This window comes from Trichosurus vulpecula, chromosome 6 (assembly GCF_011100635.1).
Source record: "Trichosurus vulpecula isolate mTriVul1 chromosome 6, mTriVul1.pri, whole genome shotgun sequence".
Lineage (NCBI taxonomy): Eukaryota > Metazoa > Chordata > Mammalia > Diprotodontia > Phalangeridae > Trichosurus > Trichosurus vulpecula.
Genome location: NC_050578.1, coordinates 57,939,369 through 58,011,457, shown reverse-complemented (window position 1 = coordinate 58,011,457; position 72,089 = coordinate 57,939,369). Strand labels below are relative to the sequence as shown.

Genomic DNA, 72,089 nt, shown 5'->3' with positions numbered 1-72,089 from the left:
TGTGGTATTCCATGATTTATAGTCTAGTGACTTTAGTGCTATTAATGCAAAATAATGCTTTGTTTCATTTCATTTTAAATGAAACTTAGAGAGTTTAATATATGCTTGAAGTTCTTTTTTTCTCTTTAAAGTCTAAGTCATTTGGTCTTATATGTTTACTTTTTGTCCTCCCCTCCCTTTGTGGCCCACTCCTATTAAGCAAACATTTGCTCAGAATGCAATACAAGTCATCTTATCTTTATCTGGAGACAAAACCCTTGATAAAAATAGAGACAACAAATAAACAAGGTTGAAAAAGAGTAGGAAGCACCAAAGGTTTGGTTCAATAGGCAGTGAAGAGGCCTGGGAGGAGGAGGAGGAAGTGGAAAGTGGATAGATTCACTAGATCACAGAATCATAAGAAGGAAGGCATGTTCAGCCCAAAGCAGGATTTTCCAAGCAGATCACTGCTTAAGCAGATCGGGGAGGCTCTGCTCCTGACTGTGGACAATTTGGGGTAGCAGCCAGCACGCATTTGCAATCAGCTTCCACCAATGGTGTGTTTACCCTCTCTCATTTCTGGGGGGTCCCACCTCCCAGGATCTTTTGGTCTCCTCTTCCAGTAGAGAAAAACTACACTTTCCAGAAGTCTTCTTTGCTAATATAGGGGTTACATAAATATTCATTTCTGTGGAAGAAATTATAAAGCCTCAAAGTACTCAGTGTAACAATTGCAAAGCTATGTAAGAACAGGGGATTCTGTAAGCCCTTGCTTCTATTTGGTTTCTGGGAAAACATAAGACATAATGCTGAGCACTGTCTGTTTTATGCCTCAAATAATGTTGACATTCAGTGGATCTGAAGGGTGTTTCTATCTGTTTGCATCGTCATTACATCTTTTATGATTTTAACATGATAAGGAGACACCTTGTTTAATGACAGCCTTTATGGTTATGTTCTATTGAATCATATATTTTAAAAAATCAACTAACAATAGGCTCCATATTGTACATTCAGTAGGAAATTGTGCGGAAATCTTATGATTTCTCTTCTACTATTTTCATCAAGAATACCCTTGATGTTTGCTTAGAACACTCCCAGTAAGACTTTATAAAGACAAGAAAGGAGAGACAGTGTGGTATAGTTGGCCTCAGTGTCAGAAAGGATAGAGTTCAAATTCACCTCACAAAGAGTGATTCGTATTACTGGTCAAGTGACTTAATCTCTCAGTGGTCTAAGCAACTCGCTAGGCGACTATAACTTGTCAATTTGCAGAGGGAGAAGAAATTTCCTCATTCAATAGTTGCCTATATCAATGAAATCACAGGTTTAGTTTCTCTCTCTAAAGATGAGAAAGTAGGTATATAGATCAGTAGTTGCTGGTTTTTTTCTCCAGCTTCTCTCCTCTATCTATTGAAAATAGTAACATCTATGAAGTTTCCATTCCTTTGGAATCTCCACTTTGAAATATATTGAAAATTGATAGATGAGTACTTTTAAAATTGTATTACCTCTAGTGTGAATTGTTCTTGTATGTACTTAGTAAGTTTCAGCAATTCTTCCTGGCATCATGTCATTTCTACTTCCCGAACTACATCAAGAACAAATGTGATGGCTCCATTATTACTGGTGATAAAAATAGATCATCATAGAAATAACAACAGATAAGCTCTACTCTGCATCTGTTTGTTGTTAATAATAAAAACATAAATGCTTTCAGGATGATTATGCCAAGTTTTAAGCAGTTTCATTTCCCCCTCAACTAATTTTTATTTTGTGGTAAGATGATACTGCTCAGAATCTCCTGTTGTCTGCCATATTTCACCCATGAGCTCGTACTCTCTAAATCAGCATTGCCACATTGCTCTGTCTGACAAAGATATCAATTGTGTGTTGGACAATATCGCATCTTTTGATTTCCTGGCTGTGATAATTATTTTTTATTGTCTGTGTTTCCATAAGGTATGTTGATAACATTGATATCTTTCACTTTTACCCATTTCATATCTTTTTGGGTCTATAACTTGTTTTAAAAAGTAAATAAGAGCTATTCTAATTACACAGTTTTCACCCTTCCCATTTTTCACTCTTCTGATTTAGTATTTGCTATATAACCTTTTCTTTGAGAAGCACCTACAAACAGACATCTAATTCAGAAGAGATTGTTTCATCTGTAGTTAGTCATTTTGGTCTGTTAATACCAATTTTCATTTTTTAAGCAATCCCTTCTATTCTCATATTGAACAAAATATTCAGGATAAACCATTCTGAGTTTTCTGGATAGCCTTCAAATCCTTGGCGTCAACCCTATGCTTACGGAACAATATGAGTAAGAAAAGCAGCAGAGAGGGTGTACCTGCGCTGGGCTGTGATATCATCATGGATGAACAGAAACAGAATTAGTCCTGGCCTATACTTGACACTTTTCCAGCTTGGTAAGACAGAGCTTATGTTATCTGGCATAATCTTCAAGAACCCAGAATTGCCTAATGGCATCATTAGGCATTGGAGGAGGATATAAATGTCACACAAATACATATTCAGATCTTTGCTTTCAATAGTTGTGGAAAACTCCCTGCCTAGAAACTCTCTCCATTAATGCAGATGAACCACTCTGCTGTAACTAAGACCTTATATTCTTGCCTAAAATGAACCATCAAAAAATAACATGGGTTAGTCATGTGGCAAAAGTGGCTACCCACATTCTCCACTGGTATCCTTGGGATAGAAGGAAATTAAGCAGTCTATAGCGCATTGGGTAAAACTTTACTGCAAATTTTTGGGCGAATATGGAATATTATTTTAAAATATTTAGGGTTAGGGAATCTATTTAGCCTCACAAATTTACCAATAGTATCTACAGGAACTCTATTCATTAGATATGTAGTATGTGTGTTAATTTAGCTATCTGAATAATGTGTCTTCCTCAGTGAGAAGGGAAGAGTGAGAATGCTTTATCATCTGTCCTCCCAAACCAAGCAAGACTCAGCCAGCCCTCTGCAGAGGCCAAGTAGGTATTACATATAATCAAGTTTTATGATACCTTGGAAGTTTCTGAAACCTTTCTTCTACTATTCTTGGTTAAATTAATAGAACCAGAAAAGCTCACCCTTAACAGATTTTTTAAAAACCAAATTGGTCCCTTAACTGGCTTATGTGGGCAGTGACTATCTTTCCATGTAAACTTTAAGGCTACACATAAAACACTGAACTCATACATTATATACTACATCTATTATAGTGCTATATCTATAGGACCAAAGAATCATAGCAAGACTTAGAATTCTCAAAAAATCAGGCAGATGGGGATCTTGGAGGTGGAGTCTCACTCTTCCCCTCTCACTGAGGAAGACACAATATTCAATTATTTTTGATCATTCCTCTTGTTGTAGTTGTAGTAGTGTAAATGGTGATATAGAGGTATGTGCCCAGAAGATGACCCACCATAAGTTCACTGTCTAACAAAGAAGTAACTAGAAATTCTAGCACTGGGAAGTAGGTGCAGGAACTTGATCCAAAGGACTGTCCAACCATGAGGGCTGTTGTACTGAAAGAGGTGGTCATCCTCTATAGAGCTGGGTCAGTTTCTCCAGAAAGTGTTTCAGGGGAAAGGTATCTTATAAAGGAGCACCATGGGGATGGGACATTGGTGTGCTAAGGACAGTTGTGCCTGTGTCCTAAGACTGTTAAGTTAAGGCAAAAGGACAAATGGTGATCACATTGGGATACCATGTCCTCCCAAGGAGAAGATATTGATGCCCTGGAGAAAAGCTCTGCTTGTTCCATGTTAGGCAAAAAAAAATTACCAACGAAAACTGCCCTGATATTCTAGAAACAGAGGGTAAAATAGAAATTGAATCCACTGATTACCTCCTGAAAGAGATCCCAAAACGAAAATTCAGACCCTCACTCTCATCAGAATTGGCTCAAAGGAGGAATGACGTATACACTCAGTTGGGTATAGAAATCTATGCCTTGGTAGGTCATTCTTGTTTGTAATTCTAGCTCCTTTGTCCTCTGGCATATCATATTCCAAGACCTCCAGCCCTTTAATATAGAAGCTGCCAAATCTTGTGTTATCCTGACTGTGCTACCACAATACTTGAACTGTTTTCTGGTGGCTGGCAATATTTTCTCCTTGACCTGGGATCTCTGAAACTTTGCTACAGTATTTCTGTGAGATTTCTTGAAGTTTAACTTTATGTTAAAGTTGTGATCTGCTCCTAGAGTGGAGGGGGCAACCTCCCAAGCCTCAGGGCTTTTGTGCAGCCATTTTCAGAGCTAGTTCTGGGGGTCTGTAAGTTTTCAGTTCTTCCAATGTAGTATAATCTAAGGAGAGGTATACTTCCTACTTTCCCGGCCTGTGCTCTGGTCTGTGAGTACCCACAAGAACTCTTTTTTTTTTTGCCCTGGAACTCTGACCACAGTCCCTGCTCCCCTGCAGCAGCAGGCTATGGTGTGCTGGTGTTCCTCTTCTCCCTGGGACTATGACGTAGGACTGAGATTTGTATCTGTGTATGGACAATGCAACAGAAACCTGCACCCAATGCCAACAAAGGGACCCCCGTAATCTTTTTCTGATGAGTTGTCTGAGCCCCTTACTGTGTGTGGGCTGAGAGTTCTGGAAGCTGCTTTATTCAGTTGCCACCAAAACCTGCTGCTAGCTTGCTTGAGCATTTTCTGCACTGGATTGCCCTCCATTCTCATCCTAGTGCTGTAGACTTTTCCTGCTTATCTTCTGGGTTATTGTGAGCTGGAAAATTGTTTCATCCCATTCTTCTGTGGGTTCTGCCACTCCAGAATTCATTCTGAAGCATCACTTTAAAGTTCTTTGGACAGGAATTTGGGAGAACTTAGGTGAATTCTTGACTTCTCTGCCATTTTGACCCTGTCCCTCCCTAGCCCCCACCCCTCTTAGGCATTTCTGTTTTTTTATTTCTAATATGAAGACCTTTCTTCATTACAAGGAACACAGAAGCAAACCAAAAATTGAACCTTTCTCCCTTTCCCCCATTTTCAGTTATCATAACCCCATCTGCCCCAATTAGCTAAAAATCTTCTCTTACAACCTCAGTTTATTTTGAGCTTTAATATTCTTGACATTATTTTCTTAAAGGACCAAATAAAAACAAGGTCAAGTAATAGAAGATGAATATGAGGATGAACTCATATTCATCTTCTATTACTTGACCTTGTTTCTATTTTTCTGTACATTCCTTTTTAAAGTCGTCTAAGTTGTTTATTGAGTTCCTCATGAATCCACAATGGTCTCTTCAGACAAATTTCTTTTTTTATCATTAGAATTGTTTTCCTTTTTGCCTTCAGAATTTGATATGAGTATCTCTCGTACTTTCTGGGCTGAATTCCTTTGAGGCATTTTAGTTCATAAGATGCTACCCATCTTCCCTCTGAACTCTTTGAAGTCTGTTTTCTCCAAACTGAGAGTACCTATGTTCAGATTTTCTCTCCTTTTCTGTCACAAACTCTAGGATAGAAAGAACCACTTCTCAATCAATCAACCAACCAATTAAGCCCCTTCAATGTACCAAGCACTCACTAAGCAAAATGTTCCCAACATTTCCACCATAGCAAGCAGTTTAGTGAAAGAAATTGTTAGTGAAAATCATGGAGAAAAGAATTTGTTTTTCTTTTCCACTTCTTGAAGGATGAAATTACCAATAAAGCACATCAAAAAGTTATTAGCTTTTCTGTTTTTGGGAGGGATGGAGGGAGGGAGGGAGGGAAAGGAGGAGAGAGAGAGAGGGAGAGAGAGAGAGAGAGAGAGAGAGAGAGAGAGAGAGAGATGAGTGGAGAGAGAGACAGACACACACACAGAGAAACAGAGAGAGAGAGACAGAGGGACAGAGACAATGAGAGAGAAAAGGAGAACGGAGACGAGAGAGAGAAGGAGGAAGAAAGAGAAAGAGAAAGAGGGAGGGAAAAAACCCAGATAGAGAGACAGAGAGTTCTGACATGTCAAGACAGCTGAAGTGAGTTCTGACATGTCAAGATGACTGAAGTTCTTCATTCTTACTCTATCAAGCCTCCATGCCAGGCTAGTGATTTGTTTCCTACACTCCTCATCTATTTCTTCTTTCTTTTCAGGTAGTCTCAAGTATGCTGCATTGACAAAATTCTTTTTCCCCTTCCTTTGACCTTCATCCTGATAATTTTTCTTTTGTCCCTTGAATTTCCTCACTTGGATATAATTTCTTAATATACAGTCCTATGCCCTCCTTGCTTCAACTCCCTCTTACATATCCTGTTTCTTTTGGAAAAGGTACACTCATCCAGAACCTTAATCTAGTCATGCATTTCATCCCACTGAATCTCAGTGATACCTATGATATCAAAATTGTCCTTTGTATCAGGATTTCAGGTCAAAGTAGTCACCTCCTTATAGGGTCAAAGAAAGGAGAGTGATAAAAGTTGCCCCTTTTCTATGTATGCTTAGTTATAGCTCAGGTCACTTGGACTGAAACCTGGCAGTGAATATCTGAGTGTGCTTCAAGGTCTGGTCTTCACAGGTATGTTCACCTAAGCTTCATTAGGAAGGACACTGATAAACTTGATAGCATCCAAAAGGAAGGTATAGGGTCCCACTAATGTGGCTCTAATGATCATCCCCACTTCTGAAGTCATAAGGAGGAAGAAATCATAGATCTCCTAGACAGGTTAATCAGGAAGGGTCCAAGAGTAGGTCAATTCTTAAGAGCAGGGCCTAAGTTGGTACTTAGGGCCAGAATTAAACTGTTAGAACCTTTTCATATGAAAATACTTTATCTTTGCAATCTGTTAACTGATCTTCCTCTACCTTCTCCTCCTTTCCCTTGTATGTTACTCTTGTAGTGCTTTGTATACAATTACCCTTTCAAAACCTAAAACTTTGAGACATCTGAGAATTGCAGGCTCTAGGCCTCCCTGCTTCCCATATATACTGGGTGGTAGGGAGCTGATGAGAGCTAGGGGAAGTGTTGGTGACAATCCAGTAGATGCCGGTGTCTGGCTAGCTGGTACGGAAAGAGTGATGGGAGATGAGATGTTGGCAAAAGTATAGTGTGGATGTGTTGATACACATGGATACCACTGAGCCACACTGTGCATATATATGGGCAATAGACCATTATTGAGCCACGCATCAATCTTTAGTGCTTGGATGTAGGAGCAGAAAGGGGGCGTGTAACCTGCAAGGCCTGGGGGCTGCTGTCTTCCCAAGGAAGCCTTCCTTGACCCTTGGTTAGGAGGCAAGCACTCTTTCCCTTCCCTGTTCCTTGAATATATTTCATTTTGTCTATTTGGTTTTGGAGTGGACCTCTGATTTCAAGGGGTCACTCTGTGAGAAAGTGTGTAGTACCAATGCAAATTGGCCCCTGTTCCCCAACTTTTAATCTCACAGAGTTGCCTGTGTTCCTCAGAGGTTCAGTGACTTGCTCAGGGTCACACAACCAGTATGTGTCAGAGGTGGGAATTGAATTCAGGTCTTTCTGACTCCCAGACCTGTTCTCTATCCACCCTTCCATGTGACCTCTCATTCTCTATTATATTATATTTATTTATATACATTTCCTACTTCTCTGAATTGATAGTAATCTCATTTAGGGCAGAAATTATGTCTTATTTATCCTCATCTCTCCAACAGTCACTAGCGTAATAGCTTGCACACAGTAGGAATTCAGTAACTATTGAATCAGAAAAATATTAGCTTATATTGCTTTTTTACGTAAAATGAAAGTCTTTTTATGATGAGAAAAAGAAAAGAAAATATTTATGAGAAAGTCACGGAGCATTGATTCAAATCACTTCAGCTGTAACTCTAAATAGTATCCATTTAGAAAAATACTTGCTGTACCTTTTGCTTCCTCAGGTCCTCAGCCTGCTCGGGGCTGCCAAACATCTGTAACTTTAAAAGCATTTCAAAGGAGGAAAAGCAGAAAAGAAAATCCACTTAAAATATTTCAGCCTGCCTCCCGCTGCATTGAACGGGGTTTGAATGTGATTTGGATGCCAACACTCCTGACTAATCTTTGTGTGAGGAAGTGAATGTTAGATTGAAATGGGAAACTGAAGCGGGTCATTCCCCTTTTGTTGAGCTTCTCCTTCTTGTCAAACCACTGGGTGCACGTTGTATTTCTTGTTTGTCACTGATAGCCTATCACAATGCCCCTTCTGTTAGGATGCTGGACCTGAAACTCCCACTAGCCAACAGAGCATAAACACTAAGGTGGAACTACCTTCCAAAAAGCTCTCCCATACAATGGCTGCTGCTGTCACCAGGACAATCAAGTGGATCTCATGGTGCTCTATTTTTTCCCATCATATACATGACAGAAAGTCTAATGGACCTTGTTAGTTTCTTTAGTAGCTTTTAAGGCCCTATAAAATGACCCGTTATCAGTCCCATCTGTGTTCCCAAGATGTCTACCTGGATGTCAGAGATCACTGGCATTGGCTATGTTTTTATTCCTTCAATGAGCGTGGAGAAGATAAGAAACTAGAGAGGGAAACTGTTAGTCGTGCAGAAGGAAAAAACTCCCATTTATGAAGAATTAAAATTTCTCTCTCATCGTGTCACAGGTATTTCACAAACTTCTGAAGTTGCAAGGCAAAAAAGGCATATATTATTTTAGTTTGGCCATTATCGATTATACAGATTCGGATCAGTGTGTTAAGGATTCTGAACTGCTTTTCCTGTGAGGGAGATATTCATAATGAACATAATAATTATTATTTTTCCATTTTACAGGGGAAGAAACAGGTTCAGAAGGTTTGAATGATATGCTCACAACTCACACAACTGTTAAATGTAAGAAATTCAAGATCTCCTGGGATGACATTAAGCAATCTTTCCACTATACCATGTTCCTGGCCTCCCCTTGCTGTATCATATTGGAAGTTCATGAGTCATTTTGTAATCTTTCTACTCTGTAATACAAGAAAATAAATTTAGCAAATAAGCAAATTTAGAGAGCTTCAAAAAGTGTCTGCATTGTTATAAAAATTCCCTGACATTGTTCCTAATATTTGACATAAATTAAAGAGAAAAGAGAATTGAAGTATGTTCACATTTAGGGGCCAGGAAAAAAGGTGAAAACCCAGCAAAGTAGTCAGAGAGGAAGGGGGAGAACTATGAGAGAACCCAGTGCTATTGAAATTAAGGAATGAGAAAGTATCGATCAGGCAGAGGAAGACAACAGTGTCAAGTGCTATTACAACAACACATATCTCAGACTTTGGAGCTGGAGGGGATCCAGTTGCTATATAGTAAATCGCATTTCCAAAAGGAATCTCCACTTTAATAGGTGATTCAAAGGATCATCCTCCATATGCTGCTCGATGACATCCAATGGAGGGAATTCTATCTCCCAAGAGACCTTTTCCATCTTGGGATAGCCCCAAGGGAGCTTTTCCTGACATTGATTGTAATTTGTCTCTTTACAATTTCTACTTATTGCTCCTATTTCTATTTTAAAGGCCAAGCAGAACACATTTCTTCTATGTGATAGCCCTTCAGATACTTAAGAATAGTTCACATGTCATGGAGTCTTCATTTTTCTAGCCTAAACATTTCCAGTTTCTTCAAATGAACCTCATATAATGTGGACTCAAGGTCCTTGTCTACCCTGGTCACCTTCTTCTGAAAACTCTCCAGCTTATTAATATTCTTCCTCAACTATGGTACCCCAAATTTGATGCAATAGTCTGGATGTGATCTGAGCAAAGCAGAGTAAAAGGGGATGATAGCTTTGTACCTGCAAGCTGTTTTTCACTTAATGCAGTTTAGCTGTTCATTTAGTTTTTTTGACTATATCTCTCTACCCCTTTTTTCTTAGCCACATCATGTTGTTGACTCATGAGTTTGTAGTCCACCAAAATCTTAAGACTTTCCATACAAAATATGGTTTCTCTTACTTGTGAAGTTAATATTTTGGACCCAAGGATAAACTTTACATTGGTCCTTATGGGATTTCATCTGATTCAATTCACCCCACTGTTCAAACTGTCAGACTCGTTTGGGACCCTGACTCTGTCTAGTATGTTAACTGGTAATCTGGGCATATACAGGTAATGAAGGAGGGAGGGGACATAAAAACTGGGAAACCCACCCATTGACATGCTCAGTCCTGCCCAATTCAGCCATCATCAGTGGAGCTGGGAGCTGTGCCTTCTTGTACTCTGAGCAGCTCCCTTATCCTGTCCCTCAGAAGCTACTGCCCTTTGGTCTCCTGTTTCCCTGGGGTCTGCCCTGATTCATTACAGTAAGAGCACAGATCAGCTCTTTATTCCTCTCCTGCTGATATCAGGGCAAAGCCTGTGTTGTTGGACTACATCTGATATCAAAGCTTTGAATACGGCCTGCCTCACATACCTCACTTCACACCGCTAGGTAATGCCCTAAACCTGACCCTCAGATGCCAGGTTCCTGACCTATGAGATCCAGCCCAGAACCAAAGGTCTCTTTCTTCCGGGACCGTAGCTATAGGAAAGGCTGATAACACCAGGTACAATTTCCCTTCTTTCCTAGAACTTGAAAGAAAACCAACTCTGCTCTCTGCCATTCCCAGAACTCTTAAAGTTGGGAGCCCTGGTCAAAAGGCACATCCTCATCTTCTTGCTAACAAACTTCCATCTCTTACTCTTCCAACTCCGGTGATGCTGAAAAATTCCTCCCTTTTCCTGCCACCACCTTCAATTCCCACATACACCTCAATCCTCTCAAAAACCAGCCCAGCTCTCCTTGTCTCTTCCTGATTGGCCTCTGGAACTCCTGGGAAGTCAGCAAACTTCTCATTATCTAAAATCTCTGCTTCTCTTGTTCACTGCGTTTCCTGGTGCTCATGGAAACCTGGCTTCCCCTCAAGACCCGGCATCACCAGTCACTCTCTCTAGAACTGAATACATCATCTCTAATGTACCATAACACAGTTGTCCAGGAGGAGGAGCAAGCCAACTCTTTGATCCCCATGGCCACTTCGAGACTGTCCGTCTGCCACTATCACTTACTCAGTAACCTCTCCTCCTTTCTAGTTTACCCTGCACACATAGATCACTCTGGGCAGATCCTTGTGGCAATAACTTACAGGTCTTCAGGTCTTTCTCCCTTCTTTCTCAAGGTATTTAACACCTGGTTCATAGTCTTCCTCTCTATCCCAACTCCTGTCTTCATACTAGGGAACTTATATATATATATATATATATATATATATATATATATATATATATATATATATATATATATATATATATGTGTGTGTGTGTGTGTGTGTGTGTGTGTATGTGTGTGTGTGTGTGTGTGTATTATATATAACCATACATAGTGATAAATTCAGACATCCTAACCTCTCAATTCTTCAGTCTCCCATGACTTATACCTTCACTTTACCTGAACAATACAGAGGTGGCCACGCACTTGATCTCATCATAATAATGCACAAATAATCTAATATATGATCAAGAATTTGGAAATCCCTCTATCTGATTATATTCTTCTATCATCCCATCTGGGGCAGCTAGGTGGTGCAGTGGATAGAGCACTGGACCAGGAGTCAGGAAGGTCTGAGCCTTAGATGTTTACTAGCTGTGTGATCCTGGGTAAGTCACTTAAACCCTACTTGCCTCATTTCATCATCTGTAAAATGGGACACAATGGAGAGGGAAATGGCATCTCATTTTATCTTCACAACAACCCTTCCTGGTAGGTGCTGTTATTATCCCCATTTTACAGCTGAGGAAACTGAGGCAAACAGTGGTTAAGTGTCTTACTAGGATCATATAGCTAGTAACTGGCCAAATTTGAACTCAAGTTTTCCTGATCCCAGGCCAGGCATTTTATGCACCTACCTACCTCTACTAATCGGTGGGAAGAATACAGACCCTATTTCATACATCTGCGTAAGAGGCAGACTGGGGTGCAAAAGGCTAGAGAGGAGAGATCTTCCTTCCTTCTTTGAGAGAGATATTTGAGAGCCCAAACTAGGGGACTGACTCTCGAGACATGGAGAGAGACAGTCAGACTTTGCAAGGGAAGGAAGGTGGTAAAAATGGACCTGCATGCTCACCTGCCTCCCTAGAGACTTCAGGGTCTTTCTCTTGGTTGAGTGAGAATTCATCTTGCCCTCATTTGAAGAGCCCTTTCCCTTGTGTATTTTCTGATGTATTCTAGTCCATCAAACTCCTCCAGTTTCTGCTTGCTGTCTGCTTGTATAAATGGCTTTCTGTGATCTCTGCAATTTGTGGTGATCTTTTGTATCATTATCTGTAAGAAGAAAGGAGGTAAGCCTATGTGCATAAGCCTAGTGTGAACTTCCCCAGAACTGATCAGGGAAAGTGGCTTTTTGTTTGGCTCTAAAATTGTTTCCCTAGGCCAGCAAATTTAGGAAGGCTGTAGATAGTATTCTAACCCAGGGGTAGAGAACCTGCAGCCATGGTCTTGAGGACACCGGTTCCCTACTCCTGTTCTAACCTGACATCCCTCTCCCTGCTTCCCTTAAAGTAGAAATCCATCTCTCTTGGAAAGGAGTGGGCAAGATTTCAGAAGTAGCTATCAATCCTTGCCCTTGCACTTGTGGTCTATATGTTTAGACATTCTGTGCTGATGACACATCCAACATGGTCATATACACACCTTAAACTTCCTTGAGGCTCTAGTGCAGGTGGAAGAAGGATATGACGTAGGACATCTCTGTTGAGGACAGCTTTATCCTTCCATTCAGCTAGCTTTTCAACCTCATAGTAAACTTTGCACTCTCTGCTGTATTCCAGTATCTGATCAGTTGTTAAATCTTACTGATGCTATCTCCTGCCTAGCTCTTGACTCTAGTCTAGTCCCTTCTCTCCTTGTGGCCATTTTCGTCTCCCCCCACCGCTCCTGCCCTTGAGTTTAGGCCCTCATCACCTCTTACCCAAAGTATCCCAGCTGCCCCAAGGGCCTGTCTCCTGGTCACCAATTTCTCCCTTCTCTGCTCCATCTTCCACACAGTTGTCAAAATGCTATTCCCAAAGCACATTGCCCTTCTCAATATACTCTACTGATTTACCCCTTTCCTCTAGGATCAGAGAGAGACTCTTCCATTTGGTAATTAAAGCCCCTCACAATCAAACTCCAGTCTATTTTCCCCAGACTTGTTGTATACACTCCCATCAATGTACTCAAAATTCAGAATCTCCAACCAAACTGGCCTATTTGCTTTTCTTCATCTACAACATTCCATCTCCCATTTCTGGGCCTGTTTACAAACTGACTTGAATGCCTAGAATATATTTCTTCCTCACCTCTGCCTCTGGAAATTCTGACCTTCAAGGTTTAGTCAATTGTCATCTTCTTCTGAAATTGCCATGTATTTACTTATGTGTACATGCTGTTATTCCTGCTAGAATGTAAGCCCGTTGAGGGAAAGGACTATTTTGTTTTTGTCTTTGTATAGCACCTAGTCCAACATCTAATAGACATTTGGCAAAAATTTGCTGATGGATTGACTGATCAACTATATCTACCAGCTTTGTGTCAAAGGTAAATTTGCGTGCCCTCTACATTTTTATCTCAAGTCATTGATATAAACATTAAACAGGGCAGAGACAAGTGCAGAGCCTTCAGGCACTCCACTGGAGACTCCTTCCAAGTTTACATTGAATCATAAACAATTACGCTTAGAGTTTGTCTTTCAACCCATCCCATATCCATTTAACTATCTTATCATAGAATCTATACCTCTTTGTTTTTTCCATAATAAAACTGAATGTCCCAAAAGTTTCAGTGCAGTTTTAAGCTATTGGAGCTGAAAACTTTTGGGACATGAGGTAGTATAAGTTACTTTATTAAATGCTTTTTTGAAAAATGTTTTTTTGAAATCTTTATAAATTATATTTACAACATTCTCTTGATATTTCCATTTAGTGACCCTGTCAAAAAGAGGAAGCAAAGTTATTCTACACTGTTTCTTAACACTTCCATTTCTAAATGTTCTTTAACAATCTCTTTAAACAACTATTTTTTCCCCCAGGAACTGAAGACAAACTCACTAGTTTATAGTTTGTAGGTTCTCTTCTCTTCTCTTCTCTTCTCTTCTCTTCTCTTCTCTTCTCTTCTCTTCTCTTCTCTTCTCTTCTCTTCTCTCTGTCTCTCTATCTCTCTGTCTCTCTCTGTCCCTCTGTCTCTCTGTCTCCTTCCATTCCTTCTCTCTCTCTCTCTCTCTCTCTCTCTCTCTCTCTTTCTCTCTCTCTCTCTCTTTCTCTCTCTCTCTCTCTCTTTCTCTCTCTCTCTCTCCTCTTCTCTCTCTCTCTCCTCTCTCTCTCTCTCTCTCTCTCTCTCTCTCTTTCTCTCTCTCTCTCTCTCTCTCTCTCTCTCTCTCTCTCTCTCTCTCTCTCTGTTTCTCTTTCAAATTGAGACAATATTTGCCCATTCTTCCATTCTCTGATTCTTCAAGCATTCTCCATGATATTTTTTATCTCTCATTATTGGTGACTCAGCAATCACTTCTGCCAGTTTTTTTTCTATGCTGGAGAATGTAATACTTCTGAATTCTTTAGGTGCAGCTATGTGGTCCCTTAAAATGTTCTTTTCTTATCTTATCAACACTCTGCAAACTATTTTTGTCCTGTCATTTCCATTTCAAAGGTCATTATTTTTGACAAAGAAAATAGAAGTAATAGTAATCACTTCTATTAGTTTTTACTAATTGGTAATAGTAATTTACTATTTTAGTAAATTTTAATTTAAAATTTAGCAATTTTAATTTAAAATTAGTAATTTTTAAAAAAGTAAATTTAATTTAAAACTAAATAGTAAATTACTAGAAAGAGTAAAAATAATAACTAAAATTAGTAATTACTAATAGTAAAAAAAGTAATAGAAGTAAACTGGAGCAGCTTCAGAACCTCTTTCTGTGGAGAATTACCTCCACCCTGTCCACACCAAGCAGGGTCCTTTCCCTTGTCTGATCCTCATCTTTACCCACTAGAGCCAAAACCCCTCTTTTGGTTTTCTTGGCTTTCCCTGAAACCTTGGCCCATCCCGAACTTTAGTGCTTCTGATTGAGCCTATTGTTGCTGGTCTGGGCATTCATTCTTTGTAACACACCCTTGTTGCTATGTTCTGTAGATATCTTTTTAAAAAAATCTTCTTTGATCTGTCAGTTACTTTGCGTTCCTATCAGTTTTTTCAGACAACTCCCATTTTTCTTCATTCTTGGAATTAATTTTCTTTTGTGTCTTTAAAATTTAATTCTTGAAAGTTTCCTATTTATCCTGGGATCACTTCATTGATATAATTTTAATCCATGGGATCTTACTAGCCTTCTTCTGAAGCCTTTGAAATCTGCTTTCCACAAATCCAGGGTGCATATTACATAGTATGTCTTTAACTCTTCCAGATATTCTCATTGGGCTTGTACTCGTTCGAATTTTTCTTTGAGGCTTTTAATAGCTGTTTTCATGTTGTTGTCTTCTTCTGAGTTTGTGTCTTGGTCTTCTCTGTCACCTTAGTAGCATTTTATGGTGAAGTTCTTTTGTTGTTTTTGTTTGCTCATTTCTGTAGCCTGTCTTTTGACTTTGAACTTTATGTTAAAGTTGGGCTCTGCTTACGTCGGGGCAGGCTATGTCTTAAGCTTTAGGTTTTTTCATGCTACTATTTTTAGAGCTAGTTCTGCAGGTCTGCAGGTTTTCAGTGCTTCTAAGGTGGTATGATCTGGGGAGAGGTGTGGTCACTCCTCTCCTGGTCTGTGCTCTTGTCTTTATCCAGGAAGGGACTCTTGGTTGGTGAGAATTCATCTTGCCCTCTTGTCAAATCCTGTCACTTCTACAATATCTCTTCTGTGCATTCTTTCTGTTCACTGGTCCAGCTATTGGTTTATTTCAGGCCCTCATTACCTCCCATGTGGACCATTGCTACTCTCCTTGACTCAAGTCTTTCCCCTTTCTAACACATTTTCCAGATGATTTTCTTAAAGCTCAGGTTTGACTCTGTCATTCTCGTTTCTCAACAAACTCAAAAATATCCCTATTACCAGTAGGATCAAATATAAACTCCTCTGCTAGCATTTAAAGTCTTTCACACTGTGGCCCCAACCTACCTTTCTAGTTTTATTAAACATTCCTCCCCATACACTCTATAGACTAGCCAAAAAGGTCTTCGATACAGGCTCGATGTCCCAGATTCCAGGGTCTTCTACTTTTCCATCACCCCAATCCCTCCGAATCACCTTGCATCTCTGTTATATAGACCTATTTATGTGTGTGTTGTCTTCCCTGATAGAATATAAGTTCCAGGACAATAGATCCTGTGGTAATTTTATATTTGTATCCCTATTATCTAGCATGGTGCTTGGTTCATAGTAGGTGCTTCATAAATGCTTATTGCTTACTTGACTGGATAAAAAAGTGTTCTTCCTCTCCTGTCCTTTTCATTTTAGAGTCCTTTTCATTGGATGTCTTAGAGGCCAACCACTTACATTTTTATTAGCCTTTGTTGAGTGCAGATCTCTAGCTAAGGATCTATAAATCCCATATTTTAAGTTGTGGTTCAGTACATTCTTTTCCTTTTCTTTTTTTATTTTATCATTTTTATTTAATATTTTAGTTTTCAACACAGATTTCCACAAGATTTTGAGATACAAATTTTCTCCCCATTTCTACCCTCCCCCCTTTCCAAGATGGCATATATTCTGATTGCCTCATTCCCAAGTCAGCCCTCCCCTCTTTCACCCCACTCCCCCTCATCAACTTTCCCCTTACTTTCTTGTAGGGCAGGATAGATTTCTATGCCCCATTTCCTATATATCTTGTTTCCCAGCTGCATGCAAAAACAACTTTTTTTGAGCATCTGCTTTTAAAACTTTGAGTTCCAAATTGTCTCCCCTCTTCCCTTCCCATCCACTCTCCCTAGGAAGGCCAGCAATTCAACATAGGTCATTTTCCTTTTCTTACTTTAAATTTTTTACTCTCTAAATTCCTGATAAAGACCAAGTTTTCCTTCTGCTATTTCAAATCCTTTTCCCCCTCACACATTGAAACCCACTTTCATTTTTTTAAAGGAACATGTCTTTGTTCCTGATAACCTATAGTGCAGATGGGCGTTCCTAGAGGTCCCTTGTCTTCTTTTCTCTGAGGGCATTCTGCTCCAGCAGAAATGTGAACATCACACACTCAGAGCAAGTCTGCCAAATTTTTCTTGCTTTTCATACTGAGATTGTCAGCCTTATATCTTGAATTCTTCTGACTCCTTCTGTATTACTTTTTCCCACTGATGCTTTGGAGAGATCAAAGAGAATGAGAAATGAAAATAGGCCAAATATGATGAGATTATAGGTAGAATTCTAGACAAAGAGTCAGGAGACTTGAACTACTTGAATGATGTTAGACATGTCAATTTACTCTTATCTTTTTCAGTTTCCTCATTTGACATTAAGACCTATTCCCTACTTAATCAGGGATCACAGGAACATGTGTTCAGGGCTGGAAGAGACTTAATCATCTAGTCCAACCATGTCCTTTTATTTTATTTTACATCTTTAAAAACTTTTAATATTCACTATATCCTCATTTTGCTATAATCTTATTTTTACATAATTTGGCATTAAGTTCATAAGATATTGCAAGATAGTCTTTAAAACCATAGGTCACTGAATGTGAAGTATAACTTTGAGAATCCATTTTTCCAAGTCTAACCTTTGTTCAAGTCCAAAGTTTTTCTTTTCTTTTTAAAAATTATATCTATATTGAGATATAATTTTAATTTATGGAATAAAACAAATATTCCTATACATAGTATGATAAAAAGATGATTGCACATGAAACTGCAAATCTATTATGTATAACTTGCTATTCCTTTTAAATATATAATGAAGCTATCATGTAAATTTCTTTTTTTGTTCCTTACCCCCACCCCACCTTAGAGATGGCTACTATTAGACACAAACAGGTAAATATATATATGTATATGTATATATACATACAGATATGTGTGTATATGTGTGTGTGTCTGTAAAATTATTCAGTACATACTTCTATTTATCAATTCTTTCTCTGGATACAGACAGTATCTTTCTTCATATGTCTTTTAAACTTAATTTGGGTGTTTATACTAGTTGAAATGACTTATTTGCTCAAAGTTGTTTTTAAAACAGATGAGAAAACCAGCAACCAAAGGAGTGAAAGGTCACGTGGGTTACCAGCTAAAGCCAGGATTTCAACCTAGGTTTTCTGTTAAGCTAGAGTTTTTTCTATTGCACAAACTGCTTCTGGATGTAAGACTGCTTATATTATTTGGTTAGAACAAAGAGGTAATGAAATCAAGGCCATAGATTTTAGTATCATTTGGTTAGCATTTCCACAGATACAAAAATATAGATTCTGACTTATTTTTCATTGTTCACAAGAAAAGAATATCTGACTGTATCAAACTACAAACCCTTCAGCTCTATTAGAAACACAAACACATTTCACTGATGCCTTTCAATGGAGCCGTCATCATATGAAGAAAATATGGTTACCTTAAAGGAAAAAAAAACTGTAAAGTGGCTTCAGCATGTATTTTTAATAATTTAAGCCATGCTAATTTTACATATAAGTAAATAGCCATTAAGACATGGAGTAAATTAATGACTATCACACAATATAATTTATCATGTAGGATTTGAATTTAAGAGTCTGAGGGAAAAGGAAATAGAACTAAGAAAAAATATATATAATGACTGAGCAAAGTAGACAAAACAACAAAACTAATGCTAAAATCGTATAATTGTACAAACAAGGTAAACCATAGAGAGTTGAGAAAATGGACCCCCTCCCTTCTTTACACGGATGGGAGACCGTAGATGTGGAATGCTTCATCCAGGACCTAAATGACTGACGTGCTGGTTGATTGGTTTTTTTTTCATTTTCTTTTTTTCTTTCTTTTTTTTCACTGTTTGCTAAAATGGGGAGGGTAGAGAGATATTTAAAAGGCATAAATAGTCTTAAAATTAAGAAAAACTAGAAAAATAAAGAATTTAAGGACTTTCCCTTTTATGTTAATTTCATTTATAAAAGCAAAAGAGCACAATAGTACCAATCAACTTCATTGATGCATGTGAAGGATATTTATTGAGCAAATAGCATCTGGAAAGTATCAGGAGTTTTATCTGTGGGGTATATTTCAGTGCCTGGGAGACAGACCAGCATCTTGGAGTGTGTGTGTAGCATTGTGGCACCATCTGAGCCCAGCAATTGAGCAGATTCTCCTGTTATTATAGTATGAGTCATCACTTTAGCTTTATGAACATCTTCAACCCATAGTAGTGCAGCCCTTCTTGCTGCTACCTGCACCTGAAGATAAACTGCTTTTCTGTCTGACGCAGAAATGTTTTCTACAAGGACTTATTGCTTTTAATCAAAAAATTTAAGGCATACAGAAAATAGGCTTAAAAATGAAGGGAGGGAAGGAGAGAGAGAGAGAGAGAGAGAGAGAGAGAGAGAGAGAGAGAGAGAGAGAGAGAGAGAGAGAGGGACAGGGAGACAGAGACAGAGAGGGACAGAGAGAGGGAGAGAGAGAGAGAGAGAGACAGAGACAGAGACAGAGACAGGGAGACAGAGACAGAGAGGGAGAGAGAGAGGGAGAGAGAGAGAGAGAGAGAGACCGACAGACAAAGAGACAAAGAGAGACAGAGATGGAGACAGAGACAGAAGAGAGAGGACGGAGAGAGACAGACAGAGACAGAGAGAGAGGCGAGAGAAAGAAGGGAGGAGGGAGGGAGAGAGAGACACACACACACACAGCAATTGAGACAGAGACAGAGACAGAAGAGAGAGAGGAGAGATAGAGAGACAGAGACAGAGAGAGACACAGAGAGACAGAGACAGAGAGAGACACAGAGAGACAGAGAGAGACAGAGACAGAGAGGAGAGACAGAGACAGAAAGGAGAGAGAAAGAAGAGAGGATGGAGGGAGAAAAGAGAGAGACAGAGAAGAGAGAAAGAAGAGAGGAGGGAGGGAGAGAGAGAGAAGAGGGAGAGAACAGAGAGACAGAGAGAGAAAAAAAGAGAGGAGAGAGAGACAGACATAGAGAGCTAGAGACAGAGACAGAGAGAGAAACATAATATTGGGAGCAAAGGATTTCATTGTTTAGTCTATTTTAAAAAGAATAATAGGTTATGTTATAGTGAAAAGAGCACTGGCAGCCTGGGTTCTAGACTTGATTTTTCTACAAACTGGAAGTCCCTTCACCTCTCTGAATCTCAATTTTCTCATATTAAAACGAAGAGTAATTTTGGGGTCTTTTCTAGGTCTTGGCCTTGATAATACGTTCATTAGTGGTCCCCAGAAAGTCTGTATTCCATAGCATTCAATGCAGAGGCCAAGCTAAATGCACTTAGAGTTCTGGAAGACACACTAGTGTTTGCTCTGAGCTCGATGCCACCCTCGAAACAAGAGCCAAACACAGCCTGGTTCTGTGGTTGTACCCCAAAATGAGGAATATGTAAACACTTTGTCTATTTTCCCTTGGTTCTGAGACAGACATGATGTATAGGTCAGTGAAGTCAACAGCATTTTAATTGCTAAAAGACTTTTTCAGAGTCTTCTGGGAATGGTAAAACAGGATCCTGCCTTTTGTTCTTGCTTCCCTTCATGAAATGTACTCTTTTCTTTGTCAGTATACATGATAGTTGCTGTGCATACAGATAGAGTCTTAACAATGCTGGTCTGACATTTAAGTATTTCAGCTTCGATGTGGTACAGCCCGTTTGTCCTTTGAAACTTGGCTACTGGGCCAAATGCAAAGGAAGCACTGTGCGGCTTGTAGCTTATCTTCTGTCCCCAAGCCTCCAAAGTTAGTGCTTGGCTGTGTCGGGTATCACCTAGGGACTGAAGATTGAGCCTTTCTGCCATTAACCCAATCCTGTGATCTGCACTGCTTTTGATTTGAAAGCAGTTTCCTTAACTACGAAGACTGCCTATTCCATTAATTGGAATCAAGTTCACCTGAAATGTAGCACACAATAATTCCTATTTTGTCTCATAATGGCTTTAGGTATACTTCATTATATTCCCATGTAAGCATGCCAGTCAGTGAGAAGCTGGGGAGAGTTCCTTCTTGTATTTTCTTTCTTAAATTTCCTTGTTTTAATAGATTCATAATGCTGCAAGAACCATAGGATTTAATGTAGCTTATGCTCAGTCTGAGCTCACTCCTCCCCTGGCTTTTGAGCAGGACTTTATAGAAACCATCCAAGTTACTTATGATGCTTTCAAAACTGATGCAATAAATATAGCAAATTCGGAAGCTGCTTAATCACTTTACCTTATACCTTATGTAAACCAGAGTCTCATTTTACCCTTTATAAATAAATCCTGTGTGAGGAGAAGAGGTCACCTGCAGGGCTCCAATTTAAATCCATGATGCATTGTAACAAACCAAAAAGCTTTCAGAAGGGAAGATAAACTTCTCTGTTGAGTGCCCGACAGGGAGCTGCAGAAAACATAATTTAAGAACATATTTCAGAACAATGGCACTCTCCTTACAGGGTTATCAGAAAAGTTCTGACCTACAGGGATTACAGAAATGTCTTTTCTCTAGGGCAGGATTTGTCTTCACTATCCTATATCTGTTCTGAAGATAAAAAAGCCTGAATTAACGTATTGCCCTGAATGTTTTAGGTACTTAATAAATGTTTGGTGAATTGAATTAGTGCACAAGGAATTCCAGTGTTCAAAATTTTCAACAATCTCCTTTATTTCCATGGATCAATTTCACTTTCAAATACGTATTACAAGTTTTAGATACTGTTATGAGATTACTGAGAGGCGGCATATAGAGTAGTGGATAGTATAACTGGGCTAAATGGCCAGGGGGACCTTGGTTCAAATTTCCCCTCAGATGCTTACTAGCTATGAGACCTTGAAAAAGTCATTTATCATTATGTACCTCAGTTTTCTCATTTGTAAAATAAAGGGTTGATTTCTTGTTTTCAGTTGTTTCAGTTGTGTCTGACTCCTCCTGACTCCATTTGGGGTTTTCCTTCTATAGGTCGTTTTTTAGATGAGGAAACTAAGGCAAACAGGATTAACTGACTTGCCAAGGTCACACAGCTAGTAAGTATCTTAGGCTCTATTTGAACTCAGGAATATGGGTCTTCCTTACTCTAGGGCCTGGAATAAGGAATGTTGTTGTGAAGGCGTTTTTCAGTCATGTCTCATTCTCCATGACCCTATTTTGGGTTTTCTTGGCAGAGATTCTGGAGTGGTTTGCCATTTCCTGCTCCAGCTCATCTTACATATGCAGAACTGAGGCAAACAGGGTTAAGTGACTTGCCCTGGGTCATATAGCTAATACATGTATGAGGCCGGATTTGAACTCAGGAAGAGTCTTCCTGACTCTGGGCCCTGCACTCTGTGCAGTAAGGAGTCACCTACCTGCTCCAAAACCAAGGCTTAAAGAGATCCGACCAGAAAAGTCTAAGCCAAAGTTCAGTCTGGGTGTAGTACAAATTAAGTTCACAAATTGAAATGGGGAAGTAAGTGAGGATGTTGCTCCAGCATGACAGAGGTGGTTCAAATCCCACCTCTGACACTACTTGTGTGACTATGCACAAGTCACTTAAACTCTCTCTGCTTAGTTTCCTTGTCAAAAATGAGGCTAACACCTTGTTATGAGGATTAAATGATATATGTAAAGCACTTGGCCAATCTTAACATGTGATATCAATGTTAGCCATCATTAACCTGCTAAGCCCCCAGTTTCCACATCTGCAAAGTGGGGAGTGGGTGGATTAAATGACCTCTGAAGCATCTTTTCGCTCTTATGAGGGAGAGCATGATCATACTCAGAGCCATGAGGGCAGAACCAGAAGAACAGGGCAGCTAGGTGGCACAGTGCATAGAGCACCAACCCTGGAGTCAGGAAGACCTGAGTTCAAATCTGGCCTCAGACATTTGACACTTACTAGCTATGTGACCTTGGGCAAGTCACTTAACCCTGATTGCCTCACCTTCCTCCTCCAAAAAAAAAGAGCCAGAAGAACTGAGAACAGGAAATAATGTCAAAGGGCTAGAGCTTTATCTGGCTGACAAGAATCAGGGGAAAAGGGAGAGGATTTCCCAATTACAGACCAACCAGGTAATATTAGCTGGAAATTATTTGTTTAAACCAGGAATTATGGTGACATTACACATTTGAGAAATTTTAGCTCCTTCAAGATCCAGTTCAAATATAACCTCTAGGAAGCCTTTGATGATATCCATAACAGAAAATTATTCTCTCTACAAAACTCTTGTAACATTTTGGTTGTATCTCTTTTACTCTCTAATTTTAATTTTTTAATCTTAGGTTTTAATGTACATGTGGTATCTGCCCTCATTTAGACTTTACCTCTTTGAAGGTAGGTTTTATTTTTATTTTATTTACCTTTATTTTATTTTATTTTATTTAACTTTTAGGCTCTCTCAATGCCCCCGTGATAGTTTACACATATTCACAGCTGAAATGGATCAGCCCTTTCAGTGATTTAGATAGTCCTTCCAGTGGTGCTGATTGCAGCCCATCCATGCCTACCCATCTAATGGGACTATTGTCCATGTCTTTCTGCTGGTCCTACACGCTGGGCCTTCTTTGCTTTGTCTTGACATCTCAAAGACACCATTGGGTCACTTGCACCAGCCACCCTGTGACCCTCCACCTATCTTTTTTTCTTATCATAATTTCCCTGATGGGATCTTCTACTCTCTCACCTGTTATGTATAGCAGCCTATTCAGCCCCACTATTCACCTTGACCTTGTCTTCTGTGTGACATTCACTTCAATTCTTCAAAGACTGTCCCATAACTGTAGGTACTTAATAAAATGAATAAAGCAGTGGACTCCACAACGTGGTGTTCAAGATTCATCAGGGATTCATCCCATCTAGAAATATTCAAATTTCTCTTTATTTCTATGTAAAAATATAAAATGGAAGTGAAATTTGGCTCCTGTTATATATATATATATGTATATATATATATATATGTATATATATATATATATATATATATAGATTGATGCTGGTGCTTTCAGTGTGCTCATGTGTCAGACAGTCATGTATCATGCATGGATGATATACCAGGTAGCCTGAGAGAAACATGGGAAGTTTCACCATAAAGATGGGCTGACAGTGACCGATAGTGCATTTGCTTTTAGAATATTAGAATGCACTGCTATTCTTGTGAGCCTGGTTAAGTGGATTTATGGGTTATATTATGTAATATTGGCCAAAATAACCCTCTCAAAAGATTCCCTTAAAGAAACCACAGATTGAAAATAATGTTAATAATACGCCCAAATGAACAATAAGAAAGTGATAGAGCTGATAGCCACTTAAGAGTTTTTCTTGAGCCACTAAAGCAAAAACAATGATGACTCCATCACATTTGACAAAGAGGTTAGCCTCAAATATTCAAAATTAGCAAGGAGATTATTTGAACAATAGAATTTTAACCATTCTCATTAATTATTAACTTTGGAGGGTGGATACTTGCCATACTAAATAATGGTTAAGAAATCCAGTGAGAAAGCACAATGAGTGATACCTCCTGCCCCAGAAAATCAAAAAGAGGTTGCCAGAAGCCATGCAAAAAGAAAAGGGGCAAGAACAGCCTCCAAGGATCTGTCTCCAGAAGCAGTAATTAATAACAACATTGGCTAGCATTACATAGTGCCTACTGAAAAGATGACTTTGTCTCACCAGCTTTAAAGACACAAAGTCATCTTTTCAGTTGTTGTCCTAGAATGATGGTGCCCAGCATGGGCACTGGGGAAATGTACTTACCCTTCCCCTGTTTTCCGTCTTTTACTCCAGCTCTGAGAAATGGGCTCGAGGGTATTTGTTTCAGTTTTGTGATACCTGTCCTCAGTTTTGGGTGACGGGGCTCTAAGGGAACTGAGCTAAATTATGAACTTTATCCCCTTCCCCATCCCTTGAGACGGAGATAGTGGGGGAGGGGGAATTATGCCTTCCATGTGTTGGGGGGTACTGTATATTTGTGACGTAATTTCTAAAGTGAATATTTCTTTGTAAAAGCTCCATGGCATTATAGCTACACAGGCTATGCATATGTGTGTATGTGCGTACATATATGTATATATATTATATATATGCACTAGTTATAGTTCAGTTTTTTGGGAGGGGTTGGGTTAAGCTTTCTATTTCTTATACTGTTAGTCTGGGTAGTTTATATTTTTGTTAATATTCATCCATTTCATTTGTTATCCATTTTGCTCACACATAGTTTGGCAAAACATTTTAATAATTCCCTTTATTCATTTGTTATGAAGTCTTTTTAATTTTTATATTGGTCATTTTGTTTCTATTTTCAGATAATTATATATTAGGTTTTTTTTTAAAAAAAGCAAGCTCCTAGTTTTATCAGTTTAATTTTTCTTTTTTTGTTTTCAATTTAATTGATCTTTTTATTTTCAGATTTCTATTTTTGTGTTAAGTTGGGATTATTTTTGATTTTGTTGTGTTAATAGTTTTTTCTTTTGCCTGCCCAATTCATTCATTAGCTCTGTCTTTTGTTAATCAAAGTTGTTTAGAGATACAATATTTAGGAAAAATGAGAAAAACAAATATTGGAGAAGGGGTTGGTCACTGCTCATATCTGAGCCACATAATAAAAGATTATAATATTAATGTATCAAGTTAGTTTTATAGCCACCACACTACCAAGGAATTAGCTTAACTAGGCAAAATGATAATCAAATTCATCTGGAATTGGTCACAAGTCAACAAGTATTTATTAAGTGTTTACTATGTGCCAGGCACTGTACTTAGTGCTGAAGATAGCTAAAAAAGGATCTCACCTTCTGATGGGGAGACAAACATGAAAATCTAGCTCTCATATTCTAATGGGGGAGACAATTGTGAAATTCTAGATTTCCCATTCTAATGGCAGAGACAAACATGAAAATCTAGACCTCACATTCTAATGTGAAATATCTAGGCACATACAAGATACATTCCAAGCATTCGCTTAAGGGACACCAAGAAAGGCCTCCTGAAGATGGTAGGTTTTGAACTGAGGTTTGAAGGAAGCCAGGGAATCTGAATTGCAGAGGTAGGAAGGGGAGCATTCTAAGTACCAGGGATAGCTAATCAGAAGGCAATGAAGGTAGAGTGTCCTGTTAAAGACACAGGAAAAAGGCCAGTGTTGCTGAATAGTAGAATCTGTGGAGGGAAGTAAAAGGTAAGAAGACTGGAAAAGTAGGAAGGGGCCAAGTTCAAAAGAGCTTCAAATGCTAAAAGATGGTTTTATAGTTTATCTTAAAGCTAACAGGGCCTCATTAGAGATTATTGAAGAGGGCCAGGGTGACATGGTCAAACCTGGAGTGAAGAGAGAAATGAGACAAAGAGACCAATTGGAAATCTACTGTGATACTCCAGGTGACAGGTGATGGAAGACTTGACCTTGGGTGATATCTGTGCAAATGGAGAGAAGGGATAAAATATAAGAAATAGTGTGGAGATTGAGTCAATGGGACTTGGCAACTGATTGGATATGAGGGATGAGTGTGAGTGAGAAATCGAGGGTGACATCAAGGTTGTGAGCCTGTCAGTTACAGGGAAATTCAGAAGAGAGGGTTTGGGGAGAAAGATAATGAGTTCTGCCTGGGACATGTTGAATTTGAGATACCTATGTGACATCCAGTTCTAGGTGTTGGCAATGTAGGCCCAGAACTCAGGAGAGACCTTAGAGCTGGATGTTAATCTGGGAATCATGCGCAGAAAGATCACCAGGTGAGATAATGTAAAAAGAAAAAAAAAGAGAGCCCAGAACAGAAGGATACCCACCCGTGTTTAGTGGGCAAAGTAGGACATAGCTGAATATCCAGCAAAGGAGGTGGTGGAGAGGTGAGACAGGTAGAAGAACCAATAAAGGAGAACATCATGAAACCCCAGAGATAAAAGGGGATCCATGAGGAGAAGATGCTCAACATTGACAAAGACTACAGAGATCAAGAAGGATGGGGAGTGGGAAAAGGCCATTTGGATTTAGCAATTAAGAAACCATCAGTAAATGGAGAGGAGTGTCTCACTTTAGTTTTTTATGGTATGTGATAATAGTGGGAAGACCACTGGCTCTGGAGTCAGAGGACCTGGGTTCACATCCCACCATTGATGTTTACTTCCTGTTTGACCCTTCATCTCCCTGGCCTTTAGCTTCCTCAACTCATAAGGAAAGGGTTGGACTAGATGACCTCTAAGGAACCTTCCAGCTCTAGATAAGTGACGCAGTGGAAGACTGCCTGATCTGATCATGCTTAATTAACTGTGCAGGCTGATAGCCGCTTCAGCGGAGAGTAGTATTTTAATTTTGGAGGGTGGCAACAGATTTGACAAAGGAACAAAACAAACCATTATTTAAATGATTCTATTAAGTTTCTGCCCTGAATCAAACACAGCCATTGTAAAGGTAAATTACCAATGGTCTTGGCCGTGTACTCATGTGTGCAGAACTGCCGCTGGAGGCCTCTCATTTCTGAGTTTGAAGGCAGGGTTAAACTCTTTTGATAGTTTTGTTTGTTCATCAAAGATGATTTACTTCCATAAACTCAGACTTGAGTTTTCCACAATATTGTTGTTTTTTTTGAAGTAATATAGCAGAGGGCCTGCTGCAACATAATGAAAAAGAGATCAACAACGAAATCAACAATTTTGGAAAGAGAGGAGAAAAACATCTGACAACGTTCTCTCTGCTTACAGGTTATCCCTTCATAGAACAAGCGCTGAGATTGCATGTAAAAGCCTCCCTTTCGACTTCAGAACAAAGAATACGAATTTAAAAAGGTAAAAATGAAAATATGCCCTGTTCTGCGCCCATGTAGCTGGAGAGTTACAAAAGGTTCTTTGAGCAATATTGAGTTTGTGGTAGGACAATCACATCACGGAAGATTTACCTTCACTCTGCAAACTCAATATAGGGCAATAACAGTCTATTACAAGCACAGCAATACAACATCAAAGGAATGTTTAAAAGAACTAGACAGAACCTTTAAATCAACACAATTGAGTTATCCTTCCCCAAAGGAAGCACCCCTGGGAGAACTCACAGCAAGGTTTTTCAAGAGGTGTTACTAATTTACCGTAAGTTATATTTAATATGCTTTAAAAATATTGTTTGTGATCTTTCTTCACTTCTAAGAACACAGAACAGTAAATTAAAAGAGAAACACTCCCCAAAGAGTAAGAGACCAGAAAAAAATGACAGTAGTTTTGTGTCATTTGGGTTAACACTTTAAGCAATGCTCCATGACCATGTAATACCCTTAGTACATCATTTCTTTTCCTATTTTCTTAAGTTCATTTCAGGAAAGGAGCAAAATATTATATCAGTTTAAGTATCTGATTAAGTGACTTACACACTGTGTTATAATGGCCACTATCATGAATACATTAAAAAAATTCTCTCTATCTTTTTGATAATAGCAACTTTCAAAAACCATATAGTGGCTTTATGACCTATAGCAGCGAAGAGAATATTTGAGCCAACAAGATTACCAGATTCTTCGAGTTCTCCAGCACTGAGATGTGATGATATTCATTGTGCCTTTCTGTGACATGTTTTGGAATGCTTTTTCAGGTTCCCCTATGTCGAATACAGAATTGCAATTCAATTGCTTGGCTATAGTATTGTGCTTTAATTTTCTTCTAACCACTAAAAATTTTTCCATTAATTCTAATTTAAAAATCTAGTTGTATTAATTTGATTATCTATTATAGCATTAGTCTCAATAATATTGAAATGTTCCTATAGATGTATTCTAGAGAATTTTGATCAAATCCCTGTTTCACTATTTCAAATCAATCACTCTGTCAACACGCATTCATTTAATGCCTTTCATATACCAGGCATTGTGCTAAACATTGGAGGTACAAAAATGAAAGTCTCTGCTCTTAAGGAGCTTACATTCTATTGGGGAAGATAAGATGTATGCTTATAATTATAAGACTTACTGCCTCCCCCACCTGAAAGCCAGTTTGTGAATGGCTTGAAGGCCATTTCACCCCCTGCCCCAAATATCCTTAAGGGGGTTTATGGGGTACCTACAGTTCTCTACCAATGGTTCCAGCTCCTATCCATGATGGTCTCCCAAGTGTAGAGTTGGGTCCCCTGCACCTCAATTCCATTTAGCCGCCAGCAGTTGGATTTATTTTGTCATGTTTAATTCTTCATGACCTCATTTGAGATTTTTTTTTGGCAAAGATACTGGAGTGGTTTGCCATTTCCTTCTCCAGCTCATTTTACAGATGAGGAAACTGAGGTAAACACTTGCCCAGAGTCACACAGCTAGCATCTGAGGCTGGCTTCGAAGTCATATCTTCCTGACTCCAGGCTCAGTGCTCTATCTACTGTGCCACCTAGCTGCTTTTTACAAAGGAATATTTACTTCAACAGGTATAATCACCAATATCTACACTTGTTCCCCAGCAAGCAAGAAGCTTAATCCTCCTCACCACATACAAACCAATTTGGCAGAAAGGGATCAGGTTCACTGTATAGCTCAGTTCCTATAGAAGACACAGTCCCAGTTCCAAGTCCCAAACCCCCTCAGCCTGGAGTCCCATGCACCCTGGCTTCTTTGGGTTTCCTTCCTGGAATCATGGCTCCAAGGTCCCCATGGCTAGGGACTCATGCCTGGCACCTGAAACTGAGAAAGACAAATGAAACAGAAACAGTCCCCTCCTTCTGTGCCCTGTCCCCTACCCCTATTACTGGTTGTTGTTCATTTTTTGTTCTCAAAGAGGACCATGACATCAGGGAGGTGATGCCATGACTTACAAGGGAATTGGATTTAAGTGAGGCAGGGCTGTGCAAAGTCACCAGCCTCACTTTCTTCTCTGGAGCCATCTGAGTCCAGTGTTGAGATACAGATCAGAATGCCTGGAGATGCCCTGCACCCCATTATATGAAGCCAAGGTAAAACAGGAGGGAAAGAAAGTCCTTCCTCTTGCACCGGCTCAGGTCATGATGAGTGAACTATGATCTTCACCCTCTGGATGTAGTTGAAAAAAAATCAGCAGCAGGAAAGAGCAAAGGCAGGAAGAACCAATTTTTAAAATGTTGCCTATTCCAGTTACGAGGCCAATCAAAGGAGGCTACGCTCACCTACATGGTAGGGGATGAAGCGTGCCTCCATTTTAGGAGATCTAGACATGCCCAGACAAGCTCAGGTTACACATGTATATATAAATACAAGTAAATTTTTGGTTACTACCTGGAGGGATCATAAGATTGTAAATGTAGAGCTGGAAAAGCACTCAGGGACTATCTAACCTAACATCCTCATTTTATAAACGAAGACTAGGGAGGGTGACATGTATCAGAGGTAGGATTTGAACCCAGGTTCTCTAACTCTTGTGTCATGCTGGTCAAGAAAGACCTGCTACAGGAGATGATTCTTGACCTGGGCTTGGAAGGAAGAACCAGATGAGGGGTAGGTGAATTCTAGGTGTGAAGAAGGAATATGGGAGATGGAATGTTAATGTGTGAAGAAATAGCATTAATTACAAATAAATAGCTCATATTGCTAGTACTTTATGCATTCTCCTCACAAGAACTGGTTGACATAGGCAGTGTGAAGTGTTATTCACCCCATTTTGCAGATAAGAACACTGATGCTTCCAGAGATGGTGATTTTTCCTAAGATCACACATCTATGAATGGAGGAAAAAAAACCCAAATAAACAGACTTAAACTGAGGCCTACTTACAACAAAACCAGTGATTTTTTCTACTGGACTATGATTGTTGATTTTCATCATATAGAATTTTCAAATATAAAACAATCGATTTTCCGTGTGATGCGAGGCAAGCACCTTAGCCACCAGTCTGTCTTTAAGCTGTTTTGCTTTTGCTGCTGCTTTTTGTTGTTTCTTGCTCTCCTGAATCTACCTGCAAAGATGACTAATCATCAAAGGCCTCTTGAATATCTAAGTTCACATTATCAACAAGAATTTTTAGTACATGAGTCTTTGGAGCTGGTGATGAAAACCCTCCCACAGCAGGTGCATAGAACTGCCTGTTTACACATGGCACTGGGTGGGTGGGGGGGGGAGTCCTAGAGTTTATCCACATTGATAGAGAATTGTTTTATTGGCGTCATATTGCAAAGTTTTGTAATAAATCAGATTGTTCCTAGATTTATGATTTTGATTTTGCGTTAAGGGAACATTTTTTTTTGTTGATTTTCATCTTCAATCTGGGTTTCTAAATTCCTTTTTTGGGGGTGTGCGTGTTATTTATTTTTTTCAATGTTTAAATATTTTTCTTATTTTTCTTTATACTATATGATTTTACTGTATTGTTTCATTCCTAAAAATATTCCTTCACAGATCCCACGCTAGAGAGCCATTCCTTGGAACAACAAATAATTTTTGAAAAGAGTCAAAAAAAATTAAGTTTAGCTAAACTATATCTGATCATGTGTGGCAGCATATTTGCCCGTATATGCAGCATTTCATAGCCATTGTATTCCTAAATTCCTTTTCATTTGCTCTTTTGACAAGACTATTGCATTTGAAATCAAGTTTTTTGATCCCTAAGTATTTTAGCTATCTTGCTTTTATTCAAGTGACTGTCTTGTTTGAAACATTTTAAACTATCATTTTGGCTCTGTGACCATCTTTACACAACACATTTTTTATATGGAAGAATTCAAAAGATAGGGGGCTGATTTATATGTAGTATACTTTTTAGCCTTAAAGTAGTCTTTATTAATTACTATATACTTACTGGCATACTAACATTGCATGTTCCCTGTAGCATCTTTGTCTAAAGTTAGCTACTATGTAGTTTTTATAAATACTTATTGTTTAATGATCACTCTTTAAAATTTTTTAAAGAATTATTTTTTTTACCAATTTTAAATATATATGTATATATATGTGATTTAAAAAAATATAGTCAGCCTAAATTCTTGTTTTCAGAGAATTCTCAGGTTTTACAGCAGGAATTTCTCACCCATTTTCCCTTTGACCAACCTAAGTTTATAGGATTGTCAGACTATATATAGAGATGGAAGTAAGAAGCAGAAATAAGATTTGAGCCCTGGTCTGCCTTTCTACAGCACACTTTCCACTGTGCCAGGCTATCTCTCTCAACCTCCCTGTTTTACAGACAAGGAAATTGTGGTTCCGAAAGGTGAAAGCCCAATGTCACACAATTAAGAAATGTATCTAGGACTTGATCCTATGGTGATAGATAGATTGGTGGATGGATGGATGGATGGACAGACAGACAGATAGATGATGGCTGGATGGAGGGAGGAAGGAAGGGATGGATAGATAGATGATGGATGGAGGTGGGGAGGGAGGAAGGGATGGATAGATAGATAGAAAAATATGGCCAAGGCAGGGCATAACATTGAATAGCTGCTCACATCCTTGCATTTAGGACTAGTCTCAAAGGATCAACGGGACACCAAAGATTGCTTATGTTGTTTGCTGTTATAATTGTTGCACAAATATAAAAACAGGAAATAGTGTAAGACCTTCTGACCCTCAAAGTTTTAGAGGGATGAAGGGGCACTCCTTGGCAGAACTGTAAAACAAAAGAAGAATGTTTACTTTTGGGCCAACAGAGATTATATAAGCAACACCTGTTACCTGACAGTTTAATGGAAATTATACCAAATAACACTGAATGAGTAACCACATTAAACAGCTATCACTGTTGAAAGACAATTAATCCTTTAGTCTAGACCTGCTCCAATATTTAATGGCTTGTGTCCCTTTCTGGAGGAAATGATATTAATTATAATGGCCATCCAGGAAAGAGCAATAAAGTTTAATGTGAGTTTTTATCTTATTCTGGAATGCCATCACCTGCTGGTCTGAAGAATAATCCTCCTTCTAGTTTTTGTTTAGTGCTAGTAGGATAACTTTAATTCACTGAAAATCTAGAAACTAATACACTCCAATTAATGAGATTTTTTTTAAAAATGGGAAGCAACATGATAAAATGGAGAGCATGGAATAAAGGAAGTGGACAAGGAATAATAATGATAATAGTGACCATTTATATAGCACTTTAAGGTTTGCAGAACACTTTACAAATACTATCTCATTTAATGCTCGTAACTACAGCCCTATAAGGTGGATACTATTATTAGCCCTATTTTTACAGATGAAGAAACTGAGGCTAAGTGACTTGCCCAAGGCTAGTTAATGTCTGAGGACAAGTGAAGGGGGAGGCAGGAAAGGGAATAAGTATTTATTAAGGACCTGCTGTGTGCCAAGCCCATCGCTAAGTACTTTATAAATATAATCTCATTTGATCTTCACAACAGCCCTGTGAGATAGGTGCTGGTATTATTCTCTCCATCTTATAGTTGAGGAAACTAAAGGCAGAGATTAAGTGACTTGCCCAATAACAGATAGCTGATAAGTGTACTTGAACACGGGGCTTTCTGATTCCAGGCCCAGCGTTCTATAGACTGCATTATCTAACCCTCTAGAGAAGTACTGGTGTGTATTGGTGAGAGAATTTCCTACCTAGGGGTTTCCTATACCAATGAAATCACAGGTATGGTGTTTCCTTACCCTCCAAATAGCCCCCCCAACCCAAAAAACCCCACAGCCAGTTCCTTTGTCTTTCATGCTCCTAATAATTGTACTATGGTGAATCCAGAGCTCTGACCACCTTAAAGATTCCCAAAACAAGGCAATGCTTATGTACTGAGCTTTTATCAGAATGGGACAAACTTCAATAAAACCAGTCGATGTTGTGATTAATTTTTTTTTTAAATTTCCAGGAGAGATCCTGGATGTGGCATCAAAAAATTTCCAAGGCTCAAGGCCTGGTTCTGCAAACTCCTCACTGTGTAACATTGGACAGGTTACCTGGCATCCCTGAATTTGAGATCTTATTAGTGCTCTTTATCTTTTTTTCATTTTTTTCTTCATTTTTAAAATATTTTTAGTTTTCAACATTAATTTCAAAAAGATTTTGAGTTACAAATTTTCTCCCCATTTCTCCCCAACATAGCATATATTCTGATTGTTCCATTCCCCAGTCTGCCCTCCCTTCCCCAATCCCTTTTCCCCTTATTTTCTTGTAGGGCAAGATAGTTTTCTATAACCCATTACCTGTATATCTTTTTTCCCAGTTGCATGTAAAAACAACTTTTTTTTGAGCATTTGATTTTAGAACTCTGAATTCCAAATTCTCTTCCTTCTTCCCTCCCCACCCAACCTCTTTGAGAAGGCAAGCAATTCAACACAGGCCACGCATGTCTCATTATGCAAAATACCTCCATAATAGTCATGTTGTGAAAGACTAACTATATTTCCCTCCATCCTTTCCTGTGCCCCTTATTCAATTTTCTCCCTTGACCCTGTCCCTTTTCAAAAATGTTTGCTTTTGACTACCTCCTCTCCCAATCTGCCTTCCCTTCTATCATCTCCCCTCTCTTATCCCCTTCCCCCCTACTTTCCTGTAGGGTAAGATACCCAATTGATTGTGTATGTTATTTGCTCCTTAAGTCAAATCTGATGAGAGCAAGACTCACTCATTCCCTTTCACCTTTCCTCTCTTCCCTTCCCATAGAACTGCTTTTTCTTGGCACTTTTACATGAGATAATTTACCTCATTCTATCTCTCCCTGTCTCCTTCTCCCAATATATTCCTGTCTCACCTGTTAAATTAATTTAATTTTTTAGATATCATGCCTTCATATTCAATTCATCCTGTGCCCTCTGTCTATATATATGTACATTCCCTTCAACTACTCTAATACTGATAAAGGTCTCATGAGTTACAAATATCATCTTTCCATGTAGGAATGTAAACAAAACTGTTCAAATTTACTAAGTCCATCATGATTTCTGTTTCCTGTTTACCTTTTCATACTTCTCTTGATTCTTGTATTTTAAAGTCAAATTTTCTATTCAGCTCTGGTCTTTTCATTGAGATAGTTTGAAAGTCCTCCATTTTATTGAAAATCCATATTTTGCCTTGGAGTGTTATACTCAGTTTTGCTGGGTAGGTGATTCTTGGTTTTAATCCTAGCTCCTTTGACCCCTGGAATATCATATTCTAAGCCCTTTGATCCCTTAATGTAGAGGCTGCTAGATTTTGTGTTATCCTGACTGTGTTTCCACAATACTCAAATTGTTTCTTTCTGGATGCTTGCAATATTTTCTCCTTGACCTGGGAACTCTGGAATTTGGTGACAATATTCCTAGGAGTTTTCTTTTGAGGATCTTTTTCAAGAGGAGATGGGTGGATTTTTTCCATTTCTATTTTAGTTTCTGGTTCTAGAATATCAGGGCAGTTTTCCTTAATAATTTCTTGAAAGATGATATCTAGGCTCTTTTTTTGATCATGGCTTTCAGGTAGTCCAATAATTTTAAAATTATTTCTCCTGGATCTATTCTCCAGGGCAGCAGTTTTTACAATGAGCTATTTCACATTGTCTTCCATTTTTTTTTCATTTTTTGGTTGTATTTTATAATTTCTTGATTTCTCATAAAGTCTCTAGCTTCCACTTGCTCCAATCCAATTTTTAAGCCCTTCAATCTCTTAATGTAGAAGCTGCCAGATCTTGGGTTATTCTGATTGGGTTTCCACAATACTCAAATTGTTTCTTTCTGGCTGCTTGCAGTATTTTCTCCTTGATCTGGGAGCTCTGGAATTTGGCAACAATATTCCTAGGAGATTTCTTTTTGGGATCTATTTGCAGAGGCGATCGATGGATTCTTTCAATTTCTATTTTGCCCTGTGGCTCTAGAATATCAGGGCAGTTCTCCTTGATAATTTCCTGTAAGATGGTATCTAGGCTCTTTTTTTGATCATGGCTTTCAGGTAGTCCAATAATTTTTAAATTATCTCTCCTGGATCTATTTTCCAGGTCAGTGGTTTTTCCAAGGAGATATTTCACATTGTCTTCCATTTTTTCATTCCTCTGGTTCTGTTTTATAATATCCTGATTTCTCATAAATTCACTAGCTTCCACTTGCTCCAATCTAATTTTTAAAGTAGTATTTTCTTCAGTGGTCTTTTGGACCTCCTTTTCCATTTGGCTAATTCTGCCTTTCAAGGCATTCTTCTCCTCATTGGCTTTTTGGAGCTCTTTTGCCATTTGAGTTAGTCTATTTTTTAAGGTGTTGTTTTCTTCAGTGTATTTTTCAGTATTTTTTTGGGTCTCCTTTAGCAAGTCATTGACTTGTTTTTCATGGTTTTCTCGCATCCTTCTTATTTCTCTTCCCAATTTTTCCTCTACTTCTCTAACTTGCTTTTCCAAATCCTTTTTGAGTTCTTCTATGGTCTGGGGCCAGTTCATGTTTTTCTTGGAGGCTTTGGTTGTAGGCTCTATGACTTTGTTGTCTTCTTTAGGCTGTATGTTTTGGTCTTCTTTGTCACCAAAGAAAGAATCCAAAGTCTGAGACTGAATCTGGGCGCGTTTTCGCGTCCTGGCCATATTCCCAACTAACTAACTTGACCCTTGAGTTTTTCAGTGGGGTATGACTGCTTGTAGATTACAGAGTTCTATGTTCTACGTTTGGGGGGGAGGTGCCAGCTCTGTCAGAGCCGCACTCCTCCTTCCCCAAGAACCCCCAGTCCAGACTGGGCTCAGATCTTCGGCAGGCTGTGCACCCCTGCTGCGATCCGCCACTTAATTCCTCCCACCAGGTGGGCCTGGAGCCGGAAGTAACAACAGCTGTAGCTGCCCCACCTCCGCTGCCCCGGGGGCTGGAAGCCGAACCACGAACTCCTTCCACTCCCGCAGCTTTTCCCACTAACCTTCTCCGCAGTCTTTGGTGTTTGTGGGTCGAGGGGTCTGGTAACTGCCGCAGCTCACATATTCAGGGCGCTAGGGCCCCCTCCGCCCGGCTTCCGGTCTGGATCGTCCACGCCGCTCAGGCTGGGCTCTGCTCCACTCCGTTCCCAGCTCCCAGCTCCCAGCTCCGTGTGGAATAGAGCTCACCCAGAGACTATCCGGGCTGTCCTGGGCTGGAGCCCTGCTTCCCTCTGCTGTTCTGTGAGTTCTGCCGTTCTAGAATTGGTTCAGAGCCATTTTTATAGGTTTTTGAAGGGACTTGGGTACGGAGCTCACTCTAGTCCGTGCTTACCAGCTGCCATCTTGGCTCCGCCCCCCAATCCAATTTTTAAGGCAGTATTTTCTTCAGTGGTCTTTTGGACCTCCTTTTCCATTTGTCTAATTCTGCCTTTGAAGGCATTCTTCTCCTCATTGGCTTTTTGGAGCTCTTTTGCCATTTGGGTTAGTCTATTTTTAAGGTGTTATTTTCTTCAGTATTTTTTGGGTCTCCTTTGGCAAGATGTTGACTTTTTTTTACCATTTTCTTGCATCACTCTCATTTCTTTTCCCAATTTTTCCTGTACCTCTCTTACTTGCTTTTCCAAATTGCTTTTGAGCTCTCCATGGCCTGAGACCAACTCATATTTTTCTTGGAGGCTTTTGATGTAGGCTCTTTGACTTCGTTGACTTCTTCTGGCTGTATGTTTTCATCTTCTTTGACACCAAAAAAAGATTCTATGGTCTGAGTCCTTTTTCGCTGCCTGTTCATGTTCCCAGCCAGCTACTTGACCCTTGAGCTTTTTGTCAGGGTACGACTGCTTTTAGAGTAGAAAGTACTTTGTCCCAAGCTTTAGGGGCCTTGTGCTACTGTTTTCAGAGCTACTTCTACTCCACAGTAACCATAAGCTCTGCCACAACAGCACTCCTCCTCCCCCAAGAACTACCAACCAAGACTGCAACCTAGATCCAAACAGGGCAAAGCAAGAGAACCCTGCCTCTGCACCAGGAAAGCAATCCCTGCAGTGCCACTCTGATCTGTCACTTGATTCCTCCCACTGGGTGGGCCAGGGTTTTAGGAAGCAGCCTCTGCTGGAGCTCTGGAAGCAGCTGTAGGCAGAGCTTTCTGTTGTTGCTGCTGTGCCACCTCTGCCACCCCCAGGGCTGCGGCTGGACTGTGTACTTCTCTCACCCAGATCCAGCAGTTTTCCCACTAACCTGCTCCATTGTCTTTGGCGTTTGCGGGTTGAGAAGTCTGGTAACTGCCACGGCTCAATGATTCAGGGCCCTATGGCTTGCTCTGCCCAACTTGGTCTGGTCAGTCCTGGCACAGCCCACGCTGGGCTGTGCTCCACTCCCAGCACAGTGTGATAGACCCTTTCCAGTGACCATCCAGGCTGCATTGGGCTGGAGACTTGTTTCCCTCTGTTATTTTGTGGGTTCTGTAGCTCTAGAATTTGTTCAGAGCCATTTTTACAGGTGTTTGGAGGGATTTGGGGGAGAGCTTAAGCCAATACCTGTTTTCCAGATGCTCTGCCCCCCTGAATTTGCTTTTTCTTCTGTAAAATGAGGAAAATAATTCTTACAGTCAGTATCTATGTCACAGAGTTATGCTGAGAATCAGAGGTAATGTATATAAATTGCTTTAAAAATTTATCAGAAACTTAACAATAATTCAACTTGTTTTGTAGCTATTTGCATGGAAACAAATGAAGTTTAGTTCACTAAATGTTGATTGACTTAAATTTAAAGAATTTAAACACATAAAATGCCATAACTTTAAAATATTTCTCAACCTTTTGTAAACCTATAAGCAACAAGCATTTATTAAGTGGCTATTACAAGCTAGGGCTAGACATTGGAGATGCAAATACAAAAATGAGAAAGTCTTTAATTTCAGGAGCTTACATTCCACTAGAATTCATCGAAATTGCTCTTTTATTCATTCCAATATGCTTTTTCTCTTACATGGTTATTGTTCATGGATATCCTATTGTACTGTTTGATATTTTTTTTGCTTCCCCAAGAAATGGAATCCTTGATTACTAGAATAGACCAAATAGAAATCAATGATTCCATGAGACAGTGAGAATTATTAGAAGAAAACCAAAGGACTGAAAAAATAGAAGAAAATGTAACATATTAGAGATCTGCTCTCTGTCTATTCCATGCTTCATCATTCACTAGTTGTCAGAGATGTATCATATTTAAATTTTCTAATATTCTATTCTGATACTTTTTTTCTGTTAGATTTAAGTCTGAAAAGGGCACATCGAAGTTCCCATAGATTTTCGCTTTACTGTCAAGTTCAAATGCACATAGGGTGAGTGAACTTGACCCAGAGAGGAGAGAAAAAGGTTACAGGTGCAATGTCCATGCTACATTTGCAGATGGGGTCCAGGCATGAACAATGTTGGACAGAAGAGAAATATGTTGGCATTGAAACATCAATGAAATCTATGAAGCAGGACTCCACAGGCTCATGAAGAATCAAGCATGACTGAATAACTGAGCTACAATAACATATCTGTGTTTAGTTTTCAGGAAGTAAAGTCTGGCTTACTCCTTGCCAGAAATATTGTGAAGATATTCCTGTTCCAGGCATTGGTTTAAGGATTAGATCAATCTGCCCTGGATCTTTCAGTTAATCTTCCATAAAGGAGCCAAAAAAGAGAGTTAGAGGAAAGATAGATGTGATTTCATTATCAGAAACTCTAAGGGGGAAGATGGACAAGGAGGAACGAGAGAGGCCCAAAATGAAATTCTGATAACATAAGTCCAAGTGATAACAGAAAAGAAAAAGTAGGACTATGTAAAGGGCTCTCTGCTGAACTTATAATTTAAAATTACAGATATAAAGGGTGAATCTATCAGCACACATTTATTAAAAACAGCACAGAATAATATTCAAGCAGGGACATCTGAAGGACCTCTCCATTTACATGGAATTCTTCTTCCATTTGAATTCTCTGCAGAACTTCCCATATAATACTGTGTACAATGATGGTAAGCATGTGTATCTATTTTATGCCTCACTAGATTTTAAGAATCAAACAGTTATTGAATAGAGTTGTCTTTGTGACTACATTTATCAACTACTTATAATTTTTACATGCATACATATGTATATATACATACACATATTAATATACATACGTATATAGCACACATATACACATACTATATATACGTATACACACATACACACATAGATGAGACTCCTTGTTGGAGGAGGGCTCTTAAACTGCATTTTACTATTCCAAATCAAATGCTTTTTTTGTAGTCAAGAAACAATAACAGCAGAACCTTGTCATTTTTACTTTTCAGTCAATTATGTGACTGCAAATCTGTTGTAGAATAAATTTGCAAAGGTTCCCTTCTACTTTTATCAATTTTACTCTCAATATATGTGAACCTTTGAGTATTAAATCTTGTGAATCATAAAGATGAGAGAAGACATGAGTTGATAATTTTGATGTCTTTCTGATCATCTTTGAGGGTAATAATGTCATCTGTGATTCCCCTTGCCATTCTTTCTCTCCTTAAAATAGCTTATAAAACAATCCCTCAACATCCTTAACATAGATTTCTTCATTGTGAATATATTCCAAATCCAGCCACTCCTTAATCTTTCTACTTAAATGCCATTTCATCTTTCTTATATAATTCTTGTTGTTCTAAAGTGTCGTGGTCCCAATGTGGTATTTACAGTTTCATTAATGATGAAAATAGATTGTTATAGAAAAGTTGACAAATCTATTCCATTTTCCATTTGTTTTGTATCTCACAGCAAGCTTTCTGTAGACTTTTTTATTACCTTCAATTTCTTTACAATTTTATTGCTTACAATTTTATGAGATTTTTCAATATTCTTACATCCTTCTCTATAGGGTTTTACAAATGAGTTTGTATCTGATATCAATAATGATCTTGGTTATCCCTTTGCTTTGCAAGGAAACCAAGTATTTGTTGGCTAAGTTGGTTTCTGTGCTATTCTGGCCACCTCAACGTGGTAACTACTTTACCTCAGTTAAAGTTTTGCAGACTATAGTGGAAATCAATATCACTTTTTTTTTACTTCTCCCTCTTCTCTCTGTCTCTGTGTTTGTCTCTTTGATTCTCTGTCTTTCTGTCTCTGTCTGTCTCTCTGTTTCTGTCTGTCTCTCTGTCTCTGTATCTGTCTGTCTGTCTGTCTCTCTTCATCAATAGTTCATTTGATTAGGTCAGGCTGAGACTGCTGCTATATGGTGCCTTTCTCTTATGTTATTACTCACTCATGTCCGACTCTTCATCACTCCATTTGGGGTTTTCTTGGCAAAGATACCAGTGCACTTTGCCATTTCCTTCTCCAGCTCATTTTACAAATGAGGAAACCAAAACAAACAGGATTAAGTGACTTGTGCACAGTCACAGAGCTAGTAAATGTCTGAGGCTTTATTTGAATTCAGATTTTGCTGACTGCAGATCCAGTGTTCTATCCACTAATTTGATATTTATTTTCACATTTTCTCTAACAATTTGATGGTCTGACTCTACAGAGACTGTTGATGTAAGCTAAATAAGGAGAAAGAAACTATGAAAGTGATTTAGAGAAATATTGGCTTATGAAGCATTTAAAAAAGGAGAAAACTGGGACATCTTGAAGGAAGAAAAAGCTGAAGGAGAATAAGATGAACTTACTGAGAGGAAGGGCTCAATCTGAGGACTCATTTTGGAAGAATAAAAAGATGGACAAATAAGAACCTGAAGAGAAGAAATCTACAAGAGTCAAGATGATGGAGTAGGAGGAAGCAAATTGCGGGATAATTAATCCACACAAACCATCAGCATTTCTGTATAATACTAATGCAACTCAGAAGGAAGAGATAGAGAAATTCCATCTAAAATAACTACACAATGTATAAAATATTTAGGGGTACACCCCCCACTATGATACAAAAATGGCTATAATTACAAAACCACTGTTAATGGGAATAAAGATTGACAGCAGCTCTCTTTGGGGGAGCAAAGAACTCAAAACTGCAGGTGTCAATTGGGGACTGGTTAAATGAACTGTCGTATATGATTGTGATGGAATACTATGGTGTTATAAGAAATGATGAGCTCAGTGAAAAACATGGAAAGACTTGCATGAAATAATGAAGGGTGAAATGAGCAGAACCAGAAAAACATTGTATACAATAACAGTAATATTGTTTTAAAATGACTTTGATAAGATTTACAGGCAATGGGGTGTAGAAATCCATCTTACCCTACAGGAAAATAGAGGGGAAGGGGATGGGAGAAGGAGGGTGATAGAAAAAGGGCAGGCTGTCCTGGGGTAGGGGGAGGGGAGAGTTGGGGAGAAATTTGGAATTCAAAATCTTGCGGAAGTGAATATTGAAAACTGCAAATAAATTATAAGAATGACTTTGAGTGAATAAGTCATTTTTGTCAATTTTGACTATTATAAATATCCAAATTAACTCTAAAGGATGTATGAAGGAAGATAAAATCTGCATCCAGAGAAAGAATTGATGACTAGAAGCATGTTTAAAATAATTTTACATATGTGTGTGTGTTTGTAATGGTAGCCATCTCTAAGGCAGGAAGGAGGGAAGAAAAAAAGGGAAAAAAAGAAATTTACATAACTTTATTATATATTTAAAATTGTATGTAATAGATTTTCAGTTTCATGTACAATCACCTTTTTATTATACTATTTATAGAAATGCTTGGTTTATTCCATAAACTAAAAATAAAATAAATTTTAAAATAAAGATTAATCTGAATAATTGGAGAAATATTAATTGCTCATGGGTAAGCCAAGTCAATATAAAAATGCCCAAACTACCTAAATTAATACACTTATTCAGCTCCATACCAATCATACCACCGAAAGATTGCTTTATGGAACTAGAGAAAATAATTCATCTGGAGGAACAAAAACTCAAGAATCTCAAGGAAATAATGAAAAAAGCAGAAAGGAAGGTGACCATCAGTACCAGATCTCAAAGTACTACAAAGTAGTGATTCTTTTTTTTGGGGGGGGGGGCAGGGCAATTGGGGTTAAGTGACTTGCCCAAGGTCACACAGCTAGTACATGTCAAGTGTCTGAGGTCGAATTTGAACTCAGGTCCTGCTGACTCCAGGGCCGTTGCTTTACTCACTGTGTCACCTAGCTGCCCGGAAAGTAGTGATTCTTAAAACAATTTGGTGCCAGTTGAAAAATAGACAGGTCGATCAGTGATTAAGTATACAACATTTAGAAGCAAACAGACCAAGTAATCTAGTGTTGGATAAATTAAAAGACCCCAGGATATGGATTCATTATTTGATTTAAAAAGTGCTGAGAAGGCACAGCCATAGACACGGGGGGCCACTCTGGACGGTACTGGGCTGAGATCTCAGACACGATCATCTCTGGAACCTTCCGCCAATGGAGGGAAGGGACAACCAAGAGTGAAGTTTACTACCCAGAAGACACCATTGTTCACGGTCCTGGGGAGGCCACGGCAGTGTAGTGGGGGGCTGGCACGTGGATGGTGGAGTACGGCCGGGGCTTCAAGCCTTCCACCTTGGGCTTTGCACTGGCTGACACATTCTTCAGCACCCAGGACTTCCTCACACTGTTCTACACTCTCCGGGTCTATGCCCGGGCACTGTGTCTGGAGCTTACCACCTACCTCTCCAGCCAGGAACATTGACCTCCTCCACCCATTGACATCCCTTTCCCAGCCCAGAACTGATGAGAGTAGCCTGAGTCTGTGTGAGATTGAGATGGTCAGATTCTCACGAACACAGACAGGCCACACCCTCAGCGGGTTTGTACTTGGGCACACACTTAAACACAGGGATATAGACACAGTATAGGGGGTTTGGGTCTGCAATGACCCTAAATCTACTCCCTGGGCAGCAGTTTGGGGGAGTAGTGGAGGTGTCGTTCCTGAGTGTGCCCCTGCCCCCAGTTTGGAACTGTGATACCTCCCACACTCACCCTCACCAGACGCCTTATATGTCTAGCTCCCTGTCCTGGCTATGCAAAGGGGACCAGTGGCCTGTTCTCTGCTACCCCCCCCCACACCCCAATATCTCCTCCTGCCTTCCAGGTAGGTGCTGCCAATCATATGACTCTCATACCCTTCCATTGTGGACTCCCCCAAATCCCTCTACCTTTCTTTTCAGAGCCCTTGAGGGGGTGAGACCCCAAAGTGCTAACCAACAAGAAGTTAATCTGTCTCGAGGGCTACGTGACTGACTGGGAGGGGAGACAGAGAAGGGGCTGAGCCTTTTCATCACAGGAAGTACCTAGGCCACATTCTGATTAGATGTTCCACAGGGTGATCATCCCCTCCAGGGCTCTGTGTTACAGGTATATCTATCAGCAGGTCTCTCCTGGGTGCACCCCATATTCTTTGTGCCCAACCCAGCATGGAGACAGAAGGGAGCTCACAGACAGGTTAAGAACCTACAACCCACCAGGACAACCAAGAACTGATTAATTGATAGGCTTCAGAGTCCTAACTACAGGATGAATAGAAGTTCAGAGAACACGAGAACTCCAAGGGAACTTGAAAATTCTCGTCTAACCTTTGTTTGTGGGGAGACCCAAGCTGGAGAACTGGTGACTTGGCCGTTTTAATATACATCCTAAACTATAATTACACATGAAGTCATGTGGTTCAGTATCAAAGCAGCATTGTGGACCTGGGAAATCAGGGTGGGGCTCCTGGAGCATGTGAGACTAATAGAGAAGGCAAGAGGAACTCCAGCCACCTCCGCTCCCTCCTTCCTCCCTCCACAAAAAAAGATAGTTGCAAAGAATCTGCTGTCCTTTGTCACTTTATAGATGTGATTTACAGGTGGGAAATGGAGTGGCAAAATCCAGTCAGATAATATTAATGCCAAACATTTAATCTAGTGCTTAAGAGTTGCAAAATGCTTTCCTCAGTATTCCTGTCAGGTAACAGAAGTACAAAGGGTCCTAAAAGCCTTAGCATGGTTTTAAGCTGTTGTAGTTTAAAAGCGCAGCAAGATTTTTGGGACCCCTTGTATTATCCACATTTTTCAGATGAAACAGGTTCAGACAGAAAATGACTTTGTCTTTGGGCATCCAGCTAGTAAGTATCCACTTTACCAAGATTCTAATCCAGGTCTTCTGACTCAGAGTGTGGTGCTGTGTTTGAACCCTCCCACTGAGCAACGAGGCTTCTCTTTGACTGTCCCCAACCAATTCCTTAGGACAACTGGGCTTCTCTCTCCAATCATTAGGAAATATGGAATCCTAGAGTTTCTCTCCCTTTGGACCTGGTCTCCCTAAGCCACCACTTCAGGATGGTGGAGTGTAGTCTTTCCTCCAAGATTCTTGGGGATTCAAGGTCCTTGGCTTCAGCTGTTATCTGAAGAGGGTGGTATCAGAGGCCCCTTCCCACCCTTCCTACTGCCCTTAACAAAGCAGCTTCTCCCCAGAATCCCTCTGTGTCTGTCTCTGTCTCAATAAATATTTCTTGAATAAAAAAAAAGTGCTGAGAAAATTGGACAGCAATATGGCAGAAATTAAACTTAGCAAATATCTCACACCTTACACCAAGAAAATATCCAAATAACTACATGCCCTAAATATAAAATTTCACATCATAAATCAGAGAAGCAAGGAAGAAATTATCCTTCATATCTATAGAAGGAAGAAAGGAAGGAAATGAGTATTTATTAAAAGTGCTTCCTATGTGCCAGGCACTATGCTAAGTGCTTTCCAAATACTATCTCATTTGGTCCCCACAACAATCCTGTGAGGTAAGTGCTATTATTATCCCCACTTTGACACAGAGGTTAAGTGACTTGCCCAGGGTCCCACAGATAGTATCTGAGACTGGATTCGAACTTCCTGATGTCAGGCCCAGTGCTATATTCATTACTTTGTGTCTATTTATATTAACTGTATCACCTAGCTAGAAAAGGGGATAACCAAAGAAGAGAGCATGGAAGATGAATTGGGTAATTTTGATAACATAAAATTAATTTTTTTGCATAAACAAATTTAATATAGCTAAGATTAGAAGAAAAACAGTTAACTCTGGAAAAATTCTTTACATCAAGTTTCTCTGATAAAGGTTTCATTTCTAAGATATTTAAGAAACTGATTCGAATTTATAAGAATGGATCACTCCCCAGATGATACATGGTTGAAGGATTTGAACAGGAAGTTCTCAAAAACAGGGGCCCCAACCATCTATAACCATATGAAATGGTTCTTCAAGTGACCTAATAATTAGAATACCTCAAATTAAAAATAACTGTGAAGTTCCATCTCATACTCATCAAATCGGCAAAAATGACAGAAAAAAGAAAATGATATATGTTGGAGGGTATGTGAATTAGAGCACATTGACACACTGTTGGTGGAGATATGAATTGGTCTAACTATTCTGGGAAGCAATTTGGAATTATGCCTCCAAAGGGTGCATGATATTTGACCCAGCAATACCACAACTAGGTATATCTCCTAAAAAGATAAAAAGAAGAAAATGTCTTATATGTATGAAAATATTTGCAGGAGCTCTTTTCATGGTGGCAAAGAACTGGAAAGTAAGTTGGGGAGGAATCAACGGGAAATGACTATACCACTTATGATATGCAAACGTAATAGAATACTTTTGTGATATAAGAAATGAAGAAAAAAAAAGAAATGAAGAATGAGATATTTCAGAGAAGCCTGAGAAGATCTATGTGAACTGATACAGAGTGAAGTGACTGGAACCAGGAGAATAATTTGTATTATAATATCAACACTGTAAAAAAACAAATCTGAAAAACTTAAGAACTGTGATAAATGAAATGTTCAATCATTATTCCAGATTACTGATGAAGAACACCTTATGACAGAGATGATGGCACAACATAGAGAATGAGAATTTTTGGACGTGGTCAATGCGGGAATTTGTTTTGTTTGACTACTATTATGTGATACAAGGATTCCTTCCTTCCTTCCTTCTTCCTTTCTTCCTTCGCTCGCTCTTCCTTCTTCCTTTCTTCCTTCGCTCGCTCTTCCTTCTTCCTTTCTTCCTTCGCTCGCTCTTCCTTCTTCCTTTCTTCCTTCCTTCCTTCCCTCCTTCCTTGCTACCTGCTTTCCTGTCTTTCTTCTTCCCTTCCTTTATTCCTTCCCTTCCTCCTTCTCTCCCTCCCTCCCTCTCTCCCTTTCTCTCCCTCTCTCTCTCTCTCTCTCTCTCTCTCTCTCTCTCTCTCTCTCTCTCTCTCTCTCTCTCTCTCTCTCTCTCTCTCTCTCTCTCTCTCTCTCTATCTCTCTGTCTCTCTTTCTTATTATAAGAAATAAGGAATATTAAGAATTCAGACAAAACTGGGAAGGCTTGTATGAACTCATGCAGAGCAAAGTAAGTAGAATCAACGGAGCAGTTTAAATGATTACCATAATTATATAAAGGAAAACAATAGAACTCTGACCAATGAATGATTAATCATAATTTCAGAGGACTTGTCAATGACATATGCTTTCTACTTCTTGGCAAAAAGATGGTGGACAGTGGGTGTGAAGTGAGGTATAAGTGTTCGACTATGGCCAATACTGTACTTATGTGGTAAAAGGATAACATTAACAAGGAGAGGGCAGTCAAAAGTAACAATGATGTTTTAAAAAGAAAAGAGCATAAAGAAAATATTAAAGAAAGAGAATGGCAGATCAGAAATATTCTATAGATAAAGCATATCATAATTTCGGCTAGACATTTGACAATGTCAAATAATGCAGTTTGGTAGATTCACAAGTATACCCACAATACTACATAGAGCTAGGGGTAGAGTCAGGAAGCAGCATGAAACTCTGCAGATCCCAAGCTTAGTCTTTCTTATGATAGAGCATAATACTACCTCAGAGTGAAAGCTAGAAAAGTTGACCCAGGAAACTTTGCAATTCCCTAAATAAGGGTTTCTCCATTTGTTGAAAGAGTGTAACAATATCTCAGGGTAGCTCCAGGGCAGCAGCCATTGGAAAGCTGACTCTAGCCAAAAGGACAACGGAGAGACCCAGAAGAGGATGGTTCTACCCATCACTGAATTGTTTTTCAGACTGTTCTTGCATTGAACAAAGGAGATCAATTTGGATATTGGCCTGGCCACACGTTGTCTGTATGTTCTTATTATGTTTCCGTAAGTTTATGCCCACCATTCTCCATATATATATCAGTGAGACAGCATACTTTTGACTTAAGGGTAAAATGTTATGTTATTATTATTCATTACTTACCTTCTGTTTAATAAATGTTTTTATTGAGTTAATGGAGTTCATCTTAATTAATTGGTTAAATGAGAACTAAACTAGTGGAGACTTCAGAGCTAAGGTGTACAGTAATACAAATATAACACCAGCACACATAGAACCCTGAGAAAGTTAGTCATCTTGTAGTTATTCCTTATGGGAATTCTAACTTGCTAATATATGAGTATAGGTTTAGGTGAATGAGCTAAACCACAGAAAAAAGAGAGAATGAGGTTAGAGGATATGTCCATGCTACAATAAGCAAATAGTATTGAGGGAATGAAAAACATCTGGGACAAAATGAATGGGTTGGAAATGAGGCATCAGTGAGGTCTAAAGAACAAATTGTTATCACAGTCAAAAGAGTTCAAAGGACCTAAATGACAAATAAGGCCTGATTGGAAGCAAATCAAAATAATAATACTCATAGAGAGAAAGCATGGAGTAGTAGAAGGAGTGGTCTTTGAGTCAAGAAGACTCAGGTTCAAGTCTTGACTGACACATACTAGGTGTGTGAGGCTTGGCAAGTCACTTAACCCAGGGGCCTGGAACCTCGTGGTGACATGTGGCCCTCTAGATCCTCAAGTGAGGCCCTTTGACTGAATCCAAGTGAATCTAATGAATCCAAAGATTCAGTCAAAGGGCCTCACTTGAGGATCTAGAGGGCCACAGGTACCCTACCCCTAAACTTATATGTCTCCTAGTCAACTTCCTGAGACCGTAAGTTACAGGGTAAAGGCAGATCCGTATTGGAAAACAGAGTTAATTCACTGGGATTCCATACATTGATGGACTCCTAGGTTCACAAAAAAATCTTGACATATTTATGCAGTGCTTAAAGTTTTATACTAAATTACCCTTGAGAGTACAAATGTTATTATTACAATTTCACACATGTGGAAACAGACTTTAGAAAGGTTTAGTGATGTACTCAAGCTTACATATTTCAACTCAATCCAACAAATATTTATTAAGTACTTAGCAGTATATTAGGTTCTGGGAATACAAATTAAAAAATGAAAGACTTTGCTCTTGAGAACCTTATATTTTACTGTGACAGTAGTTGGGATGAAGGTGAAGAGAAAGAATATAACTTGTAGACATATAAAACTGTCTGAAGATAGCCTCAAAGTGAAATAGGTTGCCTTGAAAATGGTAAATAGTATAATTTGTTGTTCTGGAGCAGAGACTGGAGGACTATCTGTCTGAGAATTTCCAGAATTAGCTGAAAGGTTAAATTAGCTGTCTAAGGTATTTAAGAACTATTAGATTCTTTAATTAGATGCTCACCACAGTTAGTTTCATGTCTAAAATTCTATAAATTTCAGCAGAAATTACAGAATTAAAGGTTTTTGTTTTGTTTTTTTAAAGAGTAACTATTATTCTGTATTAAGTTCACATAATTTATCCTCAGTGCCCCTTCTAATAATTCCACATTCTCTTTCAGTGAGGACAACCTTTAGGTGTTTTTTATTTTTTCTAAAACAGTGATGTCACTGATATAGTGAATTCTTAGTGAGGAAACGCCTTCTAACAATGATTAGTACTTGCTTTGCCACTTATATACAGTCTTAGAGAGTTACTTGGAATACAAAGAGGTATCCTCAACCATCTTTTAGGTAATGCAAGTCAGAGGAAAGCACTTGAACCCAGCTCTTCCTGTCTCAAAGGCCAACTTTCTTGTAGCTATATTATAGTGCCTCTAAGAAAGCTATTTTTAAGTCCCAGGACTATATTGGGAAGTAAATGATCCACATTTAAAAATTTTAAAAGGCCAATGAAGCACTAATAAGGTGGAATAAGGAAAAGGCACTAATGTATACATATAGCAATTTTTGGCTAAAATTGTAGGTATTTTTTTTAACAAAAACAAAAATAAATTCAAAATTACAAAGATTAAGTCTCTTCTCTTCAGAAAAATGCAAAATTGGCCAAAACAGAACAAACAGCCAGCTCTATTATAAAAACTCTATTATAATTTAAAAATAGAATTATATTTTATAGAATAGAATTATTTTAGAAGACAAAAATTAATCAAAAATAACAAGACTGATGCAAAAGTAAGTTACAATCTGATGAAAAATAGAGAAATTATAAAGCATAATAGCAATGTATTGTGGGTAAGCAGAGTTCTGAAAATCCATTAGTTGTGAACACGCTTCTCTAGAGTGAAAAATGGCTTCAGTGACTTGAGAAGTATGGGCTAAGGCTTACTTTAAAGTTTTTTAAAGCTTGCTTATTGAAATGATTTGAAAACTTTTAATCTTTCTACATAGTTTGTCAGAGTTGGAGTGGTAGATCATTGATCTAATCTGTGTCTTCTGCTCAACACATTTCATACATCCCAGAGAAGTGCTCATCTGGCTGCTGTTCCAAGATCTACAATTTGCTGGGTCCTAGAGATGGCTCTAATAGTTCCTATTATGATAAGTATAGAAAGCAGAAGCAAAATCATTTAGAATTGGTCCAAAGAGGAATAGATATAGATTATAACATATTGGCATTGAGAGGAAATGGTTATAGAAAATTCTCAAAAACTTGAAAAAGGAAAAGACAACGAAATAGTCTAGTTCTATATATTGGCAACAGAGTAAAACAAAACTGGTATGATCAATTTATCTTTTAAAAGGAAAAGAATAGCACTTTCTTGTTTCAATTCAGCAGTATTTACTGTGTACCAAGCTCTGTGGTAATTGGATTTCCTACAGCTTTCAGAAATTTGTAGAATAGTTGTTGCAAAATACAATTATCTCTTCCACATCATGACTTTCCCCGTTGTGGTTTCAATATATCATGGATTGGCATAAGAAATTAAATGGTGTGCACAACAGATCATAAAATAAAACCTCCAAGGAAGTAAAGGAAAGATCGACAATTCTGAACACAATGTACAGTATTTGTTATATAGGCTTTCTGGAAATGGAAATTTATTGCTTTATATATTGAATCTTGTCATATTCTGCTATGCATATGGCAGTTTTTTTCTTTTCTTATTTTGTATTTGAGTTTTAGCGTTTACGTTTGTTTCTTTTTTTCTCTTCTTATTTTGTATTTAAGTTTAAAATTTAAAAAAAATTAAATGGTAATTTTGGGGGAGTTTTGTGGAAGCCACAGAAGACACATGAAGGCCAGCAGATGACACAGAAAAAGTTTAGAAACTCAGAAATGCATAAAACATATGTGTGGTATTGTATAATAGCAACATTTTCATCTTTTAATATCATAATAATTCACACTTCTCTGTCATGAAGGGAAGGCCAGAAAATTTTACTGGATTTAAGGGAGGTCCATGTACAGAGTTATTTCTGACTTTGTTCTGACATCTCAAGATTCCTGGTGGAGCACTCAGGCTATGTGGCCCTCTCCACATGACCTCTTCATCTTTTTGATCAAATATTTCATATGCCACTACATACACATACCACATTACTCATTTAGAAGTATATTCTGATTTAGCTTTCTTTTTGACCAATGAAATAACCTATGTTCCAAATTCCCTTAGCTTTCCTAACCCTAATTCTTTTTTCAGAGGACAGACAGTGGGAAAGCTGAGTAAAACTGGGAGAGATAATAACTATTAGAAGATTGAGACCCCATTTATTAGAACAGAAGAAACAGTATTTGTGGCTCCTTCTGGTGAATTTTGGTGTCAATAACGTGATAGTTAAGGCGAATTGAGAGAAGAAAGCCTCAGAACACCAACAACCATTCTGCAAACTGAACAGTTAAGCCACACCTGCTTCTCCAGGGGAAATTCTGCTGCTGTGGGAACTACCCTAATTTGCATGGACTTTGAATGACCTATCTGTAAGGATACACCTGCCTCAAGGGTGCACTGCAGATGTTTGTCATTACCAACTACAGAGAAGTATAATAAAAATAAGGGGACAGTAGATTAAAAAATGCAAAGAGGAACTGGGGATAAAATAATTGTTCTTAATAATGTATGTGATATAGGATAGGAGTGTATTAGGGAAGGGATAAGTCAGAACCAAAGGTCAAAGAAACTGGTTTTCATCCAGGGACCTCCCCGTGAACTCAGACACTTATTTTCAAGGATGTCATAAAAGCAAAGGGAAACTGGGATGATTTACAAGTTATACCAAGTAGGGAATGGAGTTAATTAGTGGAAAAATAGATGCGAAAGTCCTGCAACCATGTGAGAGGGGACTTGTGCACAAAGAAAGGTAATTGGTGCAGGTGGGCTTGGTAAAAGAAGTGCAAACAGTAACTCACACCAGCAGGAATGAAAAGTTATCCTGGGAACCGGTCAGCAAGTATCCAAACAGACTCAAAACATTACAGTGGTAGCATATATCAAATTCCTATTTCAAAAGCATCTTGGAATTCAAACACTTTTTTTCCAGGGATTTACCCCACTCCTAAAGGTGCCAGGCACCCTTTGAGGGCAATGGCTCTTTTACTGACTTCCCCAGCATACTGTTATCATATCTTTTAATTATATGCAGCATATGTAGCATATGTAGCTTTGGGTATAAGCATCTACCACTTCCAGAATCAGAGGATGTCTGTGGTTTTGAGTTCCAGATGATTAAAGAAAAGACTGATGTTACCCTAATGGACATATCATCAATTACACTTTCTATCTATTATATTTTTACCACATTATAGGAGATTTCTGGATTTAAGTCCTCCTGAGTGATCATTAATGGAATACACACACAAACACATAGACACTCACATAGACACAGACACACACACAGACACACATACATACACACACACAGACACACAGAGGGCCATTCCCAGCCAGAATCCTATCCCCTGCAGTTTAGTGTAGACATCATATCACCTTCCCCCAGCCAATTCCTCCCCATCTGAAATTATCTTCCATTTTTTCTCTATATATTATGTATGTACCTGGTTACTTACTAGGCAAATAGAAGATGAGTTCTTTGAAGGCAGGGACTGTTTTTTGTCTTTCTTTGTCTTCTTAGCACTTAGTGCCTGATACATGGTAAGTGTTTAAGAAATGCTTGTTTACTGACAGTGGCTGAGTTCTAAGATAAGTATAAACATTAAAATGTGAACGTAATGTGTAAATCATTAAAATGTGAAGTGTAAATCACTAAAATGCTTGGTTTCATAAGCCTGAACATTTTGCCTACCTTATGTCCTATTAAGGTACCTAGGTGGTGTAGCGGATAAAGCACTGGACTTGGAATCAGAAAGACTTAAATTCCAATTCTGCTTCAGATACTGACTAGCTGTGTGACCTTGGGCAAATCACTTAATTCTGTGTCTCAGTTTCCTCATCAGTAAAACAGGGATCATAATAGTACGTAGGCCACAGGTTTGTGATGACCAAATAAGACAACATAAGCAATGTGCTATATAATATGCTATATAAATGTCAGCTATTATTAAAACAACAGCAACAAGGACAGCTGTGACTTCTGTCTGTATACAAGAATCTGTGATTTCACCAGGATTGGAGATTTCATCACTTCTCTTTTGTAAACTGTCTACACCGATTTCAATCAGTCTGAAAAAAACTATCTCCTCATAAGTGACACTTTGGTGATAAATTAGTCTCTTCATTTTTTGTTAGGCTTGATGCATCTTCCATCTTGGGGATTGTGGTCAGGCACAGACTTTGCCAACTCAGTGTTCCCTCCATGCCATGAGGAAGCATCAGAACACTATCTATTACAGAATGAACATGTTTAGAGAGGTCTACACTGGCCAAGCTGCCTTCAGCCTTTGTTTGAAGACCTCCAGCAATGCAGAACCCAGCACCTACAGAAGGCTTCCATAGCATCTATGGATACCTCTAACTGGTAACAAGTTTTTCCCAGATCATGGCTGAACTTTCTGCAACTTCAACTCAATGATTCCAATCTGCTTTCTGGGACCAGGAAGGTATATTTAGGCCTCCCAATATATGTATACTACATATTTACATCATAGGCAAGCACAAAATAATTTTCTAGGGAGTGTGCAAGGGGAAATTTATGTTTTTTAAGGCAAAGATTTATTAAATAATTATAAAAGACATTATTTTTATTTGTCCAACTAAAGAAACTAAATCTTAATTGAATTTTTTAACTAACAACTAAACTTTTCTTTAAAAATACAAACTTAAAATGTGAGATAAACTACAAAAATTTTGAGAGATTCAATCATCTAAAACATTTTTAGAACCCTGCACTCTAGGGCCACATTCGCATGACTCACATCTCCTCAAGGTCCTAGAGTTCCACTGTCTCATGTGACATGATAGTCACAGTGAATTCGAAAGTTTTTGAAAGTTAGGCCAGAAAAGCACAAATCTGACAAAGCCAAGCTTTTGACAAAATCTTCCTTTTTTATATTTGAAGAAAGGATAAAACAGCACTGAAAATAGGACTGCTGTGTAGATTCTAAAGTGGTTTGGCCCAAAAAATTGTCAAAATGGTCATTTGGTATGATAGATCACTGAATGACTTTGGGATCTAAGCAGCCTTTTGCTGCTTAACCTTTATATCAGTGATTTGGCAAAAAAACCCAAACAACAAACATATGAGAGGAGATTAACAAACATATTCCAAGTGCAAGATACTGTGATATTGCAGGTCCTCCCAAGCTGGGAAGGCTTAGAGCACATAGACTCCATATCTATTATTCAAAGACCAGCTTGTCTAAGTTTAGAGATGCTCAAGAACACATTGGCAGGCAGGGTGATGAATTCTGCAGCTATCGATACTACTGAAGACGAATTACCCAAGTTGGAAAGGGGTTACTATTGGTGTGGAAGGAGTAAAAGTCTCCTCACTGAAAAAACCCACAGATACTTGAGGTAGTATTTAATTTAGTGCATTTCAACTTGGCCAATTCAATCAACATTTATTAAGGGCCTAATGTGTGACCAGGTGCTGTGCTATCACTGTGGAGGTGATACAAAGACAAAATGAAACAAGAGATCCCTTTGCTGAAGAAACTTGCTTTCAACTATAAATTGAAGTATTGTAAATATAGTTAGACAAAGTAAAGTAGCTGTGGGAAAAGGGCAGCTAGGTGGCAAAGTGGATAGAATGCCAGGCCAGGAAGACTCATCTTCCTGAGTTCAAATCTGGACCCAGACACTTATTAGCTGTGTGACCCTGGGCAAGTCACCCAGCCCAGTTTGCCTCAGTTTCCTCATCTGTAAAATGAATTAGAGAAGGAAATGGCAAATAACTCTAGTGTCTTTGTCAAGAAAATCCCACATGCGGTCATGAAGAATGAGACATGATTACAATGACTGAACAATAACAACAAAATGAGGCTGTGGAGTAAAGTAAATTTTACCCCTTTCCCCATCCCCTTCCATTTGTAGGTTGGTGTTCTCTCTCTCTTTGTTGGTACATTATTAACTTTTAGTTGGCAATTTTCATCCTGTTAATATCTTGTTTTTAAAATTTATTTATTTATTTGTTATATTTCCCAATCACATGTAAAATTTTTTAACAATCATTTGAAAAATTTCGAGTTCCAAATCCTCTCCCTCCCTCCCATTCCTCCAATTTGATTTCAATTATATATATTTCCATATTAGCCATGTTGCAACGAAAACAAGATAAAACAATAAAAATAAAGAAGGCAAAAAAGTATGCATTCAGAGTTCATCAGTTTTCTTTCTGGAGGCAGATAGCATTTTTTCATTATGGATCCTTTGGAATTGTCTTGGATCATTGTCTTGATCAGAGTAGCTAAGTCTTTCACGGTTGGTCATCCTCACAATATTGCTGTTAGTGTGCACATTGTTCTCTGGTTCAGCTCATTTCACTTTGCATGAGTTCATATAAGTCTTCCCAGGCTTTTCTGCCACCATCCTTATTGTCATTTCTTATAGTACAATAGTATTCCATTAAATCATATACCACAGATTGTTTAGCTGTTCCCCACTTGATGGGCGTCCCCTTGATTTTCAATTCTTTGCCACTGCAAAAAGAGCTGCTACAAATACTTTGGTACAAATAAGTCCTTTTCCCTTTGTTAAAAATTTCTTTGAGACATAGACCTAGTAGTGGTATTGCTGGGTCAAAGAGTCTGCATATTTTGATGGCCTTTTGGGCATAGTTCCAAATTGTTCTCCAGAATGGCTGGGCTAGTTCACAACTCTACCAACAGTGTATTAGTGCCCCATTTTTCTACATCCCTTCCAGCATTTGTTATTTTCCTTTCCTGTCATGTTAGCCAATCTGTCACGTCAGCCAAAGTGTAAGGTATATCTCAGAACTGTTTTAATTTGTATTTCTCTAGTAGTGATTTAGAGTATTTTTTCATGTGACTATTAATAGTTTTGGTTTCTTCTTTTAAAAACTGTCTGTACATATTCGACCATTTATCAACTGGGGAAGGGCTTTTAATTTTATAAATTTGGCTTAGTTCCCTATATATTTGAGAAATTAGGCCTTTATCAGAGTAACTTGCTGCAAACATTTTCCCCCAATTTCCTGTTTTCCTTCTAATTTTGGCTACATTAGTGAGTGTGTGTTTGTGTGCAAAAGCTTTTTAATTTCATGTAACAAAATGAACTATTTTACTTCCCATAATCTTCTCTGTCTCTTGTCAGTACTAAACTCTTCCCTTACCCATAGATCTGATAGGTATATTTTTCCATGCTTCCCTAATTTATTTATGATATCACCCTTTATAGCTCAATTACTTATACATTTTGACCTCTTTTGCTGATTTTTGTAGAAACAGTATTTACCTTCTGCAAATATATTTATATTTTTAAGTACCCATAATTTCATCACAGAATCACAAATTTTTGAGAGTTGCAAGGGATATCAGTGGCTACTAAGTCCAAGACATAATATCTCAGAGAAATCTCCATTATTGCTTATCCAGCCAGGACTCATTAGGCCCTCAGAGAGCTCTGCTTGGTAAGAAGTTGTTCCAAACCTGGCGGCTAAATTTGACTTATTGAACCAGTTCTGCCCATATGGGCCAAACAGGACAAGTGTGATGCCTCTAACATATGATCGATCTTCAGTTATTTGACGAGAACTATCATGTTTCTCCCAAAGTTTTCTCCAGATTTAATAGTCTCCATCTCTTTGACCAATCAGCACATGCAAAGGCTCAGAGATCTTTAACATTCCGATTTTCCTCTTCTAGGCCATCTCCAGTTTAATCAATATGGATACTCTCTTGTAACAGCATAATCACTTTACATCTCAGCATGGGAAAACTAATTTCCATGTGTTGCAAAGGCCAAAATGTTCACCACCAGAGTCAATCTTCTGTTAATTAGCTTCCCTGAAGAATTTGTAGGTCAGTCCTCAGCTGACAGAGATGCTGTTAGCCACTGGGCTCATTCTTTCAACTTTGGTACAACCTACCAGAGCTTGTGAGCCTCCTTCACATAAAGACAAATATTCATTTTAGACTAGCTATAACACCACTAAAAACTATTAGTTTAATTAGCCTAGAACAAAAGAGATTGTACTAAAAATCATGTTAAAGGAATGGATAAGTGGTTTGAAAGACAATACAGTACCTCAACACATTTCTTATATCTATTCGCCTTTTAAGAATCTTAATTTTTTACACTTAACCAGCAGTAAAGAATAGTATTTTTTTAAAATTAGATTTTTTATTTTTAGTTTACAACACTTAGTTTTACATGTTTTTGAGTTTTAAATTTTCTTCCCTTCCCTCCCCTCCTCCCTGCCCCCCAAGACGGCATGAAGTCCAATATAGATTCTACATAGACCTTCACATTAAACTTATTTACACAATAGTCAAGTTGCAAAGAAGAATTATGACCAATGGAATGAATCATGAGAGAGAAGAAATAAAACTCAAAAAAGAGGAAAAAAAAAGAGAGTGAATAGTTTGCCTCAATCTGCATTCAGACTCTGTAGTTCTTTCTCTGGATGTAGCTAGCTTTTTCCATCATGTGTCCTTTGGAGCTGTCTTTGAGCCTTGCTTGTATTGCTGAGGAGAACCAAGTCTATCAAAGTTAGTCATCACAGAATCAATATGTCTGTGGTTGTGTATAATGTTCTCCTGGTTCTTCTCTCACTCACCATCAGATCAGGTAGGTCTTTCCAGGTTATTATGAAGTCCATATCTTCCCCATTTCTTGTAGCACAATAGTATTCCATTACGTTCATATACCACAACTTGTTCAGCCATTCCCCAGTTGAGGGGCATCCCCTTAATTTCCATTTTTTTGCCACCACAAAAAGAGCAGCTATAAATATTTTTGGACATACAGGTCCCGGTGAGGAGTAGTATTGCTGAAAATAGAAGGGGGAAGATATATAAATCATTCCTTATGCCTAGGAGATGGAGAATGTATGGGGTCTATATTTCTTGCTTCTTCCAAGGGGAAGTGACTTCTCACTCACTCTCATTAATTTAGACATTTTCATGGCCCTCACAGGTTGTTTTATCCTAAATGGTCTAATTCTAGAATCGGACATTTAAATAGGCCCCTAGATTTATGGCTCAACTTTAAAATTAGAGTTTCAGTTTTGTAGTCTAATTATCTGAGCTCTCCTCCCCCAAAAGATAATGTGAAAGGAAAGAGCTTTATTCTTAAAGTTAACAAAAACTTGTGTTTTCCATTTAACTAGAGAATTGTGCCCATTGCCAATAGTCAATTTATCTCAATAAAGTTTTTACTATTGCTTTTTCCCCCTTTTTTCCAGCTTCTTTTCATCCTACACACACACACACACACACACACACACACACACACGGGGGAAGAAACCTTCTTAGACACATAAACTCCTATCAGTTTGAATTTCTACACGACAGAGTGACAATTCCTTTTTCCCCCTTGAGTTCTGTTGACTCCCTAGCACTTAGGTGGCTATCTTTTTGATTTAAACTTGGCTTCCCTATATTACCACACGACCCATCATAAGACACTCATGAAACAATAAAGATTCCAGAAATCAGTCAGCTGATAACTGAGCTTTGATATACTGAGCAGCCACCATCTCCCTTTTCACTTAACGAATTCTTTGAAAGGAAATTAGAAATAAAAGGCAAGGAGCAAATGCCTCGTGGTACAACAGAGATTTCTTCAGACTGTAAAGATCACCTAACACATTTGTTTCTCCTTTTTTCTCCCCTTGTTAACTGTGTCTGATCCTGCTGTACAGGTGCTGGGTGCTGGGTTTTGCCAAGACTGTCCCCTTTACTCGCTGGTTAACCCTTTCTGGGCTTATAGATTTTTCTTTCTTTCTTTTTTTCTTTTTAGTACAAGTTTTTCCTCCTTGAGGAAATGCTTAACAATTGTGTCTCAGAATTACTGATCATAGAACAAAATTAAAAGCAAAGCTAAATTATAACCCTGGATCTTTTCAGCTGTCTACGTTGCATTTATATTCCATATGAGTTATTACAAACAAAGAGACAGTTTTCCTTCTGAAAGACGAATTTTATTAGAATACACAAACTCTAAACTCTGAGGCACCTGTGACCAGTCGCTATTAGGGGCATCACAAGACTTGTTGAGCATACCCCTGAAATCAATCTCATTTGTCGGATTTTCCATTTTGCTTTGCCTTCTTTATGTTTTTTAGGGTTAAACTGGGTGGTTCTCAGAGATTTACAAGAGAACTATTAGTGAAAAACAATCTGATACATTCAACTTACTCAAGCCCTACTATTTCCCTCTAATCTTTCAGCAGGACCCAAGGGAGGCTAAAGTTTAGATCAGTCTATTCTCCACCAGAACTTTGATTCACTATTAAATTCCACCTAATGAAGATGACTTTGCCATCTCACGTTCATCAGTAGGCTATGTAAGGGACAATGCAGAACCTAACTTTTATAGAGGGACATTGTTCTTTCTTCTTGGTTACTCCAGTTGAATAGGATCTCATGAAAATTCACATGCACAGGAGACCTGTGAAATCAGGAACTAGTGTAAATCTCCAGGGTACCGAGGTGAGTCAAGTTAAGGAAATAACCATTTTGCTTAAGTGCAGCCTCACTCGTGTCTTACAGCATGTCATGTTTATGATAAGAACAAACAGCTCCAAGGACAAACTGAATCAGGGCAAAAACAAAACGAAACTGCAGCATCAAAACATGAAATTTGGGGTCGGAATTCCAAAGGGACCAGCTATGATATGTGACTTTTCTTCACTGGTACTCTCTGAGATGCAGAATTGATGTAAGAAATTATAAGATGCTACTGCACAAATCCCACTGCAATCAGTAATGCTATATATAGTCAAATTAATCGCATTTTCCAAACCACTTTGATTATGAAATGTAGAGAGTGTATTCTAAAAGCAGCTGCAGCTATAAAATCTGCTGGATTCATTCTGATATTCATTCCTCGGGTTGGTATATGGAAAAGACATAACTTAAGTCAGATGATGAACTGTGTCAGGCCAGAAAATATAGAATGCAGATTTCATTTCTCACTTCTCTCTGTGCTTTGCACAGGATATCCCCATGTCTGCAATGTACTCCTTCCCTTCCTCCACCTCTTATTTTCCCTAGTTTTCTTCAAAGTTCAGGTCAAATGCCACCTCACATGTGAGGCCCTGATCATACCCTACCCCCTCCCAGCTGCTAGTGTCTTCTCTCTCTCTTCTTTTCTCTCTCTCTCTTTCTTTCTTTCTCTCTCTCTTTCTTTCTTTCTCTCTCTCAAGTATCTATCGTCTATTTTAATTTATGGAGCTATCTTGTATTTTTCTCATAGGTATTTTGTATGTACTTACATAAGTACATACAGTTTCTTCTACTAGAATGTAAACTCCTTGAGAGGAGGGACTTTTTCATTTCTGTCTTTGTCTCTCCATATCTTAAAAGTGCCTGACATATAGCAGGTACTTAATAAATGTTTGCTATTGTTTGATTTATTGAAATACTTTCCTATTACTGGCTAAATTTTTTTAAAGGTGATAGAGTACATGTATCATCTTGAGAGGAAAGATTTTGAGATAGAAAATAACTTCATGTTATATAAAATTAAATAAAAGATCACATTTTCTACATTTGGAGAGTAATCTAATAGAATTACAAAGCATTCTAACTTTTCTTTCAATTCTGTATCTGATTTTCTTATTTTCATTTTTCTCAGTATCGATATATTAATTTAGAAAGGACTTTTTTTTACCAATAACAATCATCAGATATGAAAGAGTTCAGGAAAAATTTTGTTCCAATGTTCATTTTCTTGCAGGGTAGGTGATAACCTTATTCTTGAAAATAGAAGTATTTATGAATTTGCTCATTTTTCTTCCTCACAATGGACATTTACCAAAACTCAGTCTTTGTTGTATGCATATTTACAAGTTATGGATGCACATTCTTTTTATTTAACATTGATGTATTTCTTGAATCATGTCACACATGCATACAGATAGTTGAATAAGGGGAGAAGGGCATTCTGGATGAAATTTAGGAAGGCAGGGAGCAGGGGCTTCAATTCATTATTAAACAATAACATGTGTATATAATATGGCATAAAAGTCAACACTAAATAAATATATGACTGGAAACAGAGGTGAACCAGTCCTGTAATGAGAGTGAGGCCTACACTGGTATGATGAAATATTAATGTATATATATATTTAAGTTTTTTAAAAAATTTATTTTTCATTTTCAACATTCATTTCCACAAGATTACAAGATTTCGAGTTACAAATTTTCTCCCCATCTCTACCCTCCTCCACCCCAAGATGGCATGTATTTTGATTGCCCCTTTCCCCAGTCTGCCCTCCCTTCTATCACCCCACTCCCCCGCCATCCCCTTTCCCCTTACTTTCTTGTAGGGCGAGATATATTTCTATACCCCATTGCCTGTATATCTTGTAAAATATATATTTTTAAAATAAAAAAATGCATTGGGTAGATAGTTACTATAGGACTTATGAAAAGACAAGGACAAGAATGATGCAGGATAAGACGAAATTGCAAACTGCTCTGGTTGGAGGAATACTCGCACAACTAAGGTCATGAATCCATAAAAGCAGGTATAGTATATAATACGAAAACCAAAGACACACATACACAAATGTGATGTGAAACAGTGTTTTATTAAAAAGTTAAATTACTCTACATTTTTTTCTCTGTAAGAAGAAACAATGGCAGAACAAATTAGGCTTCGCATGATGTCCTTATCCTTCTCGGTGATGTACATGGTGCCTAATATAATGCCTTCTCCATAGTATGAATGCATGGATGAAGGAATGAAGCCCCTCATCCCTAAAACTTATACATACATTCATACACCATATATACATATATATGCACACACACCATGTTTGTACACTAGAGGCAAAGCCCTGCTTTAAGAGGTACTTTCAGTGGCCATAAAAACAGAACAAAATTAATTGGCTCAAATTGGCATAGAATTCATGATCCTCATTGGTACCAATAATTAAAAACTGAGCCTTTGGAATATAAACTTCAGAATAGGGATTGTTTAATTCATTGTAATTGTATTCCCAGTGCTAGCATAGTTGCTTAGCACATAGTAGGTACTTCATACATGCTTGCTTCGATGGATTGATGCCTAATTTAAAACGGTCTTTTCCCAGGGGATTGAGATGCTGAAAGTAAGTGAATGATGCACAAACTTAGAATAACATCCAAGTCCTTCCGGGAATCTGCTACTTTGGACTTGGTGCCTATATCTGCCCATCAGCAATTTCACAAAATCTCAGAATTTGACAGAATCTCAGAAATCATCTAATTAAGCCTGTACTTGGGTAAGAATACTCAAAAGATAGAAGTCATCCAGGCTGCCATTAAATTAAATGTTGTATTCATTTATTGCAAGCAATAACATTCTAGGTGCTGGAGATACAAAAATAACACAATTTCTCTCTTTGAGGAATTACATTCTTCTGGGGAAGGGGGTAGGCACATACACGATGTAAGAGTTGGGTGGGTGGGGGATCAAAGGAGAGATGCCAACAGAGGACTAATAACATTGGAGGAGAAGCTTGGAACAGAAGACTGAGAGCCTAATACAGTCAACAGATCAAAGTAATATCATCTAGCCTAACCTTTTCATTTTTCCATGTGAGAAAGATGTGGCCCAGGGTGATGAGCTGACTCTCCAGAAGTCCCAGAGCAGAGATTTGAACCCTCAGCTTCCAGCTCTCATGCCAGTCCACTTTCAATCATACCACCCTGCTTCTCAGAAGGTTCATATCATCAATGGTTGTACCACTGTTTGGAAAAAAATCCAGATTTTTCCTAACCTTGACAAGTAACTTTTCTTGTCTTTTGCAATTTATAGACCAAGAAGGATAAACTCTCTATTATACATACATTCTCTAGTCATTTCTTCATGGTCATAATCTCCAAATTCTGAAGCTTGAGTTAGTTGTTCACAGTGCAGAAAAAGTTAAACATTGCAGTCCTATCATGTTTTATTCCATCTTTCACTCATCTTTCAAAACTCCTTGATGTGAATAGACTTTTTCTCTCTCCCAGGGCCTTTTAAATTTTAAACGCTTGTTGTCTCTAATGCTGATCATATTTCTGAGAAATTGCTTTATGTAAAAGATGGAGCAAGATAAAGTTGCCACATCTCATTTTATCTTTTCTGTTGAATTATTTGGGCCTAAAGTTGTGGTGACAAGGTGGCTTCTCTAATAGGGCTTGTTGCCATGGCAGCAGGCTGTTTGGAAACAATACAACCCATGGCCACCAAGGGCCTCTTACTTTCCTGTCCATATTCATAAATGCACAATCCTCAGGTTTAGCCAGCGGAGTACGCACAGTGCCCCTTATGGATCAAGCCTGCTTTCAGAAAACAGAAGCCGAGAAAGCCACTTGAACAGATACCAAACCATATCACAAACAAGCAGCTTTTGTCTACACAAGGAACATGTGATTTACAAGAAAATCTTTCTCTTTGGGAGATCGATAAAGATGAGTCCTAGAGACCTTGTATAATTGAAGAACTGAGAAAAGTCTATTGCCGCAAAAAGTCATGAGGCCCTACAATGAAGAGTAAATAAATACTGCCACTACCAAGTAGCAGGGGCAAGAAGAGTGTAACACTGGAAAGTGCAAGTGAATCTATTTCGTTTGATGGAAACTTATACCAATAGGAAGGAACCTAGAAGACTACCCAGAATATCAACAACACCCCCATTTCTGCCTTCCAATACCTTCATAGTCATTGTTGGAAAATCCACCTTGTGAAGGGCTTAGAATTTTTAATTTTACATTGGCATGCAGGACAAATATTTTTATTTTGAGAAAGGAAATCAGCAAAGTAGGGATATTTTTGGAAAGCAAGATGGCATCACTCAATACTTGGCTCTGTGACCTCTTTGATGTGGGTCATGCCTCTAAAGGTGCAGATCACATGGTCGCCATAACTTTCCATCCTGTTTGACTTTTGCCCATTTCTTTCCGTATTTCCATATTTACTTGACAAGTGATCTATCTAACCTGTTTCAATCTTTTTACATTACACAGATGTCACTAGATGTATTGCCCACATTCGATGAGGGTAGATACCTCTTACTTCCATTCCATGCCTAACCTACTTCTTTTTCTGGTTATACGTCTCTTAATGAAATGTTTTGTTACCTCTCCTATCGTAGTTCTTCAGTGCTAACATGCTCTTGATCACTCAGGTATGGAACAGGTAGTTTATTTCCTACATAGAAATGGGAATGCCAAGAAATAAAGAGCCATCAGATGATTAGAACAGAATTTAGTAGCTGCGACTACCAGTACAGTCAGTTGGGAGGCTAACATTGAAGTCTTGTTGAGTCATACACTACTTTTGTAAGGCTACTAATTAACCAGTTAATATTTCACCTCTACAGAGCAGAGTCTGATTAGGATCTTCTTTCCAGTGTCTCTCCTCTCCCCCTCCCCCACCTTTTTTTGCTATATGGTGCAGTGGAGAAAGCACTCTATCTGGAGTCAAGAAGACCTGAGTACAAATCTAACCTCAGACATTAGTTGTGTGACCCGGGGCAAGTCACTTAACTTCCACACACTCTAGTTTTTTCTTCTGTAAAATGAGGATAATAATAAGGATTATTGTTGTAAGGATAAAATATGATAATCTTTGTAAAATGCTTTGCAAATCTTGAAGCACTATGTAAAGATCTTTATTATTAATCCATTAGAGTGTGAGCTCCTTAACGGCTGGGACCATCTTTGCTTCTTTTTGTGTTCTCAGCACTTTGCACAGTGCCTGGCACATAGTAGGTGCTCAATAAGTGTTTATTTGCTGATTTACTATCATCTCTCAAATATTCCTTTTTGTCTCCTCTGGTACCACCTTAGTATAAGCTCTCATCACAACTGGGCTTTTGTAAAATAGCCTTTCATTGGTTGATCTGCCTGCCCCAGGTCTCTCCCCATTTAAATACATCCTCTATTCAGCTGCCAAAGGGATCTTCCTAAAGTGTATGTCTGACCATGTCACGTCCCAGCACCCCTCTTTCCCCATAGTCAATAATATCCAGTGGTTCCCTGTCACATCCAGGATCAAATAAAGAATCCTGTTTGGTGTTCAAAGCCCTTCATAACCTAGCCCCAACTCTTACCTTTCCTGCCTTCTTTCACCTTACACAATACCCTCCCCTATGTATTCTTTGATCCAATGACACTGGCTTCTTTGCTGTTCCATGAACAAGAGACTCCGTCTCCTGACTAAGAATTTTTATTGGCTGTCCCCCACACCTAGAAAGCTCTCTGTCCTCATCTCCTGGCCTCCCTGGCTTCCTTTAAGCCCCAACTAAAATCCCATCTTTTACAGGAAGGCTTTCCTAATCCCTATTAATTCTAATGCTTTCCCTTTGTTAATTATTTTCAATCTATATTGTATATAACTTATTTTTACGTAATGTTTGCTTGTTATGAGATCTGCCTCATTAGATTGTTACTTCCTGGGGCAGGGATTGTTTTTGCTTTCTTTGTATCCCCACCACTTAGTGCAGTGCCTAACACATAGTAGGTGCTTAATAAATGCTAATTGATTGACTATCTGCTTCCATTGCTGTGGAACTTCCATTGCTATACTGCAACTGTTTTGGTAGCCTTTGACCTTAGTGCCTGCTTGTTCCTGTTGACGCACACAGACCTCTAATGGAGGGCTAACAAAGGAGGAGGCAAAAGCAGCCAGGGGCCCTGCCTGGTTAAGTCTCCTTGCCCTGTGTGACACGTGGGTTAGATATGACATGACCCTGAGTGGAAAAATAATGAAAAATACTGTAAATTGTCCTTTGTTGAATTTGCATAATTTTTGTATTTGGGAATGAATGTGGTCTCCAAGACAATCAATTGTCCTCAGTTTGGGCCCTCCATTAAGACTCACATTTTGGAATTGTCTCAGAACTGTGCTGAAAAAAATGCTTTGGATTTTTTTTTTTTTGGAGCATTTGGGAAGTCATTGGGAACTGTGCCACATGGACCATGTTGGGACTATTAGGTGTAAAGCACTGGAAAAGACAATTCTTTAGCTCCCTAGGAGACAAGAGAATTTTCCAGAATTGGAGATATGGACAAATACGCAAAATGCACCCCAGTTGATTTGCTGAGGACAAGAGGGCCCTGTGTGAGTTTAAAAAGTTTAAAAGAGACAGTTTCTGTTCTCTCTTCTGAATGGTAGCTCTTTCTGGGACTTCCAGTGAAGTATGGGCAAGAGCCCTTGGTAGAGCAGATCTCAGCACAGGACCAAGCATAGAGGACCAGCAGCAGTGAGCACAAGTCTCAGCTAAGCACTGGGGGGAGGGGAAGGGTACAACACTGAGGCCCCAGTATCAAAAGTACTTATAAGGCCCAGGATAGCAGGTCAGAGCTGGGGCCCCAGCAGCGGCAATGCCTGTGGTAGCACTCACCCAAGCAGTATTTGGCTTGGTGTATGAGGAGGGGCCTAGAGCAGCACTTGGGCTGGTACAGAGGTACAGTGGCAGCATCTGAGGCAGCAATAAGACCTTGGACTACAGAAGCAGCTCTTGGTTAGCATGTCCCATCAATGGCAGCACCTCGGACATTCAGCCCCACACAAGTGGGGATAGTAGCAGCATGTATGGTCACAGCTGTAAAACAGTGGACAAAAATTCAAGCCTCAGTGCAGGGGGGCAACACCCAGTCTGGAACAAGGTGGGAATCTCTCAGGCCTTCGCATTGGGGGAAAATGTTTAACTCTGGGATAAGGGGACCAATTTAGGAAGATATCACTGGCCCCACAATACGTTAGCAGCACTCAGGTCCTAAAGATGGCTATGCCTGAAGCAACATTCAGATAGCATAGAGGCAGTTGTTTAGCCCCTAGCAAGGGAGGTGGTATGGATATTGCTAGAAGTGAGTGGCCAGGGATCCTGGTGGCAGGGGCAATAGAATGAGCAGCAATGTGGACCCCAGTGGCAGAGGCCAAAATTCAGGCTCAAGAGGTAGCAAGCAGCAGAGTGGGAGCAATATGAGCCCTGATGAAGTAAATGCTGGCATTGGCAAAGGCAAAGGCAAAGGCAGGTTGGCACAACCCTTTTGCCATGGAAAAGAGGAAGGAAAGGTGAGCTCAGTTGAATCTATGAGTTATTCTTTCTGACAATCCTTTCCACGCTATGGTTAGGTAAACCTCCTTTTGTTAACTATTAGATGTCCTATGGGTACCTCATTTTGTAGCAATTCTGAACCTGGAGGACCACATTTCCTGGTCTAGAATACACTTCAACATAATCCTCCACTCCTTATTTCTCTATTCTGGTCTCAGAAGAAGAGATGGCCATACTCCTCTGCTAAGAGATCACCCACCCCTCTGCTTGTGTCTTCGATTCACACATGATCCACTGTCTTTCTCTAAAAGTTTGCTGCCTTCTCTCCCTAATTTTCATTCTGGTTGTTTACAAATGTTCCTCTCCTTTAGAAATCTTATTAGATTTAGAAATCTTGATCCTATCATCTCCTGAAGCTCTATTTCTCTTCTATTATGAATCTTTAGAAAATGCTTTCTACTCACTTTGTCTCTATTTTTATTGCCCATCTACCTTTCTAACTACTGAATCTGATTTTATCAAAGCTTCTAATGATCTCTTTGTCCATTATTCTCTCATGGTTCTCCTTCTACCTGCTGGACCAAAATTTCAGTGTTCTTTGCAGGATAATCACCTATGCCCTGTATTCCATTCCCTGTGTTCCAACATGTGGATTTACTGAGGGCCCTGTCTTGAGCCCTCTTCTCTCTTTACGTACTTTTTCTTGGTAATGTTCTAAGTTCCCATGAGTTCTAGTTATCCTCTCCAGGGAGATCACTCAGAAATCTATATCTAGCTCTATTCTCTGACTCCTGAGCTCTAGTCCCATATATCTGCCTACCTGTTGGACATCTTCAAACCTGGATGTCTTGTAGTCATCATAAACTCAACATGTACAAAACAGAACTCTTTGTCTTTCACCTAAATCCATGCCTCCTTCCTCATTTTCATATTTCTGTTGAGCATAGCTTTATCCTTCCAGATATTCAATAGGTTTGCCACCTCAGAGTAATCCTTGAATCTCCATTCTTCCTAACCACCACCCCTCCATATCTAATCAGTTGCCAAATCTAATCAATTCTACCTTCACAACATGTCTCATATCCATTTACATCTGTTTCTCTTCTATTATGAATCTTTAGAAAATGCTTTCTACTCACTTTGTCTCTATTTTTATTGCCCATCTACCTTTCTAACTACTGAATCTGATTTTATCAAAGCTTCTAATGATCTCTTTGTCTCATTTACATGGCCACCACTCTAGCTTACTCATCGCCTCTCCCCTGGACTATTGTAATAAGTTCTCAATTGATCTCCTTGCCAATTCTACCTCTTACACGTACTGGTTGTATATCCTAGGCAACTTGCTTCTACCATCAGAGACTCATTTTCCTCATCCATGTAAGCCCAGCCTCAAAACTCATTTGTATGATATCCTTCTCATTGGTGGAGATTTGATTGTTTGCTGCTCTGTGACTATGTGAGGAATGGAGTTGGTGAGAGTTGGAGAGAAGAAAGATCTTAGTTTTCCAGAGTCCAGTTTTGAGAGAGAATTCTTACCTTCCAGATCCTCTTCGGTTCCATGAAGAGATTCAAAGAATCTGGTGAAAAGGCAACAAGAAGAGAATATAGTATTTGGATCATATTCCTACTCCCAGGTTATTATACTAGAGATTTTAAGGGTGAGATCTGAGACCCTCTCTCTTGGTTGAGCTGAATTATCTCACTTCCAGTGAGAGAGCTCATTCACTCTGGGTGTTATCTGGTTTATATCCTCACAGGTACACTTTCTCTGATTTCTGTTTTCTATATGTCTCGATGAACTGGTTTATTTGCTATTCCCTATGTGTGTTCATAGTAGAAGTGGCATTTGGTAGGAAGGGAGTCAAATCTTGAATACATTGTTTAGAGCCCTCCTTCCCCATTAAGGGAAAGCAATCAGGAGCACAACTTGACCCTGAAAATTACTTCTCCTGGGCTAACAATATTTAAGATAACAAATAGATATCTTTTTAACCTAGTCCTCTCCCTGTCTCTGAGGAGAGTAAACTGGCTAGTGTCTGCCCCCCAGCTTCCTGCTTCTTTTCCATGCAGTTACTAAAGTCTCCCTTGGAGAAAGGTTGGGGTGGGAGAAGAGAGTTGAGATATTTCTTCTTGCCTGCATTTGAGCCCACAGCTAGACAGACCCATGTGGAAACTCATAACCTACATGGGCAAAACCCACATACCCCTTTACAATAATAAAGTGAGAGGATGAAACCCTCTCAATGACCTCGAATGTTCCTTCCAGCCTCAAAGTTACTATCTATGGCCTGTCTTCAGTCTTTCCTCAACACAGCTACTAAAGCGATATTCCCAACACACAGGTCTGACCATGTTACTCAAGGGATTTCAAGAATTTTGTGTGCAGCTCTATTGCCTTTTCTTTTGGGATTTTTCCCTTTTCTCCTCCCCCACCCCCATTCTTCTACCTCCTCCTCTTGAAAACAAAGTTCTAAATGGAATGACAGGTAAAGAAATAGAAAATAGACTCTGGTGTCCCCCACTTTCTATTATCTACATGCCACTCACCCAATCAAATTTTGACCTTTTGATGAATGATAATCCTTCCCAACTCAAGTGGCATTATGTCAATAAGCCACTTAATGGCAGGCAGAGAGTAAGCACACACTTTAAAAAGGCAAAGAAACATGGTGCCATAAATCAAGCTTCTGGTTCTTACTGAAATGCTTGTTTCTACCCGCCCCCCCCAATTCTGAACCTATACAATTTGCATAGCTGCTCTAAAGGCTCTCAGGCTCAGAAATCCCCTGTTTCTGATGCTATAGGGAAATTTCTTATTACAGAAAGTCTTTTCTAAACAGAGTGGAGAACTGGTCTTACTTCCTGCTTGACAGCATTTAACTGTGCTATGACTGACAGTAGAATGGAGGAAATCTTCCTTATTGGCTGGTCTAAAGGTTCAAATGTTGCTGGTTTTGTGATTGTGTTGTCTTTCAGAAGGCCCTGACATTCTGAATTTCCCCTGGATATGGAGAGGGGATTTCACTTTCTTCTAATATGTTTTCCTTCTTGCTAAGATCACCCAACATCTTTCTTTAAACTTACAATGTCCATGAGCTTCTTTGACAGGTGGAAGCAGATTCAAAAGCTCTAAGAGTTCACACTCTTGTAAGAATTGATCGCAAGAATATTAATAGTAGAAAGTTGTATATTTTAATAATTCATGCAAACGATACTGGTAGAATTAAGATACAAGTTATTTTTATTTTAGGTCTGAAAAAAAAGTTCTAAGCTGTGATACGAATTCTTACACACATTTGATTCAAGGTGAATAAATCTCAAGTCAAAATTTCAATAAGGATGTGAAGTTATTTTGTTTTAGAACAAGAGGAACAATTGTATAATCACCTAGTACCTGTCAAACAATACACTGCATGAGAACAGACCCTGGATACACATCCCAATTTGCAATCCATGATCCCAAAGTCCCCCATCTTATTTTGTGCGTGAAATTTGTCATTTTCTTTTGAGAATCCAAATTTGCATGTGTATGCATATATTTTAAGAACTCACACTTGGAAAGTTGGCTCCTGGAGTGGATTTGAAAAGGCCATTTGGGATCAGTCATCCATTACGTGAAAACAAATTTTGCCACCCACTTTGTATTACCCCAACTTTATTAATGGAAGGGGAATAAATGTCATGAGAATTCACTGAGTGTTCCAATGGACCTTCATCAAACCCTCAATTGGTTAAGTCTGAGAAATGCTTTTTGTTTTTGTTGATATTAGTTTCACATTAAGAAGGCTGGCACCCCTTAAAGGCCTGAAGTCAAGGTTGTTTGACTGAGCTCAGTCACCCATGAGCACTAATCTGTAGGATTTAATAAAGGATATTGTGAAGGGTGTGACAAGATGAATCACTTCATAAAACCGGTGTAAGGGTACTAAATGCAAACCATACAAGCACCAACATGGACTCAGGTATTCAGATACAAAGCATAGCTAACGGCCAATAACTCATAGTACTAGCTTTTCAGTTGTTTATTCTTTGTAAATATTTGTGTTCCATTTTCTTGGTGTTCTAAAATAAATGAAGAGTGGACTAAGTCAAATTGGCTCATAGATCCAGATTTTACAACAGGTTGGATCATGTCTATGCCACCCCTCACCCCAACCCAAGAGAAACACTTGCATTCAGAAGACCTTTGTTCATGTCCCAGCTCTGACATTCACTAGCGGTATGACTTTGGGCAAGTGACTTCACCTCTCACCCTCAGCCTCTTCATCAGCACAATGAGCGGTTTTCACTAAAAGTTCGTAAAGGCATCCTTCCCATTCTGAAGGGCTCTAATGCTTTGTCCACTGATAATGACATGGACAGCCTATAAGGTAAATGCAATCCCAACATTCTACAATATTTGAAATGAAGATTTTTTCCATCTTATTTCCTACTACTGCCATGGCATTTTTTACACTGAGAATTAATCATTGAGTAAGTCATTAGTTTTGATACAACTATACCAGTTCTTGGATTGTTAAACAGTGTGTCATCATTGGCATCTTACTGTTGTGTACTCTCAAATAAAGGTTCAGATCACTCTGCCTAAGCCAAAAGTATGTTCTAAATCATGTTACCGGCCATTGATATTGCTAAAAATCTCCCCATGCCCACATTCAAG

At 38.8% G+C, this 72,089-nt stretch overlaps 1 protein-coding gene across 1 annotated transcript; it reads left to right on the top strand.

Annotated features, from left to right (window-relative positions):
- The first annotated feature begins 26,904 nt into the window (after positions 1-26,904).
- SIGMAR1 (sigma non-opioid intracellular receptor 1) lies at positions 26,905-45,228 on the top strand. Its single transcript, XM_036764948.1, is given in 2 exon segments — positions 26,905-27,028; positions 43,070-45,228. Coding segments are annotated over 2 exon segments (474 nt in total). The 3' UTR covers positions 43,420-45,228.
- The last annotated feature ends 26,861 nt before the right edge of the window (positions 45,229-72,089 follow it).